At 38.1% G+C, this 72,089-nt stretch overlaps 3 protein-coding genes across 3 annotated transcripts; all 3 read left to right on the forward strand.

Annotated features, from left to right (window-relative positions):
• Positions 1-9,634: 9,634 nt before the first annotated feature.
• LOC146464058 (uncharacterized) lies at positions 9,635-32,352 on the forward strand. Its single transcript, XM_085083746.1, has 7 exons — positions 9,635-10,204; positions 11,036-11,100; positions 15,670-15,732; positions 16,511-17,369; positions 28,582-28,658; positions 30,593-30,652; positions 31,415-32,352. The coding sequence occupies exons 4-7, from the start codon at positions 16,515-16,517 to the stop codon at positions 32,328-32,330; spliced, it is 1,908 nt and encodes a 635-aa protein (XP_084939872.1). The 5' UTR covers positions 9,635-10,204; positions 11,036-11,100; positions 15,670-15,732; positions 16,511-16,514; the 3' UTR covers positions 32,331-32,352.
• Positions 32,353-40,093: 7,741 nt separating this feature from the next.
• Positions 40,094-48,477, forward strand: LOC146464059 (adenosine receptor A3-like). Its single transcript, XM_085083739.1, has 4 exons — positions 40,094-40,247; positions 41,061-41,124; positions 45,575-45,637; positions 46,401-48,477. The coding sequence occupies exon 4, from the start codon at positions 46,405-46,407 to the stop codon at positions 47,317-47,319; it is 915 nt and encodes a 304-aa protein (XP_084939865.1). The 5' UTR covers positions 40,094-40,247; positions 41,061-41,124; positions 45,575-45,637; positions 46,401-46,404; the 3' UTR covers positions 47,320-48,477.
• Positions 48,478-62,790: 14,313 nt separating this feature from the next.
• LOC146464060 (histamine H2 receptor-like) lies at positions 62,791-63,702 on the forward strand. Its single transcript, XM_085083747.1, has one exon. It carries the CDS (start codon positions 62,791-62,793, stop codon positions 63,700-63,702), a length of 912 nt encoding a protein of 303 aa, XP_084939873.1.
• Positions 63,703-72,089: the final 8,387 nt, after the last annotated feature.

Raw genomic sequence — 72,089 nt, forward strand, 5'->3', positions numbered from 1 at the left:
GGCTACATATGTTTGTAGACTGCATGTAACTAATACTATAAAAGGGCATTATGTCCACATTTGGAAGTTTATGACGGTAATATGAGGGTCTCGACAAAAAAGTCCCGGCTCACAAAAACATTTAGTTTCGGGCTCGCAGGTTGCTCATCGACCACCCACTTCATTCATTAAAACCTTAAAGTGCCCATAACCGATTTTTTTTTTATTTTCTTATCTCAATGTAAACATCACCCGAAGAACTTCCGCGAAAAAAGTTTTCGATTTGCATGAAAGGCGAATTTTTTATAAATTTTAAAAATCTTTGAAATCTTATTTTATTGCGGTTAGTCTGCCCCGCTGATAAGAATGTCGACGGGCTCACAATAGGGCCACGTGACATAGTCTGTGACGTACATTCAGGAACTCTCGTGTCTATGCAACTCACTTGACCTTCAGTAAAGTCCGTTCGCAGCAGAAAGAAAATCGTCAGATTCACCGGTAGGAAGGAAAAAAATTAGCTCTAAATAGGTATATTCCATGGAAGAAAACTTATCTGACACGTAAAGTGAGCAAACCACTGAAGAAAGCAGCCAGGACGAATTTGAAAGCGTCGAATCGAGGCCATAGATGGCGTCCACGAAACAAGTAATACGTGTGAAGATGATGATACATTCGAACCGTACGCGGACGAGCCGATAGCAGACGAACAATGGCTAAAAAATATATCACAAGGAACAAGAGGATAAGCGACGACTTGAAGAAGATTTAACGAAATGCTTGGAGAATAGAGTGCGTGTTGGTGAATGGTAAAGTTCTCACCTTTTTTTGCATTTTTGAATATGCACGCTCCTCATTATCATCTGTCAAAACTATGGCCAAGTACTCACATACCTTCGATCAAATTATTTTCCATGTTCGCGCACTTGTGGTAAGTGTAGCCGTGATCTGCTAGCAAATACCAGCGAGTGCTACTGCTTCAAGGAGCTCGAAGGCTGCTGTGAAGCGCTGACTAGCGACGTTGTTCTCACGGAACTACAGGAAGGCCACGTGTTAAACTGTGATAATAAATAGAAATAACAGGCCTGCACGACTCACTGCGTTACGTTGTGTACATTTTTATAAACGCTGCCTTATTTTTGCCCCCTAACGAGCATGTTTAAGAGATTGTACTTTCTTGTAGAATATAATTGGCGGCTTTTTGCGCTTGCTATTTGTTTTGTGCCCTTTTTTATTTTGAAACCCCGTTGGGGTTTTGTTAGGTTTTCAGAGATAAGACGGTTATACTTTTCAACATTTTTATTGTTTGCAGAATTCTGCAACACATGTGTGTACAATATTTGTTTGAGCTCGTTGAATTCTTGCTGCAGTTTATCTACCTTATCTACATCGTGGTTTACAATTTTTTCTATGTTCGCCGAGTGTGACTGTTCTTGCATCGATCTATTTACATCAGTGCTAGCATTTGTGCTAGTATTTTTTGAGAGCTTAGCCTCAACGAGACTTCGCGGATCTCACGATCTATGAGAATGTAAACCAAAAAAATTAAGCCATATTTGCGACTGGGTTAACTGGAGGTCAAACTATAAACCTCAGAAGGTTGCAACCCTTAGAATGTCACAAGCGGGTGTAAATATTTATCAAAAGCCTATAATTCGCTTTTCCCTGCTCCTCGTCGAAGGTGGCTCTTGGTCTTCGTCTTCCTTTCGCTTAGCATGTTTGGAAGAATAAACACAAACGCCGATGTCATCCTCCTTCAGTTCACGTCTTTAGTTTAAACCTGAATTCATCAGCTTTGTGAAGTCATCGTCACTGAAGTGCATCGAGCACAAGGACGAAGTCTTCCAGGCGTCCACATCTTCCTCCGCTCCGCACAAAATCGATCCATTTCTTTCGCCTCCTCAGTCTTTGCGGGCATTTGGTGCCAAAGAAAGGAATCCTGTGCATGCTTATTCCATTCGCTTCGTCTTTGATGTTTCCACATCTCGCTGCAACACATATTTCCGGCATTATCGAGAAACGTGCAGAAATACCGCGACTTGTTTTCAATGAGATTCAGAGAAAGGCTGAAGTCACGTGTTCCTGAACCTACGTCACAGCTCTTGCTAAGCCGAGAGGAGACCAATGCAAATGGTGGGCTAAAATGGCGGCAAATTTGAGCGTCTTATAAAATTCATTACAAATTCGTGTTTAATCCAAATCGAAAGTTTTTTCACTGAAGTTCTGAGGGTGATGTTTAGATTCAGGTAAGAAAATAAAAAAATAAAATTCCGTTATGGGCACTTTAAAAAACTATTTTGAAGCCGTTTTGAGGGAGCCATTCGTTCACAAAGGCCAAATCTTGTCCATGAGACTCCCTAACTCCATCCATTTGGGGGCCCAAACTACAAAAACCTCACGAAAGAATTCCTCTAGAATTAAAGAAAAATCCGGCTCAAATTTCTCACTCTCCATACCCGGGGGGTGGGGATGTGGAAGGTTCGAATTGATCGGCGTATTGAGGCCGTGATTGATGTCGTGCGATCAGTTCATTGTCAGCAAACTTACTCCTCGTCGCTTGTAGCTTCGCGTTGCTAAGAGGATTGACGTTTTTCAAACTTTTATATGAACAGCCGCTTTCAGATGGATATTAACTTTTCATAACAGCCTTTTTTGTGACCAGAAAAACGTCATTTGGATCACAAAACTACAAAAGAAAGTGGTATTTCAACGAAGGGAAATAATGCACAAACTGCCAGAAAAACGAACAGCAATTCTCCACGACAAGTTACGACACACTTTTAAACAACGAATAAAAGGAACAATTTTTTAGATAAATTCAGTACAGTTGTGATGGACAAATTTGAATTAGAACCCTCAAACATGACTATCGAGGCCTGAACTTATAACAAATTTAAAGTAAAGGCCTTGAACTCAAGCTAAATCTTAAATAGCGGCCTTGGAACAACTTCAACGGAAGCTTTATAGCATTGAATTTCCTTTGACGGTAGGATAATATCAGCGGGTGTTCATTATATGGGGAAAACGTGATAATATGAAAAAAAAAAAAATTAAGAGAAATAGCATTAAAATAGAAACTGTCCAATGAAGAAACAATGGGAAAATTTCAGTTCAGTTTTTCGATCAGTTCATTGTCAGCAACTTACTCCTCCTCGCTTGTACCTTTGCTTGCTGAAATGATTGACATTTTTCAATTTTTTCATGTGAACAGCCGCCTGCAGATGGATATGAACTCTCCATAACAGCCTTTTTTGTGACCAAAGAAACGTAATTTTGATCACAAAAATACAAAAGACGATGATATTTCAACGAAGGGAAGTAATGCACAAACTGCCAAAATAACAAACTGCAATTATCCAGCGCAAGCTACGACTCACTTTTTAACAACAAATAAAAGGAACAATTTTAGAGACAAATTCAGTACAGTTATGATGGACATGTATTAGTTAGAACCCTTAAACATGACTATCGAGGCCTAAACTTATGACAAATTAAAGAAAAGGCTTTGAACTCAAGCTTAATCTTAAATAGCGGCTCGTTGGAATACCTGCAACGGAAATTTTTATAGCTTCGACCATCGATCGTCTGTTTTCCTTTGACGACAGGATAATATCAGCGGGCGTTCATTATATGGGGACAACATGATAATATAAAAAAAAAAAGATAAAGGGAAATAACAATGTACTAAAAACTATTCAAAGAAGAAACAATAAGAGAATCTTTACTAACGTCATTGTTTACATTTTGCCACATTTCCATAAACCAAACAACCAGCTCCGAACAAACCGACACCCTAAACTAAAAGAACATGTCACATGGGAGTAAGTGGAAATACTGGTGTGACATATTGAATATTTTTAGTGAAATTTGCTTTCATAACAAAGGCTTAGTGGCAAGGGTTGCCATACATTATTTGGAAAGTTCTCATACTTATAACGTTCGTTCATCAAAATACTGGTTAAGCTACCACGCACAAATGCTTCAGAAAATAATAAGTTTGAGTTCCTTGAAGCACTCGCGATTCTCCCATGGCCACCTCACAGAATTTCGAAGCTTAATGCTGATGTCGTGCGATCAGTTTTTTGCCTGTCATTTTAATCACCAAAGAGCTAAGGAAGCTGATATTGCAACGAGACCCAAAGGTAGAAACCTTCAGCACAAATTGCCGCAAAAACGAACAACAATTACCCACTACTAACCTTACAATAACAAGTGAAAGAAATTATTTTTTAGATACAAAAAATATACGGTTGTGATGGACATGCACCAGTTAGAACCCACAAGCAAGACTACGGAGACCTGATTGTTGATATAATTGGTATCATCATGAGTCCGCGAGATACCAGTATATACGTAAACCCCGAGGCGCAACGCATGCGCGTAGGTCAACGTCATAAGACCCGCCATCTTGTCTTGTACTATAAATACATATGAGTTGCTGGTTGGCCTTTTGTGTCCTCTTTACTGCCTGAAAGCAGCGCTTACCAACATAGTGACAGCGATATTTCTTCTGCAAAGATACTAAAGTTGTTCTGGAATAAGTGTGAGCACAACACAACAATTGCTCCACATGGAAATGGCATAATTTCATTTACCGCCAAAACTCGATCTGACCGATGGTAATCTGGCAGATAGTTTTAGAAAATGGAAACTTCAATTGGAAGTTTACATGGGAGCTAGTGGCACTGCTAACAAGCCAAAACAGCGACAAACAGCGATTATTCTACATTGTGCTGGCCCGCAAGTCCTCAAGGTTTACGATCATTTCCAGTTTGATCAAGAAGATGACAAACACGATCCAGCAAAAGTCCTTGAAAAGCTCGAGGAGTACTGCAACCCGCGGGAAAACGAAGTTCTCCAAAGTTTTCACTTCTGGAATATCCCATTCCACGAGCCATTTGATGTGTTCTTAACTGAGCTATATTCCCGTGCTGCCTCGTGTAACTTCAAAGAGAAGGACCGAATGATCAGGGACAAAATTGTCTTCAGCGACTCCGGTAAGTTGCAAGAATTGTTACTCCGAGAGACAAACCTAGATTTTAAAAAAAAGCCATAGAGACCTGTCAAGCTTTTGAAATCACTTCACGAAACAAAAAGGAAATGAGTGCAAATAGTGAATCACAGAAAATTGATAAAGTTGGTGTACAAAGCAAGTTAAAGCAGAAATGTTATGTGAAATCTCAACAGAAATATATTCCCCGTATGCTGACGGAATGCAATTTCTGTGGCAAGTCACATGAAGCAGTGAAGATAAAATGTCCCGCCTGGGGGGGGGGGGGGGAACGTGCAAGCACTGCAAAGGCAGAAACCATTTTGATGTGAAATGCAAGAAAGTACATTCACTTAATGTAGATGGTGACTCTACCGACTCTGATGAACAGTGGTTAGCTACTGTCGTGACTGATCAAAACAAACGAGTAACTGCTTTGATGCAACTTAACGGCTGTGATGTTAGGTTTCAATTAGACTCAGGTGCTGATATAAACACAATATCACAGACGTTTGTGAAGAAGTCTCAAGTGACTGAACCCACCTCAAAGAAACTGATTATGTGGAACAAATCAAAGTTAACTCCACTGGGAGAAACTACTTTGGAAGTCTTAAATCCAAAGAATGCACGAGTGAGTTAGGCTGATTTTATTGTTGTTCCAAATGATTTCAGTTGCTTCTTGGGCCTGAAAACTGTACAAGAAATGGGACTGTTCACCATTAATGATGACAACTTCGTAGTTCAAGTAAGCTCTGATACAAATCTGTTAGGAGATTTGGGGGAAGCACAGCTGCATGATAACCCAGAAGTTCCACCAAGGGCACTACCCTGCCGGAAATTACCCCTTGCATTGCAAGAAAATGTCAAGCGACGGGTGGAAATTGGAGTTCTGATAGCTGTGGAGGAACCCTCAGTGTGGGTGAACCAAGTGGCTGTAGTTAAGAAATCAGATGGATCTCTAAGGATCTGTATGGACCCTCAACCGCTGAACGATGCTCTACAGCGGGAGCACTACAGGCTACCAACTTTAGATGATGTGCTGCCAAAACCTGAACAATGCAAAAGTGTTCAGCAAACTTGATGTTAAGCAAGCCTACTGGCATGTCCGATTGGACAAAGAATCCAGTCTACTAACAACCATGATCACCCCTTTTGGACGATATAGATGGGCCCGACTTCCTTTTGGACTGAAGGCTAGCAGCGAAATTTCTAAAGGAAGCTAAATGAGGCGCTCTGGCCTGAGCAGTGTAATTTGCGTTGCAGATGACCTACTGGTGATGGGGAGTGGTAATACAAAAGAAGAAGCTGACTCTGATCATGAGCAGAACCTCCTCGAATTACAGAAAAGGTGCACGGAAGAAAACATAACGCTGAACAATGAGAAGTCCATGCAGGTCAAGTTCATAGGTCACCTGATAACCAACGAAGGAGTACAGGCAGACAAATACAGAGTAGAAGCTATCCTCAGCATGCCTGCGCCAACAGATATACATGGATTGAAGAGATTCTGTGGAATGATCCAGTACTTATCAAAGTTCCTCCCAAACCTAGCCAGTGATTTACAGCCCATACGAGAGCTGACTAAAAAAGATGTTGACTGGAATTGGTCCGTTGAATGTGAACAAGCGTTCCAGAAAGTGAAGCAGAAGATCACAGAGACCCCCTTGCTCGTTTACTTTGACCCAGACAAGGAATTAGTCCTACAAGTAGACAGCAGCAAAGACGGATTGGGTGCCGCCCTCCTGCAAGTTGGGAAGCCAATTGAATATGCATCACTAGCACTAACAAGGGCAGCAAGGAATTGGGCGCAAATCGAGAAGGAGACTTAAGCAGTAGTGTTTGGTCTAGAACGCTTTGATCAGTACACATATGGTAGAAAGATTGTTGTTGAAAATTATCACAAGCCATTAGATTCAATTCTAAAGAAGCCCCTCAGCTTAGCTCCTAAGAGGATACAAGCACTGATACTGCGACTTCAGTGGTATGATGTTGACTTCCACTACATTGAGGGAAGCAAACTTTTTATTGCTGACACTCTGAGCGGTGCCTATCTAGATGTCCCTGATACCCATGTCAGAGTGACGACGGCCAACGCTCTGAGAGGACAGATGAGAGAATCAAGGAAGTGAAAGAAGCAACTGCAAAAGATAAAAGAATGCAAACACTCCTTGGTATCATAAAGGAAGGTTGGCCCAAACACAAGAAGGACGTGCCTAGTGAAATGAGACCATACGTTGACGTGAGAGACACTCTCAGCCATCAAGATGGAGTTATTTTGAAGGGCGAAAAAATAGTTATTCCAAAGTCGCTGAGATATATCACGAAGAAACGATTATACTCTACACACCTTGGTTACGACACCATGATGAGACGTGCCCGTGATACTGTATTTTGGCCCGCAATGTCAACAGAGTTACGTCAAGTGGCCAAAAACTGTGAAGCCTGTCAGCTACACAAACCACGGAATCAGAGAGAGACACTGAAACAACACGAAGAAGGAGAAACAGCGTGGAGCAAGATAGGTGTCGATTTGTATGAGATCAAGGGCGGAAGTTATTTAGTCACTGTCGACTACTACTCAAATTTTATAGAAGTTGATCACCTGTCCTCCACAACGACTCGACAAGTTATTACCAAACTCAAAGGACGTTTTGCAAGGTATGGAATACCAATGCAAATAGTGACTGACTCCGGTTCACAATTCCTCTCACGAGAATTCAAAGATTTCACAAGAAACTGGGGAATTGGCCATGCAACATCATCACCTGAACATCACAAGTCAAACGGGAAGGCGGAAGCTGCAGTAAAGATTGCGAAAATGATTATGCGTAAAGCACTGCTGGATGGTACCGACCAATATGAAGCCCAACTTGAATTGAGGAACACACCTCGCCAAAATGCAGGAGTTAGCCCCGCTGAAATGATGTTTGGCAGAAATACACGATCAATGCTACCATCCGTGGGAATCAAGAGAATCAGAAGTAAGAGACAAGTGACGTTGAGACGACTCAAGCGGCGCCTTGCCATCAGGCGTATCTATGACAAAGGTGCTCGAGACCTAAATCGACTCACTCCTGGTCAACCAGTGTACTACCAACACACGGAAAGAAAGAAGTGTGATTGGAGAAGAGGAACTGTGCGTACTGAACACAGCGATCGATCCTACATTATAGATGGGAAGGAAGATATCTATAGGAGAAACAGAGTCCATTTACGTCCTACGACACTAAGAGTGTCACCAGAGAGAACTCCACCACCTGCTGATGAGAATGCGCACAGCCCGCCAGCTCATACTGAGAAGCGGACTGAGTCCCAAGAAACCACTAACGCAGACATACAGACAAGGCCGCAGCGAATCAGGAAGGAACCTCACTGGTTCAAAGACTATGAGTTCAATTTTTAGTTTCTTGTACATTTTTATTTCTTTTTCGAAGCTTTGAAATTGATTAGAACTCATTACTCATTGCAAGGAACAGAGACTTTAAGAAAGAACTGAACTCGTTAAGTTAGATTATTATTTGCTATTTACTTTTATTATTCCTTGAGAAAGCAGGATGTTGATATAATTGGTATCATCATGAGCCCGCGAGATACCAGTATATACGTAAACCGCGAGGTGCAACGCATGCGCGGAGGTCAACGTCGTAAGACCCGCCATTTTGTCTTGTACTGTTATAAATACATGTGAGTTGCTAGTTGCCCTTTTGTGTCCTCTTTACTGCCTGAAAGCAGCGCTTATCAACACTGATCTTTCTAAATTAAGGAAAGGCTTGCATCAAGAGTTAAGCCTTAAATGCCAGCTTTGGAACAGCTGCAACGGAAGTTTAATTTTATAGCGTGTACTTCGACCACCGATTGTTCGTTTTCTTTTGATGACAGCATAATATTAGCGGGTAAAACATGATAGCGTGAAAAAATAACGAGAAAGGGAAATAGCAATACAATAAAAACTATGCAATAAAGAAACTACACGAGAATCCTCGTGACGTCTTTGTTTTCATTTTCATCCTTATAACGTTCGTTTATCAAACTGTTTAAGCTACCACGCACAAATCTTCCGAAAATGCTAAGCTCTTTAAATTTACGAAGGCCATTTATCTGTCAGTAGCTGGTTTTATCCTTTATGCTAATAATGCATGTTACTGAGGCAAAACATTTAAACAAGGATCCGCTATATCAGAGTGGTTATCGTACTAGAGGATATCATGTGACATAATAAATGAGCTGGGTTGTTTTTCAGTGCATGGCGATACAATGTCTCGTGTTTTTTTTTTTTTTACAAACCAAATAGAGGTTACGGTTGGTGATGCACCTCAAGAATCTTTAACATGTTAGGAAGAATCTGTTGTTGCTCTGACTTTTTAGATCTCTGAAAACTGATATTAACGTTTCGTAGGAGGGATTCAGTCTAATTTAAGACTTAAGTTTTTATGTCAATATGAATGATAGTTTTTTTATGAAAGCAATAAATATACCACTCAAGAAATGAAATTAATTTTTCTTTACCACAAAATTGAACAAATTATCGTGCAAGTTATAATGCCAAGTTGGTCAGGAATAATATTGAACCTGTGTAGGACGGTACACCCCTTGGTTATTACATGTGTCCAGCCGAGGATAATAATCCTTTACTATATTTCAGAGTGCAGAAGATGGCGTGTAGATACTGGACGTTAATATTTATTTCACTAAAGATGCGCTTTGTTCGGGTATCTTGATGTAGTTCACATTTTATTTCAACAGACGGTTCCAGACAGATATTGACTATTCAAAGTAGCAGTTTTGTTGTGACCAGAAGAATATCATTTAATCACCAAAAGCCTAAAAAGAGGCTGATAGTTCAACGAAGACCTAAAAGTGGAAATCTGCAGCACAAATCGCCGCAAAAACGAAAGGCAATTATCCTCGACTTCAATTAAAAAAAAAAAACGAAAAGGATAATTTTTGACAAAATTATAGGGTTGTGATGGAAATGAACCAGTTACAATCCAAAAACATGACTTTTGTCGTTATGTCGCTGATGTCAACCAGTTTTCGTGCAAGTGATTGGCAAGCATCTGTTTAAATAGAAAGCAAGTGAAAACAGGAAACTATTATTTCCGGCTAACATTATTCACACCACGTATCCTGCTAAATTACCCTTAACTCATTTATTCTTTTTCGAGTTACATTATGAAAACACTTTTCTTCGTCTGATATCCGAACAAGAATCACCATCGCTCAGCAACCTTCTCTCAGGTAAGCTATTTAAGCTAAGAGAACTCAGAAAACTCGATGAAGAACACCGAGTCAGCTGTCTGTTTTTTCAGTTGTTACGAGCACTGAAAGGTGCGGTTTAGATACGACGGTGGTAACAGAGTTAGACCATCTTGCACATGAGCTTGCTAGTTTTCCTCAATAACGAGAAAGAATACGGCAGGTATTTCTTATTGTTTTGTGTGTAGTTCAAAATTTGGCTCGATAACAGGCAAAACAGCTGTGGAAACTATTAACGTTTAAGGAAAAATTTGCACCTTAAGAAGATTGCTGGAGTAAACAAGTAGCCGTTTTGCGTCTTTCCAAGTTATTATATAAGGTTATATATATTCTGGAGTACACACGGGCAACAAAATTTGTCAAGTTTGTTAGTTTCTTTGAGAAATCTCCTTGTCCGAAACTACGGCGTTGTATTTTGATAGGACTTTTAAGGAAAGCTTGTCACTCAGGACACCAGCTAACTTGTTGAGGATAATTCATCACAGCAAGTTTGTTCATACTTCAGATCTTTTACACCGGAACATGTAAAAGCATCGAAAACCTTGTGAAGGAAAAATTTAATTCTAGGCGAAGGCTATGTATTTCTCGCGCTCGGACAATACCGCCAGGTACACAGGGTAATCGATTTTATCATCCAACTTATTTTCGTTCATGTAATATTCTTTGTAGATATGAAAACAATCAGTTATTTAGTAACAAAAAATGCATCAATTACAAGGCCTAAATCGAAACATCAGTGAACCTTTTTTTTTCTTGACAGCTCAAAAAATACAGTATATAAATACTGAATTTAACAAGCATTTTTCGTTGCAGAAGGAACATTTTTTCAGAATAATTTCCAGCACTGAGGAATCGGGTGAAGGAAAAAATTATGTTCTGTAAGTAGCCTGAAAGAAATATCTTGTTCCGCTGTGTCCGACTTGAATAATTTAGATGGTTGTAACTTTTCATTTTATTTCTTTCAATGGGCCTCAAATATCTAAGAAAGAATCAGTTCCTTAACAGTTGTGCCCTGGGGCACAACTTCGTTTTGTGTTTAGTCAACGTTTTTGTGACATTGGATACTCTTGCCGCAACTGACTAACAAAAAAATATGGTTGACGTGATTTTAGCAGTATTTATCTGATTTATAAACATAAGAAATTTGCAAGAAAACTGTTCTCTTCGGACCAATTATATTAGGCCCCAGGGTGAGTTTGTTGTCACTGGAACAAACCCTCACGTTTCCGTTTTTGAAGGTTTCATTATTCAGAAGGCAGCAAATTTTTTGAACAAAAATTTTCAAACAGATGAACTCGTTGCTAGCTATAGTTACTTAGATTATTGGTCAAATGGTTAATCGGCGATGTCAAGGACAAAATCGACCCAAATCAGTTTGGATGTCTGAAAGGAACTTCTCAAACTCATTAATAATTCATCAAGAGAAAACAAAGAAAATCACTACCGTGACCGTGGTTTGGATATGCGATCCTAATTACCATAAAATTTTGCCAACTTTAGCCTTGAATTTCTCCAAGAATTATTGATCATTTGAGAAGCCATATCAAACACTCGAAAGTGTGTTTCATCAGATATCCAAACACCTCGAAGTCGTTTAAAAAAACTCGGCTGCGCCTCGTTTTTTCAACCTACTTCTCAGTGTTTGGATATCTGATGAAACACACCTTCTCGTGTTTGATATATTACTTCAACAACGTTTTTTCTACTTGACATGATTCACAACTGGCTTACGTATCTCGACTCACCCGGACGACATCTCCACCTTTGCTTTCTCGACTTCTCTAAAGCTTTCGATCGCATTGGGCACAATGTACTAATAAAAAAGCTTCTGGTCTTAGGCGTTCGCACATCTTTAATACCGTGGATTATAAGTTTTCTGACTAACCGCCGACAACGCGTTAAGCTGGCTGGCTCGATCTCTGACTGGCTCCCAATAACTGCCGGCGTTCCCCAAGGAACAAAACTCGGCCCAATATTGTTCCTGGTAATGATCAACAATTTGAATATCCCAGATCCCGAATCTTGCACTTGGAAGTATGTCGATGACGTATCGTTGTCTGAAGGGCTTGTAAGAAATAGCAACTCAACTATCCAAGCTAGTCTCGATACCATCGCCTCTTGGAGCTCCAGTAACTGGATGAAACTTAACGCTAAAAAATGCAAAGAAATGCGGATTTGCTTCCTAAAGGATCCCATAGAACTCCCTCATTTGAAGATCGATGATCAACAATTAGAGCTTGTAACCTCGCATAAAGTACTTGGTCTGGTCATTCAGAATAATTTAAAATGGAACAATCACATTGAATCTATTGTCACCAAGGCTTCTATACGCCTTCATATACTCCGAGTACTCCGTCGAGGGGGCGTTGAGATTAATGATCTTATTTCTATCTATTCCGCCCTGATACGATCCTTACTAGAATATTGCTGTGTAGTATGGCACCACGCTCTTCCCTCCTACCTCTCACAAGAGTTAGAACGCATACAGAAACGTGCGTTCAAAATCATAGTTCCCGCGCTTTCCTACTCAGAGGCTCTTTATTTCCTAAATTTAAGAACAATAGACGAACGACGCAGTGAACTTTGTGTTAAAACTCTTGAAAAGATCTCAAGAGGAGGACCTCTTGTTAAACATCTTCCAGTAACGAGAGACAACATGCATCACTATCAAACGAGAAGCGCTAATAAATATACATTAATTAAATGCAGGACAGAAAGATTGCGCCATAGTTTTTTCCCAAGCACTATTTTAGCTTTCAACGATCTTTAGATTTTTAGACTTTATACCCAATTTTTAACTTGCATAAGTATGAATTTATTTGTAATTTTGATATGAAACTTATTGTAACCCAGTCCCTCATTGATTGATTAACAGTATGTAATTCTTATAGTTGTACAATTGTAACCACATTGTAATTCAGATTAACTGCGATGATGATGGAATTAAACTTCTTTATTATTATTATTATTATTATTATTATTATTATTATTATTATTATTATTATTATTATTATTATTATTATAATTATTATATTATTGTCATAAGTTGCTTAGTTGGTAGCTCAGGAAGTTTAAATATGTTTCGAAAGTTCAATTCTCTTAGCAGTGACAATGAATTGGTAGAGTTATAGCAACCATGAACGAATCATGTGTTGTCTTAATGTTATTATTGATTTGCCCACGGAGCTGGCGGGATGTTGTCCGAAGAACAAATTTTCCCAAAATCTGTTTTCGTTTGTCCCGCCTCGCGACTAGGTCTCTTCTAATGCTCTCTTTCCGCGCCATAAACAGTCGGCTTACAAGAATTCTCGGCGAAGGCTATGTAGTTCTCGCGGCTTACGCCGCAACAAAATTATAACAAGCGCTCGCACAATACTGCCAGCTACACGGTTGATAGCGGAGCTCCGCCTGTGCCGTAGGCACGCGCGGCAGAGCCCCATAGCTAAGAGATTTTGGTAAGCCCATCAGTGCGAGAAATTTTGGGTTGGTTATGACGTCACTTCCGTCCGACCGACCACCCGTACGTACGCTACTCCATGTAAGCTAACATGAAATGGGACACTCAAACCTTGTGCTGCAAATCAGGTTTTTTCGGCGGGAAAATGCATGGCCAACTGCGCTGCCGGCCGCGGTTGTTTTTCGGCGGGAAGTTGCATCGCCAACTGCGTTTGAGTAAAAAACAAAACAAAAAACTAATTTTGAAGACGACAAGATACAAAGATACAATTTTTATATGTGACCCACAGTAGGAGAAAGAGCAGGGCAACTCAGTAGCGGCGGGAGAAACAAATCGACTGGCAGATCATCAGAATCTGGAAGCAAAATCATTATACTCCTACCCGGCGCGATAAAACGTTGGATTTTTCCTCTTGAGGTGAAACGTTTCGCTCGCTTAACGTTGTAAAACGAACGGAAAAATCAGCAATGGAATAAAAGGACTGGTTATTCTCAGAATAGGCGAGTACATTCATGCAATTTTGATGACAAAACTTTGCTAGTTTGCTGGTTTGCACAATATTGCTAACTTCACAAAAGTCTTTTGAGCTCATTTTTTCGGTCCATGTTGATTATTTCCCTTGGAGTTTTATTTTCTGATCTCGTCCAATTCTTCCGTCAAACAGCGGGAGAAAGAGCAAGGCGGATCGCGGCGGGAGAAACAAATCGACTCTTTTGGCAGCTTCTAGAGGCGGCACTTTATAAACAGCGGCCGACTCCTGAAGAGAAATTATTTTACTCTAATCCGGCGCGATGAAATGAAACTAAGATGGGATGGATTTTTCCTCTTGAAGTGAAACTTAACGTTGTAAACGAACGAAAAAATCAGCAATCGAATAAAAGGACTGGTTATTCTCCGAAGAGGCGAGTATATTCATGTGATTTTGTTGACAAAACTTTGCTGTTTTTGCAAGATATTTTTTTCTTGTAGTGTTGACACTGCAACCTGTTTAACCTCAGAGCAGCCTTTTGAGCTTATTTTTCGGTCCATTCTCGTTATTTCCCTTGGAGTTTTATTTTCTAATCTCATCCCATTTTGCTTCATTTAAAAAAATTTGATTCTGAGCTAAAATAGTCAGTCAAACAAACGTCTCGCGACATTGTATCGTTGGCATTAACTACTGACAAGTTTTTCTCGCATATATTTCTATTTTTAGCATTTATTTCTGACAATCTTGACAGAGAACAAACAAAAGTACTTAAAACAGTAGGATATAACGGCAAAGATTAAGATGTGTGAGTAATTTTCAATGAAAGTCTTTTCAAAGAACGTTAAAAGCGAATTTTGACACAAATAATCTTTTGCTGTTTCTTGTGAGAGACACGAAAATTAACCTTTAGGAATTTCCTTCCTAGCTGCAGCATTTGATTTCCATGTATTTTTGGTACAAACAACCCGGCTTAAAGAATCGAACTTCGAAAGAACCTCAAAGACCTTGTTTTTTTGGACACAAAATGTAGAAACCAACAGAATGTAAAACTGCCGTGCTCAGCCAATCAGGAGCGAGTATTTTCGCCACTCGACCAATCAGGAGTAAGTAATTTCGCCCTCGGTGAAAGGAAAATTAGGAAAAACTGCCCTCTTTTACAACAAATCAGCATTCAGTAATTTTGCCCTCTGTTTTACATTGTTATTGTTGATGAGCAGTTAGCTGCTTATGCATTAAAAATGTACTATATAACTGCAGAATTGATGAGGAACTCGTAAGGCTATTACGTTCATATAATAAGTAGACTTCTATAAATGTTTATTCAAAAAAAGGAATTGTGGAGCTCCGCTTTTAGGCTTGGCTAAATATGTATATTATTTCCTTTGTAGACATGACAACAATCAGTTCTCTAGTAACAAAAAATGCATCAATGATTAGGCCAGAAATCGAAGTATAAAGCTTTTTCCTTGTCAACTTAAGAAATGTATAAATACTGAATTTAACATGCAGTTTTCGTTGCAGAGGGAATATTTTTTTAGAACTATTTCCAGCACTGACGAGTCGATTATTTTGCTTCCTGCTAAGGTATGTGCTGAAAAATTCTTATCCTGAAACGTTTTTTTTGTTGTTGTTGTTGTTGTTGTTTTGTGGTTTTTTTGTTGTTGTTGTTGTTTTTTCTCTTTTGGCATAGAAACAAAAGGTTATTTAGTTTTTATTTAAAAGTAGTTTGTCACAACTCTTAATACTAACTCGCACACTCGGATCGTGCAACAGCTCCTGGAAAAAATAGTCATTATCTACTAAAGGTGAAATTGATGTTGCCAATGGACAAAAGGGAAGCTTCTTACAGAAATCCGTAAACGGGAACGAAAACAAGATGACAAATTTTCTTGCCAAAGATGGAAGTGTACTGTAACATCGCGCGCAATCAGTGAGCGGTAGCTAAGGACTCTGTTTTTCAAAGGTGAAGCAAGCATAACTTTCGCCACTGAGAAACGCGTGCACAAAATGGAAAGGCAAAATGTTTTGAGCTTTTCTTTGCGCTTGCGTTCAAATTAAAGAGTTAAGATAGAATCTTGTGTGCTTGTGTTTCCGTGGAAACCTGGCCTGAAGCACAGTGCTGACAATACTAGTCAAGACTCCCATCTGTTTCTTTTGCTTTTATCTTTTATTTTCGAAATTTATGATGTAAAATTTCCATGAAATAAGCATGCAGTTTCTACAGCAGGAAAACAGGTGTACAAGGATAGTGGATGCTACCTGGCCTAGGAACATTGATTTTGGCAAATTTATAACACTTTTGCTAAACAGATCAGGAATAACAAAGAAACAATTCACCCTGTTACAATTCCTTTTTTTTTAGAGAGATGAAAAATTCTTCCAATCAGCAAAACGGAACACAATATGAAGCAAGTTTCCAGCGGTATTCTTCATCTGAGTGCATTGCCTGGCTTACAGTATTCATGACCGAGTCTGTTGCTATAGTAACACCTAATATCCTTACAATTATTGTTTTTATCAAAAACCGCAGTCTTCGTAAGCGCAGCATGTACCTGGTGATCAACCTAGCAGTTGCAGATATGTTTGTTGGAGGATGTTCAGAAATCACATATTTGGTGTGGTTAGGAGAATCATGCTCCTTCTGGAATACCCGAAGACTTCCTCCTCTTGTTACCATTTACATCAGGCACTTGTCTCCAGTAGCTTCTCTGACAAACCTCGCTGCGATCTCCCTAGAACGAACGCATGCGACGTTTCGTCCTTTCAGACATCGTATTATTAAAAAGTTGAGGTTTGGATTTATTATTACAATCATTTGGGTTATATCTGGGCTGTTACCAATTGCTATTTATTTACATCGCAACTCGGTGTACATGTACATGATTTGGATTTATTTCAATGGTTTTTGTTTATTTGTCATTTGTGTTTCTTATGTGTCCATTGCTGTCAAGATTTCTGGTGGGGCTCATCCTCAACACCAAGGTGCAGCCAGCAGAGAAAGAAAACTAACCAATACATTGTGCATTGTGACTGTGGTATCCTTACTGCTGTGGCTTCCATTTACGATATTTTCTCTACTGTTGGCCCATTTGCCTTCCTCTCTTCCTCCTTACCCGGTGTCTTTTCATCTTCCTCGCGCTTTCACCGTTTTGTTTTTTGCAAACTCCCTTGTCAATCCTATTTTATATGCAGTCAGAATGCCAGACTTTAAAAGAGCTCTCGTTTCACTTTTTCGAACTCAGTGAAGACAAGTTGAGATTATTCCCCTTGGTCGCTTGTGATTACTAAGGGTACGTGTTGCCATACAGGTTTAATATTATCGGCTAAACTGGAAGTCTTTTAAGAAACAGAAGAGAACTGAAGAGGGCACCAGAAAAGGAACTTGCCAAGTAAATTTCAAAAAATTAACAGGTCTATTGCATTTCGCAGTGTGGTTCGCCATCAGTAAGTCATATTCGTCTTTTAAACGGTCCATCAGAACTAGATGAGAACTTGACAATTATAAATTTGGAATTTTGAGCAATTATCCATTTTACGTTTTGCAATAATGTGTGTTAGTGCATTTCAGTTTTGTGTTTTTTATGCTAGAGGTCGGAACAGATACTTCTCTCATTTGATGTTGCAATTCAGTTACACACACACACAAAAAAATGAGTTGAAAAAAATATTTCAGAATGCCAGTGCGAAGGTCTTTGTGAGCTCTTTGATAGACGAGGGAAGAGTGGATACTGAAAGTTAGAGCGCGTTCCTGTGATAGGCGCATGCAAGGACAGATTCACGAAGCTCTCCTAAGTTAAGATGCCCCCTCAGTATTGTTTCTTAATGAAAGCCTATTGTACTAAGGAATATCGAAAGTCTATTGCTAAGGCGGATTCCAATATTGCATCGCGCATTCTGACCGGACATAATTTCCTGCGTCACTAGCGCGCGCCTTTACTCCTAAACGAGGATGGTGACCTATCTTTTTTTATCTCGTTATTTTATCTTACCTCTTATCCCCTTTATGTGTAAAACCTTTTAGAAAAGCGACAGGAAAATAAGTTATTGGCAGAAATAGGAGCTTGCCCACCACGCGCGGGCATAAAATAGTGATACTGAGAACTCGCACCAAAACAACGTTCTGGGTCGATACTGCTTCATATTTTGTTTCCCTGCCAAGAAATTTACCTTTAGTTGCCGATTATGCTTGATACATTCTATGTATAACGTTTTTCTAAATTGTGCTTTATCTGTGTAACTTATGTTTCCACCAGACATGGCAATAACTGATCAAATAAACTCATTTTTGAAAGGGAATATTGCAAGCGATTATAGGGTAAATTGAGTGGATCGTAACTCCTTCACGGACAAGGTGACCTATCTTTTTTGGTTTCATTTGTCAAAATAGTACCTAGTCGTAAACAATCACAGAAAGTTTAAGGAAATTTTCACGACAACTTTATTTCGCGGGAATCACCTTAAAGAACAATACTTGGGATACATCTTAATTTATGAGGGTTTCATTAATGTGATCCTGGAGTTATCACAAGTATTGTTCTTATTATTACATTATGGTTGTACGTCTATGGCGTCGTATCTAAGTTATGTAGCTGTCAAAAGATTGAAATTGCTAATTAGGTGCTTACTAGTTGCCCTGGTCGTTTAGTCAGTAGCTTGTCACTTAATTTTGTATTCAGGCAAAGTGAACTAAGGAGAGCTGTACAGTTTTTATTTGAGCGTCGTAAAACCAAACCAAAGTAATTTACATGGCTAATCACAGCAGACGCAAACAGCACAATGAACCAATCAAAACCTGAAGTAAATGCATGTAACCGACGCCGAGCTCGGGAAAACGAGGTTTGAGCAAACCGCGATTGGTTTGGCGCGAACTTAGGCAACAAATTACAGAGAGCAGTGAACCAAACCAAAGCATTAACGAAAGTTCTTTCGACACTCATTTGAAAACTGCTCTTTAAGTCATCTTGAATTTTTATCAGAGTAGCTTTTACCTCTGCTAGATGCTTAAAAATGCATTTAGGTAACTTATCAGTATAGCAATTAAGACTTCCTCAGTACACTCATTGTACATGTATTTACATATATTAAGTTAGGTGTTTTCCATTGATTGTAGAAATGAGCTTTGCATTTGTTTTGGATTTTGTTTTTCTTTGCCTTTTGATTGGTTAGTAAGTGTTGCGCCATTCAGTATTTCAACCAATGAGAAGAAAAAACAAAACCAATCGTGACTTGTCCACACTGTTCTTCCCGCGCTTGGCGCCGGTTACATGTGCTTGTTGGGAATTCTGATTGGTTCCTGTCTACGTCTGTTATGATTGGCTGGAGTAAGTGCGTTTGGTTGAACGACAATCAATTGAAAACTGATTCAAGATCATTTTGCTTTAGCTGAACTTGAGACTGATGTTATGTAGACATCGAAACGTCCCTTGCTCATTTTGTCTCAATTGGTTATTAGTATTATGACTAGAATTTAACACTTTTCCTTGACTTTAACTGTAATTAATAATTAATAATGTTGTCCTTTTTCAGATTCCATACATAATCAATACCATTATTTGCATTTGTGTTAGATTTAGAGTCGTTAGTTAAGATTGAACTAAAGTTTCGATACTTATTTGATCAGTTTTGATCGATGTATCTTTGATTCGTGTCAATTCAAAAAGGCTAGGCTATGTATAAAGGAGCTTTAAGAAATAAAATTTAAACTAATTGCTGGTTAACCTTGGGGTGCCTATTTTGGCGCAGTTCCACGCAGCTCTATGTTAACTTTTGGCGAGGCTTCACTATTTCACCGAACGATTTTTTTTTCGAGCTTGACCTGGCTAATAATTTGGCATATTTTTATTTTAATGCAAATGACGCCTTTCTCTGATTTGTTGGAAAAATCGGGATCGTTATACTTTATAAATGTCGAAGTCTAAGAAATTGAGAATACGGGATGGAGTTTTTCACGTGGGAGGGTTGAGAAGACAGTCACAGTAAATCCGAGCAAGTTCTTCTTTGCTGAATGAAGTTGTTGGCAAAGATCTCAGTCAGGCCAGCAAAAAAGTTGTTAAGGAAACTATTCACGATCTTATTGCCGAACAGCTCAAAACTTAATTTTCACTTCTCAAACAACTTCATGCATTCAATTCAAATCTAAACATTACAAACCTAACAACCCAGACTGACGGGCTGTTTCTGCTATCAGCTGCCCCATCAAGATCATTCTACTGAGATACTTGGAAAGTCTGCGATCCGCCCGCGATTCTCCCTTCCGCACCGATTACTCCAAGTACTCCAACACCTCTACTTGAGCAAGCCTCTTTTTACAAACGGTTTTTTCGTTTGCTATATTTTCTTATTTTTTCTTAATTTGCGTTTGAAAACCTTATGCGATTTCATATTCATTCAAGTTATTTCGTACATTTACGAAAACAATGACAAAATTTAGATGTATTACTGTTCATCTTGCAATTGGCTGTATGCTAAGGCTTAAAGGAGGCAGACAAAAGAGTTCAATAAGACGCTTATCCACCTCCACTTTTTTGTATCCGCTAAGCTGTCAAGCTGAATTTTTCATGAACTGAAAGGAGCCCATGTTCTTCAAATGTTTACCTTCGTTTGCATGGGAAGGTATCACCCCCACCCCCCCCCCCCCTCCCCCTCCTTATGCTCGCATCTGATAACGGAATAGCACCACAGGCAGCCCAAGTTCAAGCTGTGAACAATAAGATACTCTTGCGTAGCACCACGGCGAAAATATAAGAGTTTTTATGGGAATATTTGCAATGGGATTTAGGAACACTAATATGAGGTACAAATACGTTACGGCATGAAAGGTAAAAAATTATGTCAAAAATTCGTTGCTATAGTAACATAAAGTGAATCAACACTAACCGATCTCATCATTTTCTTCCCAGATAAAATTCTGAAAAGGTCCTGAAGTTTTAAGGCTTTTGCTTAAAAAATTAAAAACGTTATTCAGCTTCAAAGTCGTCCCTGTCAGGATCCCCCCTTCCCGGTCTAGGTAGGATTAATTTGCATTTACCCTGCAGTAGTCCTGTTGTAAATGGACGAGACAAGTTAAATAAAGTTAATTGTATTGGTAGATCATCCGAAGTAGTGATCGGAAAGTGATAGGCTCGACTTTTATTGGGAGAACCTTTCTCCGAGTAAGCCTGTGTCACTGACTGAATAATACATCACTGTCATAGTGATTTTTATATTCGTGACATGACTAAAGGGTCTTAGAGCTATATATGTTTTTGTTCGGCCATAAAGTTTCATCGGATTGCTTCGAATCAACAATTCATCGTGCCGAGAATATAAAGTTTCACACGTCCAATAAAGAGTGTAACTATGGCTACGTATATTTGTAGACCGCGTGTAATCAAGACTATAAAAGGCTTTATGTCCACATTTGGAAGTTTTGGCGGAAATATCAAGGTCTCGACAAAAAATGTCTCCAGCTCGCAAAAAAAATTAGTTTTGGGCTTGCAGGCTTGCGCATCAACCACCCGCTTCATTCATCAGAACTTTAAACTGACTATTTGGAAGCCGTTTTGAGTGATCCATTCGTTCACAACAGGACATATCTTGTCCATGGGAAACTCCCAAACTCCATTTTGGGGCCCAAGCTACGAAAAACTCACGCACGAATTCCTCTAGAAATAGAAGGAAATTCCGGCTGAAATTTCCCAGCCCCCTTCCCCGGGGCGTAGGGATGCGGAAGGTTTGAATTGATCGGCCTATTGAGGCTGTGATTGATGTCGTGTGATCAGTTCATGGTCTTCAAACTGATTCCTTGTCGCTTGTAGCTTCGCGTTGCTGAGATGATTGACGTTTTTCAAATTTTTATGTGAACTGCCGCCTCCAGGTGGATATGAACTTTTCATAACAGCCATATTTTATGACCAGAAAAACGTAATTTTTATCACAAAAATTAAAAAGAACGGAACTAATACACAAACTGCCAGAAAAACGAACAGCAATTATCCACGACCAGCTACGACTTCCTTTTAAACAACAAATAATTCGAACAATTTTTTTGATAAAAAATTCAGTACAGTTATGATGAACATGTATGAGTTAGAACCCTCAAACATGACTATCGAGGCCTGTACCTTTGACAAATTTAAAGAAAAGACTTTCAACTTTGGAACAGCTGCAACGGAAGTTTTATAGCTTCGACCATCGATAGTCTGTTTTCCTTTGACGACAGGATACTATTAGCGGGTATCCATTATATGGGGAAAAGGTGATAAGATGAAGAAATAATAATAAAGGGAAATAGCGATAAAATAAAAACCATCCAATGAAGAAACTATAGGAGAATCTTTGCTGACGTCATTGTTTACATTTTGCCTCATTTGCATATATCAAACAACCAGCTCCGAACAAATGGACACTCTAAACTAAAAGAACATATCACCCGTGGGAGTAAGTGGAAATATTGGTGTGATACATTGAATATTTTCAGAGAAATCTGCGGTCATGACACAGGCTTGGTGGCAAGAGTTACCATACATTATTTGCAAAGTTCTCATACTTATCACGTTCGTTTATCAAAATACTGTTTAAGCTACCACACACCAATTTTCAGAAAATAATAAGTTTACCAAGCTCTTTCAATTTATGAAGACTATATGCCAGTAGCTAGTTTTTTCCTTAGTTACGTTAATATGTGCTAATGAGGCAAAACATTTAAACAAAGATCTGCTATATCAGAGTGGTTATTGTACTAGAGGACATCACGTCCAAGGTATGATATTGTCTTGTCAGTGCATGGTGATACAATGCCGCTTTTTTTAACAAACTCGGAATGGAGGATACGGTTGGAGATGCACCTCAAGTATCTTTTACATGTTAGTAAGAATCTGTTGTTGATCTGACTTTTCAGATCACTGAAAACTGATATTAAAGTTTCGTAGGAGGGATTTAGTCTTACTAAAGACCCGCTTAGCTGTTATGTCAATATGAGTGATAGTTTTCTTGTGAAGGCAATAAAGATCAATAAGTATACCGCGCAAGAAATGAACTTAATTCTGCTTCACCGCTAAATTGTACAAATTATCGTGCAAGTTATAATGCCGAGTTGGAATAATATTGAACCTGTGTTGGACGGTACATCCCTTGGTTATTACATGTCTCCAGCCGAGGCTAATAAGGCTGTACTATATCAGAGTGCAGAAGATGGCGTGTAGATACTGGACGTTAATGTTTTTTTTCGCTCAAGGTACGCTGTACTCGGGTACTTTGGTGTACCCGTGATTCCTCCATGGCCTCCTCACATAATCTCTAGTCTCGAGTAACCGTATAAGCGTGTGGTTTGCACATATTCAACATTTTATTTGAACAGCCGGTTCCAGCAAGATATAGACTATTCAAAGCAGCAGTTTTGTTTCGAAGAAATAATGTCATTTTAATCACCAAAAAGCTAAGGAGGCTTATACAGTCGACTCCCGTTAGCTCGAACCCTCGCTTACTCGAACCTCGCGCCAGTTGAACCAATTTTCCTTTCCTTTCAGGTCGTCTTCTATCTATTTTACCTTGGATAACTCGAACTCCCGATAACTCAAACTCTTTTCAAGGTTGAAGAAGGTTGAAGGTTCGGGAGTTGACTGTATCTCAACGAAGACCCAAAGAGGAAACCTTCAGTACAAATTGCCGCAAAAAACGAACAGCAATTATCCACGACTTAACCTTTCAGTAACAAGTGAAAGGAACAATTTTTTAAATAAAAAATAGATACGGTTGTGATGGACATGCACCAGTTAGAACCCACAAACTTGACTACGGAGACCTGATCTTTCTAAATTAAGGAAAGGCTTGCAACTAGAGTTAAACCTTAAAAGCCAGCCTTGGAACAGCTGCAACGGAAGTTTAATTTTGTAGGAAACTTTGACCACCGATTGTCTATTTTATTTTTACGACAGCATAATATTAGGGGGTATTAATTATGTGGGGAAAACATGGTAACATGAAAAAATAAGGAGAAAGGGGAAAAGCAATACAATAAAAACTATGAAATAAAGAAACTACACGAGAATCCTCGTGACGTCTTTCAATTTACGAATATCATTTATCTGTCAGTAGCTGGTTTTATCCTTTATGCTAATAATGTATGCTAATGAGGCAAAACATTTAAACAAGGATCCCCTATATCAGAGTGGTTATCGTACTAGAGGATATCACGTGACATAAGATATGAGCCGGGTTGTTTAATCAGTGCATGGCGATACAATGTCTGACTTTTTTTTAACAAACAGAATGGAGGGTACAATTGGTGATGCACCTCAACAACCTTTAACATGTTAGTAAGAATCTCCTGTTATTTGAAAACTGATATTAACGTTTCGTAGGAGGGATTCAGTCTAATTTAAGACTTTAGGCTTTATGTCAATGTGAATGATAGTTTTTTTATGAAAGCAATAAATATACCACTCAACTTAATTTTTCTTTGCGGCAAAATTGTACAAATCATCGTGCAAGTTATAATGTAAAGTTGAAATAATATTGAACCTGTGTAGGACGGTACACCCCGTGGTTAGTACATGTCTCCAGCTAATTTAACCTTTTTGACAGCTGAATTAAACAAATTATCGTGCAAGTTATTGACAAGTGGTTCACGTAGAAAGTTAAATTTACCCAGGCAACTGGTATAAATATCACCTCACATTATTCAAAGCAAGTATCCTGCCAAATCACCCTTTACTTAGTTTGTTTTCATAGTTACATTTTAAAAGCGCTTGTTCTCCTCCGGATAGCCGAACAAGAATCCCCACTGCTCAATATCTTTCACTCAGGTAAGATATTTAAGCTAAGGGCACTGAAAAACTCGATGAAGAACACCAAGTTAGCTGTCTTTTTTGTGATGTTACGAACACTGCAAGGTTCGGTTCCCATTCGTTGGTGGTAGCAGAGTGACCTGATTACACACGAGCTAGTTTTTCTAAGTAACAAATTAGAATGCCACAAGTTTTGTTTATTCTCTGATGTAGTTCAAAGTATGGTTGCTCTGTAACAGACTAAACAGTTGTGGAAAAAAGAAATTCGAAAAGCAAAATCTCTGCATGTCGAGAAGATTTCTGGAGTAAACAAGCACCAATTTTTGCGTTTCCAAGTTATTGTATAACGAGTTTTATATTCTGTCCTTGAGAAGTCTCCTTGTTCAAAGCGAGGGCGTATTTTCGTAGAAATTTTTAGGAAACCTTGTCACTCAGGACACCAGCTAACTTGTTGAGGATAACTCATCACTACAAGTTTGTTCATACGTCAGATCTTTTACACCGGAACATGTAAAAACCATGGAAAAACTTGCGAAGGAAAAATTGAACTCTTGGCGAAGGCTTCGATTTCTAGCGCTCGGCCAATACCGCCAGGTACACCGGGGTAATCGATTTTATCATCCAACTTATTTCCGTTCATGTTATATTCTTAGTAGATATTAAAACAATCAAGCCCCAGTTGTTCAAAGGCCGGATAACTTTATCCGCTAGATAAGGCACTTTTTCACGCTTAAAAAATTCTTCACGTTAAATGTTGTCCAAGGTTTTCGTACACTCCCAAACTAAGCTGTTGTTAGAATGTGCATATTTCGCTTGTACACGAGAAAATACTGAAATCTTTGCACAGATTGAAACTGTCGTATAGTGACTTATCCATGGGATAAAGCTATCCGGCCTTTGAACAACTGGGGCCAGTTCTTTAGTAACAAAAAATGCATCAATTATAAGACCTAAATCGAAACATCGGTGAACCTTTTTTTCTTGACGGCTAAATGAAATACAATAGATAAATACTGAATTTAACATGCATTTTTCGTTGCATTGCATTATTTCCAGCACTGAGGAGTCGGGTGAAGGAAAAATTTATGTTCTGTAAGTAGCCTGAAAGAAATATTTTGTTCTGCTGTGTCCGACTTGAATGATTCAGATGCCTGTAACTTTTCGTTTTAATTCTTTCAATGGGCCTCAGATATCTAAGAAAGAATCAGTTTGGAAACAGTTAAATGTTTGAGTCTAATTTAAGACTTTAGTTTTTATGTCGATATGAATCATAATTTTTTTATGAAAGCAATAAATATACCACGCAAGAAATGAACTTAATTTTTCTTTACCGCAAAATTGTAAAAATTATCGTGCAAGTTACAATGCCAAGTTGGAATAATATTGAACCTGTCTAGGACGGTACATCCCTTGGTTATTACATGTCTCCAGCCGAAGCTAGTTAGGCTGTACTATATAAGAGTGTAGAAGATGACGTTTAGACACAGGACGTTAATGTTTATTTCGCTCAAGGTACGCTTTGCTCGGGTACCTTAATGTACCCGCGATTCCCCCATGGCCACCTCACAGAATTTCGAGTCTTAAGGCTGATGTCGTGTGATCAGTTCTTTGCCTACTAACCGAATAAGTGCGTCGTTTGCACATATTTCAAATTTTGATTTGAACAGACGGTTCCAGATAGATATGGACTATTCAAAGCAGCTGTTTTGTTGTGAAAAAAATAATGTCATTTTAGTCACCAAAAAGCTCAGAAGGCTGATATTTCAACGAAGACCCAAAGGTGGAAACCTTCACCACAAATTGCCGCAAAAACGAACACAAATTATCCACGACTAACCTTTCAATAACAAACGAAAGGAACAATTTTTTAGATACAAAATATATACGGTTGTGATGGACATGCACCAGTTAGAACCCACAAACATGATACGGAGACCTTATTTTCTAAATTAAGGAAAGGCTTGCAACTAGAGTTTAACCTAAAATGCCAAGCCTTGGGACAGCTGCAACGGAAGTCTTATAGGAAACTTCGAGCACCGATTGTCTGTTTTCTTTTTACGACAGCATAATATTAGCGGGGGAAGCATGATAACGTGAAAAAATAATGAAAAAGGGAAATGGCAAAACGATAAAAACTACGCAATAAAGAAACTACACGAGAATCCTCGTGACGTCTTTGTTTTCATTTTCAAACTATTGACGTTTGTTTAAAAAAAATACTACCTGTTTAATCTAAAACGCACAAATTTTCCGAAAATGCTAAGTTTGCCAAGCTCTTTCAATTTACGAAGACCATTTATCTGTCAGTAGCTGGTTTTATCCTTTATGCTAATAATGGATGCTAATGAAGCAAAACATTTAAACCAGGATCTGCTCTATCAGAGTGGTTATCGTACTAGAGGATATTACGTGACATAAGATATGAGTCGGGTTGTTTTGTCAGTGCATGGCGATACAATGTCTGATTTTTTACAAACAAAAGACAGGATACGGTTGGTAATGCACCTCAAGAATCTTTAACGTGTTAGTAAGAATCTGCTATTGATCTGACTTTTCATATCACTGAAAACTGATATTAACGTTTCGTAGGAGGGATTCAGTCTAATTTAAGACTTAAGTTTTTATGTCAATATGAATGATAGTTTTTTTTTATGAAAGCAAGAAATATACCACGCAAAAAATGAACTTAATTTTTCTTTACCGCAAAATTGTACAAATTATCGTGCAAGTTACAATGCCAAGTTGGAATAATATTTAACCTGTGTAGGACGGTACACCCCTTGGTTAATACATGTCTTCAGCCGAGGCTAATTACGCTGTACTTTTTGAGTGCAGAAGATGGCGTGTAGATACTGGACGTTAATATTTATTTCGCTCGAGGTACCCTTTGCTCGGGTACCTTGATGTAGCCGCGATTCCCCCATGGCCACCTCACAGAATCTCGAGTCTTAAGGCTGATATCGTGCGATCAGTTCTTTGCCTACTAACCGAATTTGTGCGTCGTTTGCGCATATTTCAAATTTTGATTCGAGAAGCCAGTTCCAGATAGATATGGACTATTCAAAAAGCAGCAGTTTTGTTGTGAAAAAAAAATAATGTCATTTTAGTCAGGTGATGCACCTCAACTTTACATCATTTCACGCCTCTTACGGGAAATGGGAACTCACCATTGACCTTGCTCCCAAAGTGTGGCTTCATAGCTCAGTTGGTAGAGCATCGCACCGGTAACGCGGCGGTCACCGACGGGTTCGAATCCCGTTGAAGCCTGAATTTTTTTCAGGCTTCTAATTTTCAATTTCATAAATTGGAAAATTCACTGCGATGATCACTTCTCAGTTTAATTTTTAACATGTTAGGAAGAATCTGCTGTTGATCTGACTTTTCAGATCACTGAAAACTGATATTAATAAACGTTTCGTAGGAGGGAAAAAGTCTAATTAAAGACCTTTGTTAAGTCAAGGTGGATGATAGTTTTTTAATGAAAGTTATAAATTAAATATACCTTAATCTTTTTTACAGGTAAATTGAACAAATTATCGTGCAAGTTATTCACAAGTGGTTCACGCAGAAAGTGAAATCTACCCAGGAACCTGGTACTAGAAATACCGGCTCACATTATTCAAAGCACGTATCCTGCTAAAGTGCCCTTTACTTGGTTTGTTTTCAGAGTTACATTTTGAAAGCGCTTGTTCTCCTCGGAATAGCCGAACAAGAACCACCACCGGCTCAGCATCTTTCACTCAGGTAAGCTATTTAAGCTAAGGGAACTATAAAACTCGATAAAGAACACCAATTCAGCTGTCTTTTTGTGATGTTACGAACACTGCAAGGCTCGGTTTGCATTCGTCGGTGGTAGCCGAGTGACCTGATTACACACGAGCTAGTTTTCCTAAGTAACAAATTAGAATACGACAAGTTTTGTTTATTCTCTAATGTGGTTCAAAATATGGTTGCTCTATAACAGCCTCAACAGTTGTGGAAAAAAGATTTTCGAAGAGGAAAATCTCTGCATCTCGAAAATATTTCTGGAGTAAACAAGCACCAGTTTTGCGTTTCCAAGTTATTATATAACCAGTTTTATATTGTGATGTACAGACGGGCAGCAAAATTTGTCAAGTTTGTTAGTTTCCTTGAGAAATCTCCTTGTTCAAAACGAGGGCGTGTATTTTCGTAGGACTTTTGAGGAAAGCTTGTCACTCAGGACACCAGCTAACTTGTTGAGGATAATTCATCACAGCAAGTTTGTTCATACGTCAGATCTTTTACACCGGAACATTGTAAAAGCCATCGAAAAACTTGTGAAGGAAAAATTGAATTCTAGACAAAGGCTATGTATTTCTCGCGCTCGGACAATACCGCTAGGTACACAGGGTAATCGATTTTATCATCCAACTTTATTTTCGTTCATGTTATATCCTTAGTAGATATGAAAACAATCAGTTCTTTTGTAACAAAAAATGCACTAATTACAAGACCTAAATCGAAACATTAGTGAACCTTTTTTTTTTGACAGCTTAAAAAATACAATTTATAAATACTGAATTTAACATGCACTTTTCGTTGCATAGGGAACATTTTTCAGAATTATTTCCAGCACTGAGGAATCGGGTGAAGGAAAAATTTCTGTTTTGTAAGTAGCCTTAAAAAAATATCTTGTTTCGCTGTTTCCGACTTGAATGATTCAGAAGGTTGTAACTTTTCATTTTAATTCTTTCAATGGGCCTCAAAATATCTAAGAAAGAATCAGTTCCGAAACAGTTGTGCCCTGGAGTTTTCAATATATAGAAAAAAGTAATTTTTTTAAAAAGGAATTTTTAATAACAACCTCGTTTTGTGTTTACTCAACTTTTTTCTGACATTGGATACTCTTGCCGAAACTGACTAACAAAAAAATATGGTTGACGTGATTTTAGCAGTATTTATCTGATTTATAAATATGAGAAATTTACAAGAAAACTGTTTTCTTCGGATCAATTATATTAGGCTCCATGGCGAGTTTGTTGTCACTGGAACAAACCCTCACGTTTCCGTTTTTGAAGGTTTCATTATTTAGAAGGCAGCAAATTTTTTTGGACAAAAAGTTTCAAATAGATGAACTCGTTGCTAGCTATAGTTACTTAGATTATTAATAAGTTGCTTAGTTGGTAGCTCAAGAAGTTTAAACATGTTTCGAACGTACAATTCTCTTAGCAGTGACAATTGGTGCAGTTATAGCAACCATGAACGAATCATGTATTGTGTTAATATTATATTGATTTGCCCACGGATCTGGCGGGATGTTTTCCGAAGGATAAATTTTCCCAAAATCTGGTTTCGTTTGTCTCGCTTCGCGACTCCGTCTCTTGTAATGCTCTCTTTCGGCGCCATAAACTGTCGGCTTTTGGGAATTCTAGGCGAAGGCTCTGTTGTTCTCGCGGCTTACGCCGCAACAAAATTATAACAATCGCTCGGACAATACCGCCAAGCACACGGGGTACTTTCATCATCACAGGGTAATTGACTTTATCATGCAACTTATTTTTGATATATCCTTTGTAGACTGGACATGACAACAATCAGTTCTCTAGGAACAAAAAATGCATCATTGACAAGATCAGAAATCGAAGTATCAAGCTTTTTCCTTGTCAACTTAAAAAATGTATAAATACTGAATTTAACATGCATTCTTCGTTGCAAAGAGGATATTTTTCAGAATTATTTCCATCACTTACGCGTCGGTTATTTTGCTTCCTGTTAAGGTATGTACTGAAAAATTGTTGTTCTGAAACATATTTTTGTTGTTGTTGTTGTTGTTGTTGTTTTCTTTTTTGGCATGGAAGCAAAAGGTTATTTAGTTTTTATTTAAAGTAGTTTGTCAAAACTCTTAATAGTATCTCGCACACTCCGATCGTGCAGCAGCTCCTGAAATAATAGTCAGTACCTACTAAAGGTGAAATTCATGTTACAAACGGACAAAAGGGCAGCTTCTTACAGAAATCCGTATACGGAAACGAACACAAAATGACACATTTTCCTGCCAAAGATGAAAGTGTGCCGTGATAAATTTAACATCGCGCGCAATCAGTGATCGGTAGCTAACGACTGTTTTTTGATGGTGAAGCAAGCGTAACTTTCGCCACTGAGAAACGCGTGCACAAATTGGACAGGCAAAATGTTTTGAACTTTTCGTTGCGCTTGCGTTCAACTTAAAGAGTTAAGATGGAATCTTGTGTGCTTGTGTTTCCGGGGAAACCGGGCCTGACTTCAAGACTTCCATCTGTTTCCTTTGCTTTCATTTTATTTATTTTTCGTTTTCGAAATTGGTGATGTAAAATTTCCATGCAATAAAAAAGGGCATGCAGGTTCTACAGCAGGAAAACAGGTGTAAAAGGATGGTGAATGCTATCTGGCTTAGGACCATTGATTTGGCTTCCATTGGTAAATTTTTAACACTTTTGCTAAAAGGATCAGGAATAAAAAAAAACAATTCACCCTGATACAATTCCTACTCTTTTTTTCAGAGAGATGGTTAATTCATCCAATCAGCCAAACGGAACACAAAATGAAACAAGTTTCCAGTGGTTATCTTCATCTGAGTGCATTGCCTGGCTTACAGTACTCATGATTGAGTCTGTTGCTATAGTGACACTTAATATCCTTACAGTTATTGTTTTTATAAAAAACCGCAGTCTTCGTAAGCGCAGCATGTACCTGGTGATCAACCTGGCAGTTGCAGATATGTTTGTTGGAGGATGTTCAGAAATCACAGAATCTGTATGGCTTGGAGAATCATGCTTGTTATGGAATACTCGAAGACTACCTGATCTTTTTGAAAGTTACATAAAGTACTTCTTTCTTTCAGCTTCACTGATAAACCTTGCTGCGATCTCGTTAGAACGAGCGCACGCGACGTTTCGTCCTTTCAGACATCGTATTATTAAAAAGTGGGTGTTTGGATTTATTATAACAATCATTTGGGTTACATCTGGGCTGAAAACAATTGCTATTTTTTTAATTCGAAACTCGGTAGACCTCAGGAATGGGATTTATTTGAATTGTTTTTGTTTATTTGTTATTTGTATTTCTTATGTGTCAATTGTTGCCAAGATTTCTTGTGGAGCTCATCCTCAGCACCATGGTGCCACCAGCCGAGAAAGAAAACTAACCAAGACATTGCTCATTGTAACTGTGGTATCTTTGCTGCTGTGGCTTCCATTTACGATATATCATCTACTGTTGTTCTATTTACCTTCCTTTCGTACTCCTTACCCGGTGTCTTTTCATCTTTTTTACGATTTCCTCATTTTGTATTTTGCAAACTCCCTTGTCAATCCTATTTTATATGCAGTCAGAATGCCAGACTTTAAAAGAGCTCTCGTTTCACTTTTTCCACGTCAGCAAAGACAAGTTGAGATTATTCCCCTTGGTCGCTTGTGATTAATAAGGGTATGTGTTGCCATACAAGTCTATTATTATCGGCTAAACTGGAAGTCTTTTAAGAAACAGAAGAGAGCTGAAGAGGGCACTAGAAAAGGAACGTGCCAAGTGAAGTTCAAAAAATAAACAGGCAAACAGAAAAAATAAACAGAACTAGATGAGAACTTGACAATTATAAACTTGGAATTTTAAGAAATTGTCCATTTTACGTTTTGCAATGATGTATGTTAGTACATTTCAGTTTTCTGTTGTTTATGTCAGCGGTCGGGACAGATACCTCTCTCATTTGATGTTGCAATTTAGTTACACACAAAAAAAAAATGAGTTGAAAAAATATTTCAGAATGTCAGTGCGAAGGTCTTTGTGAGCTCTTTGATAGACGAGGGAAGAGTGGATACTGAAACTAGAGCACGTTCCTGTGATAGGCGCATGCAAGGCCAGATTCACGAAGCCCTCCTAAGTTAAGATGTCTCTTCAGTATTGTTCCTTAATAAAAGCCTATTGTAGAAATATCGATAGTCTATTGTTTAGCTCATTCCATTGTATTGCATTGCACATTCTTACTGTGCATAATTTCTTGCGTCATTAGCGCTCGTCTTTACTCCTAAACGAGGATGGTGACTTATCTTTTTTTATCTCGGAATTTTATCTTAGCTTTTATCCTCTTTATGTGTAAAATCTTTATAAAAACGACAGAAAAATAAGTTATTGGCAGAAATAGGAGCTTGTCCACCACTCGCGGCATAAAATAGTGATACTGAGAAGTCGCACGCAAGAAACGTTCTGGGTCGATACTGCTTCATATTTTGTTTCCCTGCCAAGAAATTCACCTTTAGTTGCCGATTATACTTGATACATTCTATGTATAACGTTTTCTTAAATTGTGCTTTATCTGTGTAACTCATGTTACCACCAGACATAGCAATAACTGATCAAATAAACTCATTTTTGAAAAGGGAATATTGCAAGCGATTATAGAGTAAATTGAGTGGATCGTAACTCCTTCACGGCTAAGGTGACCTATCTTTTTTATTTCATTTCTCAAAATAGTACCTAGTAGTGAACAATCACAGAAAGTTTAAGAAAATTTTTTCCGACAACTTTTGTTTCGCCGGAATCACCTTAAAGAACAATGCTTAGGATACATCTTAATTTAGCAGGGTTTCATTAATGTAGCCCCTAGAGTTATAACAAGCATTTTTCTTATTATTACATTATGGTCGTAGGTTTATTGCGTCGTATCTAAGTTATGTAGCTGTCAAAAGATTCCAATAGGCTAATAAGGTGCTTACTAGTTGGCCTGGTCGTTTAGGTCAGTAACTTGTCATTTAATTTTGTATTAAAGCTACAGGTATAGTGAACTAAGTAGAGCGGTACAGTTTTATTTGAGCGTCGTAAAACCAAAACCAAAGTAAATACGCTGGCCAAACACAACAGGCGCAAACAGCACAATGAACCAATCAAAACCTGAAGTAAATACATATAACCGGTGCCGAGCGCGGGAAAACGTGGTTTGAGCAAACCGCGATTGGTTTGGCGTGAACTTTGGCAACATATTACAAAGAGCAGTAAAGTAAACCAAAGCATTGGCTAAGTTACCTTCGACACTCATTTGAAAACCGCTCTTTAAGACATTTTGAATTTTTATCAGAGTAGCTTTTACCTCAGCTAGATGCTTAATAATGCATTTAAGTAACTTACCAGTATAGCAATTAAGCGTTCTTTAGTACACTCATTGTACATGTATTTACATATATTAAGTTAGGTGTTTTCAATTGATTGTAGAAATGAATTTTGCATTTGTCTTGGTTTTTGCTTTTCTTTTCCTTGTGATTGGTTGGTAAGTGTTGCGCCATACAGTATTTCATCCAATGAGAAGCAAAAACTAAAATCAACCGTGACTTGTCCACACTGTTCTTCCCGCTTTGGCACTGGTTACATGTACTTGTTGGAAATTTCTGATTGGTCTCCATCTACATCTGTTGTGATTGGTTGAGGAAATTACTTAGCGTTTGGTTGAACGACAATCAATTGAAAACTGATCTAAGATCATTTTTCTTTAGCTGAACTGGAGACTCATGTTACGTAGACATCGAAACGTTGCTTGCTCATTTTGTCACAATTGGCTATTAATATTGTCAATAGTATTAAACATGTTCCCTGATTTTAACTGTCAGACGTGAAATTTCAATACATATTGGATGATATGATAATCGTTATCTGATTTCTAGTGAATACCTCTGTAGTCACAATATAGTTATTTGATGGTATTACGGGTAATTTGTACTGGTGTACTTTTTCAGATTCTATACATAATCAATGCCATTATTTGCTTAGTTGAGATTGAACTAAAGTTTCGATACTTATTTGATCAGTTTTGATGTCTATTTAAAAAGGCTAGTCTATGTACAAAGGAGATAGTTCCACGCAGTTCTATGTTAACTTTTGGCGAGGCTTCACTATTTCACAGAATGATTTTTTTCGAGCTTGGCCTGGCTAATAATTTGGCATATTTTTATTTGAATGCAAATAGCGCCTTTCTCTGTTTTGTTGAAAAAATCAGGTTCATTACTTTATAAATGTCGAAGTCTGAGAAATTGAGAATACGGGATGGAGTTTCTCACATTGGAGGGTTGAGAAGACAGTCACAGTAAATCCGATCAAGGTCTTCTTTGTTGAATGTTGGCAAAGATCTCCGTCAGGCCAAAAAAAAGTTGTTAAGGAAACTATTCACGATCTTATTAGCAAACAGCTCAAAACCTAATTTTCAATATACTGACTTCAACAACCTCATGCATCTACTTCAAATCTAAAAATTACAAACCTAACAACTCTGACCGACAAGCTGTTTCTGCTATCAGCTGCCCCATCGAGATCATTCTACTGAGACACTTGGAATGACTGCGATGCGCCCGCGATTCTCCTTTCCGTGCCGAGTACTCCAAGTACTCCAACACCTCTACTTGAGCAAGCCTATTTTTACGAACCGTTTTTTCTTTTGCTATATTTTCCCATTTTCTCTTATTTTACATGTTTTTAAAACCTTTATACAATTTAATTTCGATCAAGTTATTTCCTATATTTACAAAAACAATGACCAACTTTAGATATATTACTGTTCACCTTGTAATTGGCAGCAAGCTAAGGCTTAAAGGAGATAGACGAAAAAATTGAATAACACGCTTATTCATCTCCACTTTTTGTATCCGCTTAGCAGTCAAGCTGAATTTCTCGTGAATCGAAAGGAGCCCATTTCGAATGAGTAGGATTTAACGTTCTACAAATGCTTAATAGCTTTGTTTGCAGGGAAAAGTATCGCCCCTCCTTTCCCCCCCCCCCCCTACCCCCCTCTGCCCCCGGATATGGTCGTATCTGAATAACCGAGTACGACCACAAGTAGCCCAAGTTCAAGCTGTGAGCGTATGATAATCTTGCGTAGCGTCACGACAAAAATATAAGAGTTTGTATGGGAATATTTGCAATCGGGTTTAGAAACACTAACCTGGGGTAAAAACAAGTTACGGCAAGAAAGGTTAGAAAATCTGTCAAAAATGCGTTGCTATGGTAAGATAACGTGAATCAACACTAACCAGCTTCATCATTTTCTTCCCAGATAAAATTCTGAAAAAGCCCTGAAGTTTCAGGAGTTTTGTTCAAACAATAAAAACACTTTATTCAGCTTTAAAGTCGTCCTTGTCAGAATCCTCCCCCCTCCCCCCCCCCCCCCTTCCCGGTCTAGGTAGGAGTAATTTGCATTTACCCTGCAGTAGTCCTGTTGTAAATGGGCAAGATAAGTTATTAAATAAAGTTGATTGTATTCTTAGATCATCCAAACTAGTAATCGGAAGGTGATAGGCTCGACTCCTATTCGGAGAACGTTTCTTCGAGTAAGCCTGTGTCACTGACTGAATAATACATCACTCTCATAGTGATTTATATTCGTGATATGACTTAAGGGTCATAAAGCTATATATGTTTTTGTTCGGCCGTGGAGTTTAATGAGATCAGCTTCCAATCAACGATATTTCACACATCCAATAAAGAGTGTAACTATGGCTACATATGTTTGTTGACCGCATGTAATTAGGCATGTCCCCATTTGGAAGTTTTGGCGGAAATATGAGGGTCTCGACAAAAAATGTCCCGGCTCGCGCAAATAATTAGGCTCGGGTCGCAGGCTCCCGCACCAACCACCTGCTTCATTCACGAGAACTTCAAAAACTATTTTGAAACCGTTTTGAGTCGAGCCATTCGTTCACAAAGACCAAATCTTGTCCATGAGAAACTTCCAAACTCCACTTTGGGGCCCAAACTACCAAAAACCGACCAGAGAATTCCTCTAGAACTAAAGGAAAATCCGCCTCAAAATATCCACTCCCCATACCCGGGGGGTAGGGATGGGGGGGGGGGTTGGAATTGATCGGCCTATTGAGACTATGATTGATGTCGTGCGATCAGTTCATTGTCTAGAAACTGACTCCTCGTCGCTTGTAGCTTCGCGTAGCTGAGATGATTGCCATTTTTCAAATTTTTATATGAACAGCCGCCTCCAGATGGATATGAACTCTTCATAACAGCCTTTTTTGTGACCAGAAAAAAGTTATTTTTATCGCAAAAATACAAAAGAAGCTGATAGTTCAAAGAAGGGAACCAATACACAAACTGCCAGAAAAACGAACAGCAATTATCCTCGTTCAGCTACGACTCACTTTTATATAACTAAAAAAAGGAACAAATTTTTAGATACATTCAGTACAGTTGTGATGGACATGTATGAGTAAGAACCCTCAAACATGACTATCGAGACCTGAGCTTACAACAAATTTAAAGAAAAGGCTTTGAACTCGAGCTAAATCTTAAATAGCGACCATGGAACAGCTGCAACGGAAGTTTTATAGCTTCAAACATCGATGGTCTGTTTTCCTTTCAGATGACAGGATAATATTAGCGGGTATCCATTATATGGGGAAAACGTGATAATATGAAAAAAATAATAATAAAGGGAAAAAGCGATAAAATAAAAACTATCCAATAAAGAAACTATTAGGAGAATCTTTGCTGACGTCATTGTTTACATTTTGCCTCATTTTCATACATCAAAGAACAAATGGACACTCTGAACTAAAAGAAAATGTCACTCTTGGGAGTAACTGTAAATACTGGTGTGTCATATTGAATATTTTCAAAGAAATTGGCTTTCATAACACTGGCTTGGTGGCAAGAGTTGCCATACATTATTTGCAAAGTTCTCATACTTATCACGTTCGTTTATCAAAATACTGTTTAAGCTACCACGCACCAATTTTCAGAAAATAATAAGTTTTCCAAGCTCTTTCAATTTATGAACACTATTTATCTGCCAGTAGCTAATTTTGTCCTAAATTATATGTGCTAATGAGGCAAAACATTTAAACAAAGATCTGCTACATCAGAGTGGTTATTGTACTAGAGGATATCACGTCCAAGGTATGAGATTGTCTTGTCAGTGCATGGCGATACAGTGCCGCTTTTTTAACAAACAGAATGGAGGATGCGGCTGGTGATGCACCTCAAGTCAGTATTTTACATGTTAGTAAGAATCTGTTGTTGATCTGACTTTTCAGATCACTGAAAACTAATACTAAAGTTTCCTAGGAGGGATTTAGTCTAATGAAAGACCTAAGTTTTTCTGTCAACATGAGTGATAGTTTTTTTGTGAAGGCAATAAAGATCAATAAGTATACCGCGCAAGAAATGAACTTAAGTCTACTTCACCGCTAATTGTACAAATTATTGTGCAAGTTATAATGCCAAGTTGGAATAATATTGAACCTGTGTAGGATGGTACATCCCTTGGTTATTACATGTTTTCAGCCGAGGTTAATTAGGCTGTACTATATCAGAGTGCAGAAGATGGCGTGCAGATACAGGACGTTAATGTTTATTTCGCTCAAGGTACGCTGTGCTCGGGTACCTTGGTATCGGCCCGCGATTCCCCAATGGCCACCTCATAGAGTCTCGAGCCTTAAGGCTAATGTCGTGCGATCAGTTCTTTGCCTACTAACCGAATTAATGCGTCGTTTGCGCATGTTCAAATTTTGATTTGAGCAACCGGTTCCAGATAGATATGGACTATTCAAGGCAGCTGTTTTGTTGTGAGAAAAATAATGTCATTTTAATCACCAAAAAGCTAAGGAAGCTGATATTTCAACGAAGACCCAAAAGTGGAAACCTTCAGCACAAATTGCCGCAAAAACGAATAGCAATTATCCAAGACTAACCTTTCAATAACAAACGAAAGGGATAATTTTGGAGATACAAAATATATACGGTTGTGATGGACAGCACCAGTTAGAACCCACAAACACGACCACGGAGACCTTATCTTTCTAAATTAAGGAAAGGCTTGCAACTTGACTTTAACCTTAAATGCCAAGCCTTGGAACAGCTGAAACGGAAGTTTTATAGGAAAGTTCGACCACCGATTGTCTGTTTTCTTTGACGACAGCATAATATCAGCGGCGAAAACATGATAACATGAAAAAATAATGAGAAAGGGAAATAGCAATACAATTAAAACTATGCAATAAAGAAACTACACGAGAATCCTCGTGACGTCATACTTATAAAGTTTGTTTAACAAAATACTGGATGTTTAACCTCTTACGTACAAATTTTCCCAAAATGAGCGGGTTGTTTTATCAGTGTATGGTGATTTACAATGTATTTTTTTTCAAACAGAATAGAGGATACGGTTGATGATGCACCTCTAGAATCTTTAACATGTTAGTAAGAATCTGCTGTTAATCTGACTTTTCAGATCACTGAAAACTGATATATTAATGTTTCGTAACAGGGATTCAGTCTAATTTAAGACTTTAGTTTTTATGTCAATATGATAGTTTTTTATGAAAGCAAAAAATATACCACCAAACAAATGAACTTAATTTTTCTTTACCGCAAAATTGTACAAATTATCGTGCAAACATGACACGGAGACCTGCTCTTTCTAAATAAAGGAAAGGCTCAACAGCTGCAACGGAAGTTTAATAGGAAACTTCGACAACCGATTGTCTGTTTTCTTTTTACGACAGCATAATATCAGCTAGCAAAACATAATAACATGAAATAATAATGAGAAAGGGAAATAGCAATACAATAAAAACTATGCAATAAAGAAACTACACGAGAATCCTCGTGACGTCTTTGTTTTCATTTTCATACTTATGACGTTCGTTTATCAAAATACTACTTGTTTAACCTTCCACGTACAAGCTTTTCGAAAATGCCAAGTTTGCAAAGCTCTTTCAATTTACGAATATCATTTATCTGTCAGTAGCTGTTTTTATCCTTTGTGCTAATAATGTATGCTAATGAGGCAAAACATTTAAACAAGGATCCGCTATATCAGAGTAGTTATCGTACTAGAGGATATCACGTGACATAAGATATGAGCCAGGTTGTTTTATCAGTGCATGGTGATCCAACGTATTTTTTTCTACAAACAGAATAGACGATACGGTTGGTTATGCAGCTCAAGAATCTTTAACATGTTAGGAAGAATCTGTTGTTGATCTGACTTTTCAGATCACTGAAAAGCGATATTAATAAACGTTTCGTAGGAGGGATTCAGTCTAATTAAAGACCTTAGTTTTAATGTCAAGGTGGACGATAGTTTCTTAATGAAAGTAATAAATATACCTCAATCTTTTTACCGCTAAATTGAACAAATTATCGTGCAAGTTATTGACAAGTGGTTCACGCAGAAAGTTAAATCTACTCAGACAAGTGGTATTAATACCGGCTCACATTATTCAAAGCACGTATCCTGTCAAATTGCCCTTTACTTAGTTGGTTCTCAGAGTTACATTTTGAAAACGCTTGTTCTCCGCCGGGTAGCCGAACAAGAACCACCACTGCTGAGCATCTTTCACTCAGGTAAGCTATTTAAGCTAAGGGAACTGAAAAACTCGATGAAGAACACCAAGTCAGCTGTCTTTTTTGTGATCTTACGAACACTGCAAGGTTCGGTTTACATTCGTCGGTGGTAGCAGAGTGACCTGATTACACAAGAGCTAGTTTTCCTCAGTAAAAATTAGAATACGACAAGTTTTGTTTATTCCCTAATGTAGTTCAAAGTATGGTTGCTCTGTAACAGACTAAACAGTTGTGGAAAAAAGAATTCGAAAAGGAAAATCTCTGCATCTCGAGAAGTAAACAAGCACCAGTTTTGCGTTTCCAAGTTATAATATAACGAGTTTTTAATTCTGGTGTGCATACGGGTAACAAAATTTGTTAAGTTTGTTAGTTTCCTTGAGAAATCTCCTTGTTCAAAAGGAGGGCTTTATATTTTCATAGGACTTTTTAGGAAAGCTTGTCACTCAGGGCACCAGCTGACTTGTTGAGGATAATTCATTACAGCAAGTTTATTCATACTTCAGATCTTTTACACCGGAACATGTCAAAAGCCATCGGAAAACTTGTAAAGGAAAAATTGAATTCTAGGCGAAGGCTACGAAGTTCTCGCGCTCGGACAATACCGCCAGGTACACGGGGTAATCGATTTTATCATCCAACTTATTTTCGTTCATGCTATATCCTTAGTAGATATAAAAACAATCAGTTCTTTTGTAACAAAAAATGCATCAATTACAAGACCTTAATCGAAACATCAGTGAACCTTTTTTTTCTTGACAGCTAAATTAAATACAATATATAAATACTGAATTTAACATGCATTTTTCGTTGCAGAGGGAACATTTTTCAGAAATATTTTCAGCACTGAGGAATCAGGTGAAAGAAAAAATTCTGATCTGTAAGTAGCCTGAAAGAAATATCTTGTTCCGCTGTGTCCGACTTGAATGATTCAGATGCTTGTAACTTTTCATTTTAATTCTTTCAATGGACCTCAAATATCTAAGAAAGAATCAGTTCCAAAACAGTTGTACCCTGGAGTTTAAATATATAGGAAAAAGTAATTTTTTAAAAAGGGGATTTTAATAACAACCTCGTTTTGTGTTTAGTCAACTTTTTGTGACATTGGATACTCTTGCCGCAACTGACTAACAAAAAATATGATTGACGTGATTTTAGCAGTATTTATCTGATTTATAAACATGAGAAATTTGCAAGAAAACTGTTTTCTTCGGATCGGTTATATTAGGCCCCAGGGCGAGTTTGTTGTCACTGGAACAAACCATTACGTTTTTGAAGGTTTCATTATTCAGAAGGTAGCAAATATTTTAACAAAAAGAATTCAAACAGATGAACTCGTTGCCAGCTACAGTTACTTAGATTATTGTCATAAGTTGCTTAGTCAGTAGCTCAGCAAGTTTAAACATGTTTTGAACGTACAATTCTCTTAGCAGTGACAATTGGTACAGTTATAGCAACAATGAGCGAATCATGTGTTGTGTTAGTATTGAATTGCCCACGGAGCTGGCGGGATTTTGTCCGAAGAATATATTTTCCCAAATCTGTTTTCGTTTGTCCTGCCCCGCGACTCCGTCTCTTGTAATGCGGTGAGGGTAAAACAGTCCGGCACAGTTATCAAATTTGATAACCGCGTGACGTCACAAAATGGCGCCAGCTCAGAGCGCGGTGAGTTTTGCGAGAGCGTTCAATTGTTTCGTTAATTTTTCGGTTGTGTTCGCGTTCCATACCCAGAATTCCGGGGGCGAACGTCGATAGAACAATAAACTTCAAGGCCCTGCAAAAATTGGCGATCATCGGGAAAGAATTATGCGAGATCTTCCCTTGCGATTTGAAGAGGTGGTACGAAATGACAGTCCCTTTCAGGTATGTTTATTGTCTTTGCCATCAATTTTAAGGTAGTTGTAAATTTTTGTGGTACACGAAGAAAAAATGTCGTGATCTTCATTAATATATCTTTCGATTCAACACTTATTTGTCGGAGGGCATCAAGAATTGTAAGAGGGCACTATGATATTTTGATTTGCGGTCTGATTCCGCTACTGACCGCCATTGTTAATTACTTGTGCTTCTAGGATGACTAGAAATGAAGGCAGCATTATGGATTTCCACCGGAAGAAAATAGCTACTTAACCTTTGGAAACAGGGATCCTTTTTAACTTACAATGCGAGTTGCTCTCGGTGGAAGAAATACCGGAGGTCAATCTTAATGTCCAAGAGCGCCAAGAAAGCGTGTACGGTGAGAGATGTTGCTGGCAAGCAAATTGGGCGAGTACAATACTTTCTTAAGAAAAAGAAGCTCATGGACTGCGGGAAAGTCTAGTGATGAAGGGTAGGATTTCAAAATTAAGACAGTTATCCAGGAACGATTTTGATAAACAACTCAGTCGAAAATTATCGAACGTCTTGTTCCGGAAATGCCTCCTTGGCAATTACATGTCTTTGTCTTGTCCAGTATCGTTACTAATATGACTGGATATGAACGGAAATAATTCGTATATTTCTAGGTGGTACATTTAAGCTTATATTTACATGACTGTAATATTTTTATTTCTGTTCTCGTCGTTAGATTAAATAACCAGCCAGCCAACATTAACCACGGAGAGTGATTTCAGAGCTTGGTGATGAAGGTGACATGCCGGATGTTGAGGTATGCCTTCACAGTACGATTTTACGATTTTCCCAAAATGTAATTATCGTTTACAAATTTATGCTTGGTGTTTTAAGCCTGTGTAATGCCAGACTCATAACAGTTCGAGCTTTGAGCCACAGCAAACAACGGCAATACGCCCTTTCAAGAACAATTTAAACGGAACTTGGCCGTTACACTTCTATTTTATTTTTTATTTTACTTCTATTGCAGTACGTCGCTTCAATTATCTAGGACAGATCGAGGCGACTCTACACACGTCGCTACTCAATCGAATCATCGCCTCCTGCACTTTCGAAATCCCTGGTACAGGAAAGAAACAAAATTTATTTGAAGTCCCATTTTAAACGTTAGTTATAACGCAAAGTTTCTTCATTCATACAGATTGACAAAGGACAAGAAGGAGAGGAGCACGGCAACAAGAAGTTCAAATCATGTTAATGTTTATGCAATAAACAAGCATCTTTGATGGAAGTTATTTTCTTGGGATTGGTGTTTCTTTTTGATCGGCTATCGCTCAGGAATTCTGTTCTTCAGCCAAAGCCGCTCGAGGTTTCCTCGGTCGACTACAACGCCATGAGGCTTTCGATAGGTATCAAAATGAGCTTTGTCAGTTAATTATATTATTGACAAAGATTGTTCCGTATTTTCCTGATGTCAGGCCAAAATTCCTATTCTAAACCTTTCCTTGTGTCCCGGCCTTGTGTACAATTCACTGTGCGACCGAAATCGAATGTTGAATAAGAGCCCCATCAAAATGTTTTCATATTGAAAGAAGATGGTTGCTATGATAACATGTCACGTGAACTGTAACTTGCGGTTTGATTGGCTAATAGTTTGTTTTGGTCCCGGTTATCAAATTTGATAACTGTGCCGGACTGTAAAAGGAGAAAAGAGTTTGCGGGATGGTATTTGGCATGGCGTGCGGAATGGCATAATTATGCGAAATATGATTTACGCGGGGAATAAATTAACTGAAGAGCGCATCCTGTTTTCGCGCCAATTCTATAAGAGCAGCCGTTTTTTTTTTATGTTGCGGACTATTAAACAACCAACAACAGATCGAGGATTATAAAATATACGAACATGTCTGATCGCTGGTTAGGAAGTGAGAGTGAAGAAATCGATGAAGTTTCGCGTTCAAGGAACTAAGAATAAATTGAATTTCTAGTTGACAAAAAGAAAGTGGCAGCGAGTAGCCTAGACAAAAGCAACACCAGACTGGAGAAATAACATCAGTCCAAGGCCAAAACTATTATGTGAGAATTTTAAATTTACACTCGGTCATTTTATCAGACTCTTTGACGGTTACAATTTGTACAATTCAAAAAAATATGGGAAAAATATGTTCTACTTTTTCTCAACTTACATTTTCGTTGAGCGACGAGTACGTAAGTTACTGTTGAGCTGCTGAACTAGCTACCTAGCTATTTAATACGGCGATTCAGGTAGCTATAGTTTAGTTACGCGTTATCGAATTAAACATATCCGTCTTTAATTAAGGTCTGTCTGAATGCCAGACGTCCCAACCTAAAATGAGATTTAAAAGTGAAGAAGCCCTAGAGCAAAAAAGCAGATGACAAGTATGGTGTCTAATTATCGACACTGGAAGTGTGAGAGGTTGTGAAACTATTCTTATCACAAATGCATTTTGGTGAAATTGTTGTTCATCTTCCCGCTCAAGATAAATGAATCATCGAGCATACAGGGTATGAGAATTGATCTTTTACCGAGGGTTAAAAAAAAAAAGAAAAAATGTTTATTGGTCTTTATTATTTGCCCTCGGTAAAGGATCAATCTTTGTCCTGAGAAGACTTCACGCTGCCACGTTATTTTTGTCAACCGAAGTCGCATGGAGTAAAGTGAACATGAAATTTTATTTACTACGGATTTACTCATACAGTCGACTCCCGATAACTCGAACCCTCGCTAACTCGAACCAATTTTCCTTTCCTTTCAGGTCATTTTCTATATAATTTTACCCTCGATAACTCGAACTCCCGATAACTCGAACCTTTTTCAATTTCCCTTGAAGATTCGAGTTGTCGGGAGTCGACTGTAGTTCCTTGAATGCGAAAACTATAAACAGTTTCCATCGCTTTCTTTACCCTCACTTCTTCCGAATCAACAATCAGACGATCAAATCCTCGAATTGTTGTTTTAAATATTTAGCAAGAGTCCACAGCATCAAAAAAACTGCTGCTCTCTACTGCTCTTATAAAATTGGCGCGAAAACATGACGCGCTCTTCAGTTAATTTATTTCCCACGTAAATCGTATTTGGCATAATTATGCCATTCCGCACGCCATGCAACATGCCATTCCGCAAACTCATTCCTCCTTTTACCCTCACCGCTTGTAATGCTCTCTTTCGGCGCCGTAAACAATCGGCTTTTGGGAATTCTAGGCGAAGGCTATTTAGTTCTCGCGGCTTACGCTGCAACAAAATTATAACAAGCGCTCCGACAATACCGCCAAGTACACGGGGTAATTTCATCATCATAGGGTGATCGACTTTATGATCCAACTTATTTTTTATATTTCCTTTGTACACATGACAACAATCAGTTCTCTAAAAACAAAAATGCACCAATTACAAGACCAGAAATCGACGTATGAAGCTTTTTCCTTGTCAACTTAAAAGATGTATAAATATTGAATTTAACATGCATTTTTCGTTGCAGAGGGAATATTTTTTCAGACTTTTTTCCATCACTGACGAGTCGGTTATTTTGCTTCCTGTTAAGGTATGTAATGAAAAATTCTTGCTCTGAAACATATTTCTGTTGTTGTTGTTGTTGTTGTTTTCTTGTTTGGCATAGAAGCAAAAGGTTATTTAGTTTTTATTTTAAGTAATTTGTCACAACTCTTAATAGTATCTCGCACACTCCGATCGTGCAGCAGCTCCTGAAATAATAGTCAGTACCTACTAAAGGTGAAATTCATGTTACAAACGGACAAAAGGGCAGCTTCTTACAGAAATCCGTATACGGAAACGAACACTAAATGACAAATTTTCTTGCCAAAGATGAAAGTGTACCGTGATTAATTTAATATCGCGCGCAGTCAGTGATCGGAAGCTGAGGACTGTTTTTTTTTTATGTGAAGCAAGCGTAACTTTCGCCACTGAGAAACGCGTGCCGGCAAAATGTCTAAAGCTTTTCGTTGCGCTTGCGTTCAACTTAAAGAGTTAAGATGGAATCTTGTGTGCTTGTGTTTCCGGGGTAACCGGGCCTGAGGCACATCACTAGTCAAGACTTCCATCTGTTTCCTTTGCTTTCATTTTATTTATTTTTTGTTTTCGAAATTGGTGATGTAAAATTTCCATGCAATAAAAAAGGGCATGCAGGTTCTACAGCAGGAAAACAGGTGTAAAAGGATGGTGAATGCTATCTGGCTTAGGAGCATTGATTTGGTTTTCATTGGTAAATTTATAACACTTTTTCTAAAAAGATCAGGAACAACAAAAAAAACAATTCACCCTGACACAATTCCTACTTTTTTTTTCAGAGAGATGGTTAATTCTTCTAATCAGCAAAACGGAACACAAAATGAAACAAGTTTCCGGTGGTTATCTCAGTCTGAGTGCATTGCCTGGCTTACAGTGCTCATGACTGAATCTGTTGCTATAGTAACAATTAATATCCTTACAGTTATTGTTTTTATCAAAAATCGCAGTCTTCGTAAGCGAAGCATGTATCTGGTGATCAACCTGGCAGTTGCAGATATGTTTGTTGGAGGATGTTCAGAAATCACAAGTTTTGTGAAGCTTGGAGAATTTTGCTCCTTCTGGAATACCCAAAGACTTCCTCCTCTTGTTACCATTTACATATTGCACTTGTTTCTTACAGCTTCCCTAACAAACCTCGCCGCGATCTCGTTAGAACGAGCGCACGCGACGTTTCGTCCTTTCAGACATCGTATTATTAAAAAGTTGAGGTTTGGATTTATTATTACAATCATTTGGGTTACATCTGGGCTGTTACCAATTGCTATTTATTTACATCGCAACTTGGTGCACAGGTTAATGATTTGGATTTATTTCAATGGTTTTTGTTTATTTGTCATTTGTGTGTCTTATGTGTCCATTGCTGTCAAGATTTCTTGTGGGGCTCATCCTCAGCACCATGGTGCAGCCAGCAGAGAAAGAAAACTAACCAATACATTGTTCATTGTGACTGTGGTATCCTTACTGCTGTGGCTTCCATATACGATATTTTATCTACTGTTGGCCTATTTGCCTTCCTCTCTTCCTCCTTACCCGGTGTTTTTTCATCTTGCTTGCGCTTTCGTCATTTTGTTTTTTGCAAACTCCCTTGTCAATCCTATTTTATATGCAGTCAGAATGCCAGACTTTAAAAGAGCTTTCGTTTCACTTTTTCGACGTCAGCAGGGACAAGTTGAGATTATTCCCCTTGGTCGCTTGTGATTACTAAGGGTATGTGTTGCCATACAAGTTTATTATTATTATTATTTGCTAAACTTTCAAAAAAATTAACAGGCCTATTGCATTTGGCAGTGTAGTTCGTCATCAGTAAGGTAAGTCATATTCGTCTGTTAAACGGACCATCAGAACTAGATGAGAACTTGACAAATATAAATTTGGAATTTTGAGCAATTATCCATTTTACGTTTTGCAATAATGTCTTTTAATGCATTTCAGTTTTGTGTTTTTTATGCTAGAGGTCGGAACAGACACTTCTCACATTTGATGTTGCAATTCAGTTACACACACACAAAAAAATGAGTTGAAAAAAATATTTCAGAATGCCAGTGCGAAGGTCTTTGTGAGCTGTTTAATAGACGAGGGAAGAGTGGATACTGAAATCTAGAGCACGTTCCTGTGATAGGCGCATGCAAGGCCAGATTCACGAAGCCCTCCTAAGTTAAGATGTCTCTTCAGTATTGTTTCTTAATGAAAGCCTATTGTAGGAATATCGATAGTCTATTGCTAAGGCGGATTCCAATATTGCATTGCGCATTCTTACTGGACATAATTTCCTGCGTCATTAGCGCGCGCCTTTACTCCTAAACGAAGATGGTGACCTATCTTTTTTTATCTCGTTACTTTATCTTACCTCTTATCTCCTTTATGTGTAAAACTTTTTAGAAAAGCGACAGGAAAATAAGTTATTGGCAGAAATAGGAGCTTGCCCACTACTCGCGGGCATAAAATAGTGATACTGAGAACTCGCACCAAAGAAACGTTCTAGGTCGATACTGCTTGATATTTTGTTTCCCTGACAAGAAATTTACCTTTAGTTGCCGATTATGCTTGATACATTCTATGAATAACGTTTTTTTTAAAATTGTGCTTTATATGTGTAACTTATGTTACCACCAGACATGGAAATAGCTGATCAAATAAACTCATTTTTGAAAGGGAACATTGTAAGCGATTATAGGGTAAATTGAATGGATCGTAGCTCCTTCACGGACAAGGTGACCTATCTCTTTTATTTCACTTCTCAGAATAGTACATAGTAGTGAACAATCAGAGAAAGATGAAGAAAATTTTCACGACAACTTTTATTTCGCCGGTACTTAGAATACATCTTAATTTAGCAGGGTTTCATTAATGTAGCCCCTGGAGTTATAACAAGTATTGTTCTTATCTTGGTCGTACGCCTATGGCGTCGTATCTAAGTTATGTAGCTGTCAAAAGATTCCAATATATTATTATTATCAATAGCTAATTAGGTTCTTAATAGTTGACCTGGTCGTTTAGATCAGTAACTTGTCTTTTAATTTGTATTACAGCTACAGGCAAAGTGAACTAAGTAGGGTGGTACGGTTTTTATTTGAGCGTCGTAAAACCAAACCAATTACGCTGGCCAATCATAACGGGTGCAAACAGCACAATGAATCAATCAAAACCTGAAGTAAATACCTGTAACCGACGCCGATCGCGGGAAAACGTGTGCAAACAAACCGCGATTGGTTTGGCGCGAACTTTGGCAACAAATTACAAAGAGCAGTCAAGTAAACCAAAGCATTAACGAAATTACTTTCGACATTCATTTGAAAAGCGCTCTTTAAGTCATCTTGAATTTTTATCAGAGTAGCTTTTACCTCAGCTAGATGCTTAATAATTCATTTAGGTAACTTATCAGTATAGCAATAAAGAGTTCTTTAGTGCACTCATTGTACATGTATTTACATATATTAAGTTAGGTGTTTTCAATTGATTGTAGAAATGAATTTTGCATTTGCTTTGGTTTTTGTAGCCTGCGTAGCTGGCGGTTTTGGTGGGCGGGAAAGCCGGGCCAAAACGAGTGGTGCAGCTGCGGGTGAAATGGGGAGAGAACCGCGACAGTCGCGGCGAAGCCGCGTCAACGAGCGGCTTCGCCGCGAGGAACCGCCTGCCCGGATTCCAGTCATTTTCGTTTGCCGCCCCCAAAATTTACATATTTGACAAGCTGTCGATATCCAATTAACCCAACCAATCAAATGGCAGATGGTAAAATGAAACCTTCTCGGCTGGCTATCAAAACATATCCTGGAAATTCGATGTGTTTTTTTCGATGGCGGCAAAGGCCGACACTCCGAAAAAGCCTGTCAAGGGAGAAAAGCTTTCCAGTTCTACAACAAGTGTCAATGATAACTGTAGATTGTGCTCTTGCCAGCGGTAACAGTATAGCCTCTCATTTTATAATTGTAGGGATAGGATTTTAACCGTGTAGTTATCATTATCTTGCAACCTTTGTATTGCCGGGCCCGGCTATTTGCTTTTGGTGGCAAGATGTTGTGTTTCTTAATTGTCACGGTTGTTTTTCTCTTGATCCTTTCTATAGCAAAGTAGCTTCTTTGAAAGCTATGCAATGCGTTATATTGAGGGCTAAAGGCCGCTGTAGTCACGGCTGTGTTTTTGTTATCGCTCCACTCCGCTCTGTAACTATGAGGTTTGTGTTGCGGGCGGAGGAGCTTAGTATTTTCCTCCTGTGCTTTGATTACGCTATAGAATTATTAGGCAATTCTTCTGTGTTGCTATGGCCAGGGGCTGCTACGAGTCCTTTGGATGTTCGTTGATTCTGTGGCATTTTAGGATATGGTCAGGCAAGACCGCGGTTTCGATCCAAATCTTGTGGATTGATCTCTTCAGTTGCCAATTCTTTATAAATGATAGAGATCTCGGTATCCTCTCAGAATACGCGCTCTTTTTTCGAAATTTATACCGACGTTTCGGATCAAATATTCTGCTCGATGAAGTTCACTGTCTTCTTTCAATGCTGCGAGAATGAGGGTTTGTCGTCGAATATTAAGGTTCGATAAAGCTTAAATAACGCTTCTTCTGTCATTTTGCTTTTCGCGATAAAATCCTCAGAGCCGTACAAACAGAACTTTCCCATGGGAGGTTAATAAAACATTTGATTGACGTTTGTAGAATCTCATCCAATGAAAATGGTCCGTACGCCAGCGTACGGACTACTCAAAAATGCCCCGAATCCGGGCAGGCGGTTTCTCGTTGCCCTCGGCCCATTTCCCCGCGGCTTCGCCACTCGTTTTGGCCCTCGTGCCCGGCTTTTCGGTGAGCCCACCCATAAAAACCGCCAGCTACGCAGGCTATGGTTTTTGCTTTTCTTTCCCTTGGGATTGGTTAGTAAGTGTCGCGCCAAATTATTTCAGCCAATGAGAAGCAAACCCAAAACCAATCGTGACTTGTCCACACTGTTCTTCCCGCGCTTGGCGCCGGTGTTTGTTGGGAATTCTGATTGTTCCCTGTCTAAGTACGTTATGATCGGCTGGAGCAAGTACTTAACATTTCGTTGAACGAAAATCCATTAAAAAATGATCTAAGATCATTTTGCTTAAGCTGAACTTGAGACTGATGTTATGTAGACATCGCAACGTTGCCTGCTCATTTTGTCACAATTGGTTATTAATATTGTGAATAGTATTGAACATTTTTCAGTGATTTTAACTGTAAGACGTGAAATTTCAATACATATTGGATAATATTCAAGAGAGGATGATATTATAATCGTTATCTGATTTCTAGTAAATAACACTGTAGTCACAACATAGCTATTTGATGGTATTATGGTAATTTATACTGGTGTACTTTTTCAGATTCGATACATAATCAATGCCATTATTTGTATATGTGTTTGATTTAGAGTCGTTAGTTAAGATTGACCTAAAGTTTTGATACTTATTTGATCAGTTTTAATCGATGTATCTTTGATTCGTGTATATTTAAAAAGGCTATAGTCTATGTACAAAGGAGCTTTAAAAATAAAACTTAAACTAATTGCTGGTCAAACTTATGGTGCTTATTTTGGCACAGTTCCATGCAGCTCTATGTTAACTTTTAGCGAGGCTTCACTATTTCACCCAACTTTTTTTTTAGCTTTACCTGGCTAATAATTTAGCATATTTTTATTTTAATGCAAATGGCGTCTTTCTCTGATGTGTTGGAAAAACCAGGATCAATACTTCATAAATGTCGAAATCTAAGAAATTGAAAATACGGGATGGAGTTTTTTACGTGGGAGGGTTGAGAAGACAGTCACAGTAAATCCGAGAAAGTTCTACTTTGCTGAATGAAGTTGTTGGCAAAGATCTCAGTCAGGCCAACAAAAAAGTTGTTAAGGAAACTATACTCGATCTTTTTACCAAACAAATCAAAACCTCATTTTCACTTCTCCAACAACTTCATGCATTCAATTCAAATCTAAAAATTACAAACCTAACAACCCTGAGTGACGAGCTGTTTCTGCTATCAGCTGCCCCATCAAAATCATTCTACTGAGCTAGATACTTGGACAGACTGCGATGCGCCCGCGATTCTCCCTTCCGCACCGATTACTCCAAGTACTCCAACACCTCTAGTTGAGCAAGCCTCTTTTTACGAACGGTTTTTTCGTTTGCTTTATTTTCCTATTTTCTCTTAATTTGCCTTTGAAAACCTTATGCGATTTCATATTCATTCAAGTTATTTCGTACATTTACAAAAACAATGACAAAATTTAGATATATTACTGTTCATCTTGCAATTGGCTGTATGCTAAGGCTTAAAGGAGGCAGACAAAAGAGTTCAATAAGACGCTTATCCACCTCCACTTTTTTGTATCCGCTAAGCTGTCAAGCTGAATTTTTCATGAACTGAAAGGAGCCCATATTCTTCAAATGTTTAGCTTCTAGCTTCGTTTGCGGGGAAAGGTATCAGCCCCCCCTCCCCCCCCCCCCCCCCTCCTTATGCTCGCATCTGATAACCGAATAGCACCACAGGCAGCCCAAGTTCAAGCTGTGAACAATATGATACTCTTGCGTAGCACCACGGCGAAAATATAAGAGTTTTTATGGGAATATTTGCAATGAGATTTAGGAACACTAATATGAGGTACAAATAAGTTACGGCAAGAAAGGTAAAAAATTCTGTCAAAAATTCGTTGCTATAGTAACATAACGTGAATCAACACTAACCGATCTCATCATTTTCTTCCCAGATAAAATTCTGAAAAGGTCCTGAAGTTTCAAGGCTTTTGCTTAAAAAATTAAAAACGTTATACAGCTTTAAAGTCGTCCCTGTCAGAACTCCCCCTTCCAGGTCTAGGTAGGATTAATTTGCATTTACCCTGCAGTAGTCCTGTTGTAAATGGACAAGACAAGTTAAATAAAGTTAATTGTATTGGTAGATCATCCGAAGTAGTAATCGGGAGGTCATAAGCTCGACTCCTATTGGGAGAACCTTTCTCCGAGTAAGCCCGTGTCACTGACTGAATAATACATCACACTCACATTGTGATTTATATTCGTGACATGACTAAAGGGTTATAAAGCTATATATGTTTTTTTTCGGCCGTGAAGTTTCATCGGATGGCTTCGAATCAACAATTCATCGTGTCGAAAATATACAGTTTCACACGTCCAATAAAGAGTGTAACTATGGTTACGTATATTTGTAAACCGCGTGTAACCAAGACTATAAAAGGCTTTATGTCCACATTTGGAAGTTTTGGCGGAAATATCAAGGTCTCGACAAAAAATGTCTCCGGCTCGCACAAATAATTAGTTTTGGGCTTGCAGGCTTGCACATCAACCACCCGGTTTATTCACGAGAACTTTAAACTGACTATTTGGAAGCCGTTTTGAGTGATCCATTCGTTCACAACAGGACATATCTTGTCCATGGGAAACTCCCAAACTCCATTTTGGGGCCCAAACTACGAAAAACTCACGCACGAATTCCTCTAGAAATAGAAGGAAATTCCGGCTGAAATTTCCCAGCCCCCTTCCGCGGGGGGTAGGGATGTGGAAGGTTCGAAATGATCGGCCTATTGAGGCCGTGATTGATGTCGTGCGATCAGTTCATGTTCTTCAAACTGATTCCTTGTCGCTTGTAGCTTCGCGTTGCTGAGATGATTGACGTTTTTCAAATTTTTATGTGAACTGCCGCCTCCAGGTGGATATGAACTTTTCACAACAGCCATATTTTATGACCAGAAAAACGTAATTTTTATCACAAAAATATTAAAGAACGGAACTAATACACAAACTGCCAGAAAAACGAACAGCAATTATCCACGACCAGCTACGACTTCCTTTTAAACAACAAATAATTCGAAAAAATTTTGAGATAAATTCGGTACAGTTATGATGAACATGTATGAGTTAGAACCCTCAAACATGACTATCGAGGCCTGAACTTTTGACAAATTTAAAGAAAAGACTTTCAACTCAAGCTAAATCTTAAATAGCGGCCTTGGAACAGCTGCAACGAAAGTTTTATAGCTTCGACCATCGATAGTCTGTTTTCCTTTGACGACAGGATACTATTAGCGGGTATCCATTATATGGGGAAAACGTGATAATATGAAGAAATAATAATAAAGGGAAATAGCGATAAAATAAAAACCATCCCATGAAGAAACCATAGGAGAATCTTTGCTGATGTCATTGTTTACATTTTGCCTCATTTGCATATATCAAACAACCAGCTCCGAACAAATGGACACTCTAAACTAAAAGAACATGTCACCCGTGGAAGTAAGTGGAAATATTGGTGTGATACATTGAATATTTTCAGAGAAATCTGCGGTCATAACACAGGCTTGGTGGCAAGAGTTGCCATACATTATTTGCAAAGTTCTCATACTTATCACGTTCGTTTATCAAAATACTGTTTAAGCTACCACGCACCAATTTTCAGAAAATAATAAGTTTACCAAGTTCTTTCAATTTATGAAGACTATATGCCAGTAGCTAGTTTTTTCCTTAGTTACGTTAATATGTGCTAATGAGGCAAAACATTTAAACAAAGATCTGCTATATCAGAGTGGTTATTGTACTAAAGGATATCACGTCCAAGGTATGATATTGTCTTGTCAGTGTAGCCGCTTTTTTTTTAACAAACTCGGAATGGAGGACACGGTTGGAGATGCACCTCAAGTATCTTTTACATGTAAAAATCTGTTGTTGATCTGACTTTTCAGATCACTGAAAACTGATATTAAAGTTTCGTAGGAGGGATTTAGTCTTACTAAAGACCCGCTTAGCTGTTTTGTCAATATGAGTGATAGTTTTCTTGTGAAGGCAATAAAGATCAATAAGTATACCTCGCAAGAAATGAACTTAATTCTGCTTCACCGCTAAATTGTAAATTATCGTGCAAGTTATAATGCCGAGTTGGAATAATATTGAACCTGTGTAGGACGGTACATCCCTTGGTTATTACATGTCTCCAGCCGAGGCTAATTAGGCTGTACTATATCAGAGTGCAGAAGATGTCGTGCAGATACTGGACGTTAATGTTTTTTTTTCGCTCAAGGTACGCTGTACTCGGGTACTTTGGTGTACGCACGATTCCTCCATGGCCTCCTCACATAATCTCGAGTCTTGAAGCTGATGGCGTGCGATCCGGTTCTTTGCCACCAAACCGAATTAGCGTGTCGTTTGCACATATTGAACATTTTATTTGAACAGCCGGTTCCAGCGAGATATAGACTATTCAAAGCAGCAGTTTTGTTACGAAAAAAATAATGTCATTTTAATCACCAAAAAGCTAAGGACGCTTATACAGTCGACTCCCGTTAACTCCAACCCTCGCTTACTCGAACCTCGCGCTAGCTCGAACCAATTTTCCTTTCCTTTCAGGTCGTCTTCTATCTATTTTACCTTCGATAACTCGAACTCCCGATAACTCAAACTTTTTTCAATCTCAACGAAGACCCAAAGAGGAAACCTTCAGTACAAATTGCCGCAAAAAACGAGCAGCAATTATCCACGACTTAACCTTTCAATAACAAGTGAAAGGAACAATTTTTAGTTAAAAAATAGATACGGTTGTGATGGACATGCACCAGTTGACTACGGAGACCTGGTATTTCTAAATTAAGGAAAGGCTTGCAACTAGAGTTAAACCTTAAATGCCAGCCTTGGAACAGCTGCAACGGAAGTTTTATTTTGTAGGAAACTTTGACCACCGATTGTCTATTTTCTTTTTACGACAGCATAATATTAGGGGGTATTAATTATGTGGGGAACACATGGTAACATGAAAAAATAAGGAGAAAGGGAAATAGCAATACAATAAAAACTATGCAATAAAGAAACTACACGAGAATCCCCGTGACGTCTTTGTTTTCGTTTTCATACTTATAACGTTCGTTTACCAAAATACTAGCTGTTTAACCTACCACGCACAAATTTTCCGAAAATGCCAAGTTTGCCAAGCTCTTTCAATTTACGAATATCATTTATCTGTCAGTAGCTGGTTTTATCCTTTATGCTAATAATGTATGCTAATGAGGCAAAACATTTAAACAAGGATCCGCTATATCAGAGTGGTTATCGTACTAGAGGATATCATGTGACATAAGATATGAGCCGGGTTGTTTAATCAGTGTATGGCGATACAATGTCTGACTTTTTTTTAACAAACAGAATGGAGGGTACAGTTGGTGATGCACCTCAACAACCTTTAACATGTTAGTAAGAATCTCTTGTTATTTGAAAACTGATATTAACGTTTCGTAGGAGGGATTCAGTCTAATTTAAGACTTTAGGTTTTATGTCAATGTGAATGAAAGCAATAAATATACCACTCAACTTAATTTTTCTTTGCGGCAAAATTGTACAAATTATCGTGTAAGTTATAATGTAAAGTTGAAATAATATTAGACCTGTGTAGGACGGTACACCCCGTGGTTAGTACATGTCTCCAGCTAATTTTACCTTTTTGACAGCTGAATTAAACGAATTATCGTGCAAGTTATTGACAAGTGGTTCACGTAGAAAGTTAAATTTACCCAGGCAACTGGTATAAATATCACCTCACATTATTCAAAGCACGTATCCTGCTAAATCGCCCCTTACTTAGTTTGTTTTCAGAGTTACATTTTAAAAGCGCTTGTTCTCCTCCGGATAGCCGAACAAGAATCACCACTGCTCAATATCTTTCACTCAGGTAAGATATTTAAGCTAAGGGCACTGAAAAACTCGATGAAGAACACCAAGTTAGCTGTCTTTTTTGTGATGTTACGAACACTGCAAGGTTCGGTTCCCATTTGTTGGTGGTAGCAGAGTGACCTGATTACACACGAGCTAGTTTTTCTAAGTAACAAATTAGAATACGACAAGTTTTGTTTATTCTCTGATGTAGTTCAAAGTATGGTTGCTCTGTAACAGACTAAACAGTTGTGGAAAAAAGAAATTCGAAAAGCAAAATCTCTGCATGTCGAGAAGATTTCTGGAGTAAACAAGCACCAATTTTTGCGTTTCCAAGTTATTGTATAACGAGTTTTATATTCTGTCCTTGAGAAGTCTCCTTGTTCAAAGCGAGGGCGTATCTTCGTAGAAATTTTTAAGAAAGCTTGTCACTCAGGACACTAGCTAACTTGTTGAGGATAATTCATCACTACAAGTTTGTTCATCCGTCAGATCTTTTACACCGGAACATATAAAAACCATGGAAAAACTTGCGAAGGAAAAATTGAATTCTTGGCGAAGGCTTCGATTTCTAGCGCTCGGACAATGCCGCCAGGTACACAGGGAAATCGATTTTATCATCCAACTTATTTCCGCTCATGTTATATTCTTAGTAGATATGAAAACAATCAAGCCCCAGTTGTTCAAAGGCCGGATAACTTTATCCGTTCGTTAAGGCACTTTTTCAGCGCTTAAAAAATACTTCACGTTTAATGTTGTCCAAGGTTTTCGTACACTCCCAAACTAAGCTGTTGTTAGAATGTGCATATTCGCTTGTACACGAGAAAATACTGAAATCTTTGCACAGATTGAAACTGTCGTATAGTGACTTATCCATGGGATAAAGCTATCCGGCCGGGGCCAGTTCTTTAGTAGTAAAAAATGCATCAATTACAAGACCTAAATCGAAACATCGGTGAACCTTTTTTCTTGACGGCTAAATGAAATACAATAGATAAATACTGAATTTAACATGCATTTTTCGTTGCATTGCATTATTTCCAGCACTGAGGAGTCGGGTGAAGGAAAAATTTATGTTCTGTAAGTAGCCTGAAAGAAATATCTTGTTCTGCTGTGTCCGACTTGAATGATTCAGATGCCTGTAACTTTTCGTTTTAATTCTTTCAATGGGCCTCAAATATCTAAGAAAGAATCAGTTTGGAAACAGTTAAATGTTTGAGTCTAATTTAAGACTTAAGTTTTTATGTCGATATGAATCATAATTTTTTTATGAAAGCAATAAATATACCACGCAAGAAATGAACTTAATTTTTTTTACCGCAAAATTGTAAAAATTATCGTGCAAGTTACAATGCCAAGTTGGAATAATATTGAACCTGTGTAGGACGGTACATCCCTTGGTTATTACATGTCTCCAGCCGAAGCTAGTTAGGCTGTACTATATAAGAGTGTAGAAGATGACGTACAGACACGGGACGTTAATGTTTATTTCGCTCAAGGTAAGCTTTGCTCGGGTACCTTGATGTACCCGCGATTCCCCCATGGCCACCTCACAGAATTTCGAGTCTTAAGGCTGATGTCGTGTGATCAGTTCTTTGCCTACTAACCGAATAAGTGCGTCGTTTGCGCATATTTCAAATTTTGATTTGAACAGCCGGTTCCAGATAGATATGGACTATTCAAAGCAGCTGTTTTGTTGTGAAAAAAATAATGTCATTTAGTCACCAAAAAGGTCAGAAAGCTGATTTTTCAACGAAGACCCAAAGGTGGAAACCTTCACCACAAATTGCCGCAAAAACGAACACAAATTATCCACGACTAACCTTTCAATAACAAACGAAAGGAATAATTTTTTAGATACAAAATATATACGGTTGTGATGGACATGCACCAGTTAGAACCCACAAACATGACACGGAGACCTTATTTTCTAAATTAAGGAAAGGCTTGCAACTAGAGTTTAACCTAAAATGCCAAGCCTTGGGACAGCTGCAACGGAAGTCTTATAGGAAACTTCGAGCACCGATTGTCTGTTTTTCTTTTTACGACAGCATAATATTAGCGGGGGAAGCATGATAACATGAAAAAATAATGAAAAAGGGAAATGGCAAAACGATAAAAACTATGCAATAAAGAAACTACACGAGAATCCTCGTGATGTCTTTGTTTTCATTTTCAAACTATTGACGTTTGTTTAAAAAAAAAACTACCCGTTTAATCTAAAACGCACAAATTTTCCGAAAATGCTAAGTTTGCCAAGCCCTTTCAATTTACGAAGACCATTTATCTCTCAGTAGCTGGTTTTATCCTTTATGCTAATAATGGATGCTAATAAAGCAAAACATTTAAACCAGGATCCCCTCTATCAGAGTGGTTATCGTACTAGAGGATATTACGTGACATAAGATATGAGTCGGGTTGTTTTGTCAGTGCATGGCGATACAATGTCTGATTTTTTACAAACAAAAGACAGGATACGGTTGGTGATGCACCTCAAGAATCCTTAACGTGTTAGTAAGAATCTGCTATTGATCTGACTTTTCAGATCACTGAAAACTGATATTAACGTTTCGTAGGAGGGATTCAGTCTAATTTTAGACTTAAGTTTTTATGTCAATATGAATGATAGTTTTTTTTTTATGAAAGCAATAAATATACCACGCAAAAAATGAACTTAATTTTTCTTTACCGCTAAATTGTACAAATTATCGTGCAAGTTACAATGCCAAGTTGGAATAATATTTCACCTGTGTAGGACGGTACACCCCTTGGTTATTACATGTCTTCAGCCGAGGCTAATTACGCTGTACTTTATCAGAGTGCAGAAGATGGCGTGTAGATACTGGACGTTAATATTTATTTCGCTCGAGGTACCCTTTGCTCGGGTACGTTGATGTACCCGCGATTCCCCCATGGCCACCTCACAGAATCTCGAGTCTTAAGGCTGATATCGTGCGATCAGTTCTTTGCCTACTAACCGAATTAGTGCGCCGTTTGCGCATATTTCAAATTTTGATTCGAACAGCCAGTTCCAGATAGATATGGACTATTCAAAGCAGCAGTTTTGTTGTGAAAAAAAAATAATGTCATTTTAGTCAGGTGATGCACCTCAACTTTACATCATTTTACTCCCCTTACGGGAAATGGGAACTCACAATTGACCTTGCTCCCAATGTGTGGCTTCATAGCTCAGTTTTTTAGAGCATCGCACCGGTAACGCGGCGGTCACTGACGGGTTCGAATCCCGTTGAAGCCTGAATTTTTTTCATGCTTCTAATTTTCAATTGCATCAATTGGAAAATTCACTGCGATGATCACTTCTCAGTTTAATCTTTAACATGTTAGGAAGAAGCTGCTGTTGATCTGACTTTTCAGATTACTGAAAACTGATATTAATAAACGTTTCGTAGGAGGGAAAAAGTCTAATTGAAGACCTTTGTTAAGTCAAGGTGGATGAGAGTTTTTTAATGAAAGTTATAAATTAAATATACCTCAACCTTTTTTACAGGTAAATTGAACAAATTATCGTCCAAGTTATTGACAAGTGGTTCACGCAGAAAGTGAAATCTACCCAGGAACCTGGTACTAGAAATACCGGCTCACATTATTCAAAGCACGTATCCTGCTAAAGTGCCCTTTACTTAGTTTGTTTTCAGAGTTACATTTTGAAAACGCTTGTTCTCCTCGGGATAGCCGAACAACCACCACCACTGCTCAGCATCTTTCACTCAGGTAAGCTATTTAAGCTAAGGGAACTGAAAAACTCGATAAAGAACACCAATTCAGCTGTCTTTTTGTGATGTTACGAACACTGCAAGGCTCGGTGTGCATTCGTCGGTGGTAGCCGAGTGACCTGATTACACACGAGCTAGTTTTCCTGAGTAACAAATTAGAATACGACAAGTTTTGTTTATTCTCTAATGTGGTTCAAAATATGGTTGCTCTATAACAGCCTCAACAGTTGTGGAAAAAAGATTTTCGAAAAGGAAAATCTCTGCATCTCGAGAATATTTCTGGAGTAAACAAGCACCAGTTTTGCGTTTCCAAGTTATTATATAACGAGTTTTATATTGTGGTGTACAGACTGGCAACAAAATTTGTCAAGTTTGTTAGTTTCCTTGAGAAATCTCCTTGTTAAAAACGAGGGCGTGTATTTTCGTAGGACTTTTGAGGAAAGCTTGTCACTCAGGACACCAGCTAACTCGTTGAGGATAATTCATCACAGCAAGTTTGTTCATACGTCAGATCTTTTACACCGGAACATTGTAAAAGCCATCGAAAAACTTGTGAAGGAAAAATTGAATTCTAGGCAAAGGCTATGTATTTCTCGCGCTCGGACAATACCGCTAGGTACACAGGGTAATCGATTTTATCATCCAACTTTATTTTCGTTCATGTTATATCCTTAGTAGATATGAAAACAATCAGTTCTTTTGTAACAAAAAATGCACCAATTACAAGACCTAAATCGAAACATTAGTGAACCTTTTTTTCTTCACAGCTTAAAAAATACAATTTATAAATACTGAATTTAACATGCATTTTTCGTTGCACAGGGAACATTTTTCAGAATTATTTCCAGCACTGAGGAATCGGGTGAAGGAAAAATTTCTGTTCTGTAAGTAGCCTTAAAAAAATATCTTGTTTCGCTGTTTCCGACTTGAATGATTCAGATGGTTGTAACTTTTCATTTTAATTCTTTTAATGGGCCTCAAAATATCTAAGAAAGAATCAGTTCCGAAACAGTTGTGCCCTGGAGTTTTCAATATATAGAAAAAAAAAGTATTTTTTTTTAAAAAAAGGAATTTTTAATAACAACCTCGTTTTGTGTTTACTCAACTTTTTTGTGACATTGGATACTCTTGCCGAAACTGACTAACAAAAAAATATGGTTGACGTGATTTTAGCAGTTTTTATCTGATTTATAAATATGAGAAATTTACAACAAAACTGATCAATTATATTAGGCCCCATGGCGAGTTTGTTGTCACTGGAACAAACCCTCACGTTTCCGTTTTTCAAGGTTTCATTATTTAGAAGGTAGCAAATTTTTTTGGACAAAAAGTTTCAAATAGATGAACTCGTTGCTAGCTATAGTTACTTAGATTATTGTAATAAGTTGTTTAGTTGGTAGCTCAAAAAGTTTAAACATGTTTTGAACGTACAATTCTCTTAGCAGTGACAATTGGTACAGTTATAGCAACCATGAACGAATCATGTATTGTGTTAATATTATATTGATTTGCCCACGGAGCTGGCGGGATGTTTTTCGAAGGATAAATTTTCCCAAAATCTGTTTTCGTTTGTCTCGCCTCGCGACTCCGTCTCTTGTAATGCTCTCTTTCGGCGCCATAAACTGTCGGCTTTTGGGAATTCTAAGCGAAGGCTCTGTTGTTCTCGCGGCTACGCCGCAACAAAATTATAACAATCGCTCGGACAATACCGCCAAGCACACGGGGTACTTTCATCATCACAGGGTAATTGACTTTATCATGCAACTTATTTTTGATATATCCTTTGTAGACTGGACATGACAACAATCAGTTCTCTAGGAACAAAAAATGCATCATTGACAAGATCAGAAATCGAAGTATCAAGCTTTTTCCTTGTCAACTTAAAAAAATGTATAAATACTGAATTTAACATGCATTCTTCGTTGCAGAGGGAATATTTTTCAGAATTATTTCCATCACTTACGAGTCGGTTATTTTGCTTCCTGTTAAGGTATGTACGAAAATTCTTGTTCTGAAACATATTTTTGTTGTTGTTGTTGTTGTTGTTGTTGTTTTCTTTTTTGGCATGGAAGCAAAAGGTTATTTAGTTTTTATTTAAAGTAGTTTGTCACAACTCTTAATAGTATCTCGCACACTCGGATCATGCAGCAGCTCCTGAAAAAATAGTCAGTACCTACTAAAGGTGAAATTCATGTTACAAACGGACAAAAGGGCAGCTTCTTACAGAAATCCATATACGGAAACGAACACAAAATGACACATTTTCCTGCCAAAGATGAAAGTGTGCCGTGATTAATTTAACATCGCGCGCAATCAGTGATCGGTAGCTAACGACTGTTTTTTGATGGTGAAGCAAGCGTAACTTTCGCCACTAAGAAACGCGTGCAAGAATTGGACAGGCAAAATGATTTAAACTTTTCTTTGCGCTTGCGTTCAACTTAAATAGTTAAGATGGAATCTTGTGTGCTTGTGTTTCCGGGGAAACCGGGCCTGAGGCACAGTGCTGACAAGATCACTAGTCAAGACTTCCATCTGTTTCCTTTGCTTTCATTTTATTTATTTTTTGTTTTCGAAATTGATGATGTAAAATTTCCATGCAATAAAAAAGGGCATGCAGGTTCTACAGCAGGAAAACAGGTGTAAAAGGATGGTGAATGCTATCTGGCTTAGGACCATTGATTTGGTTTCCATTGGTAAATTTATAACACTTTTGCTAAAAAGATCAGGAAAGAAAAAAAAAATTAACCCTGAAACAATTCCTACTTTTTTTCAGAGAGATGGTTAATTCTTCAAATCAGCAAAACAAAACACAAAATGAAACAAGTTTCCAGTGGTTATCTTCATCTGAGTGCATTGCCTGGCTTACAGTACTCATGATTGAGTCTGTTGCTATAGTAACACTTAATATCCTTACAGTTATTGTTTTCATAAAAAACCGCAGTCTTCGTAAGCGAAGCATGTACCTGGTGATCAACCTGGCAGTTGTAGATATGTTTGTTGGAGGATGTTCAGAAATCAGAGAATCTGTGTGGCTTGGAGAATCATGCTTCTTATGGAATACTCGAAGACTACCTGATCTTCTTGAAAGTTACATAAAGTACTTCTTTCTTTCAGCTTCACTGATAAACCTCGCTGCGATCTCGTTAGAACGAGCGCACGCGACGTTTCGTCCTTTCAGACATCGTATTATTAAAAAGTGGGTGTTTGGATTTATTATAACAATCATTTGGGTTACATCTGGGCTGAAAACAATTGCTATTTATTTAATTCGAAACTCGGTAGACCTCAGGAATGGGATTTATCTCAATTGTTTTTGTTTATTTGTCATTTGTATCTCTTATGTGTCAATTGTTGCCAAGATTTCCTGTGGAGCTCATCCTCAGCACCATGGTGCCACCAGCCGAGAAAGAAAACTAACCAAGACATTGCTCATTGTAACTGTGGTATCTTTGCTGCTGTGGCTTCCATTTACGATATATCATCTACTGTTGTTCTATTTACCTTCCTTTCGTACTCCTTACCCGGTGTCTTTTCATCTTTTTTACGATTTCCTCATTTTGTATTTTGCAAACTCCCTTGTCAATCCTATTTTATATGCAGTCAGAATGCCAGACTTTAAAAGAGCTCTCGTTTCACTTTTTCCACGTCAGCAAAGACAAGTTGAGATTATTCCCCTTGGTCGCTTGTGATTAATAAGAGTATGTGTTGCCATACAAGTCTATTATTATCGGCTAAACTGGAAGTCTTTTAAGAAACAGAGGAGAGTTGAAGAGGGCACCAGAAAAGGAACTTGCCAAGTAAATTTCAAAAAATAAACAGGTAAACAGAAAAAATAAACAGAACTAGATGAGAACTTGACAATTATAAACTTGGAATTTTAAGAAATTGTCCATTTTACGTTTTGCAATGATGTATGTTAGTACATTTCAGTTTTCTGTTGTTTATGTCAGCGGTCGGGACAGATACCTCTCTCATTTGATGTTGCAATTTAGTTACACACACACAAAAAAAATGAGTTGAAAAAATATTTCAGAATGTCAGTGCGAAGGTCTTTGTGAGCTCTTTGATAGACGAGGGAAGAGTGGATACTGAAATCTAGAGCACGTTCCTGTGATAGGCGCATGTAAGGCCAGATTCACGAAGCCCTCCTAAGTTAAGATGTCTCTTCAGTATTGTTCCTAAATAAACGCTTTTTGTAGGAATATCGATAGTCTATTGTTTAGGTCATTCCATTGTATTGCGCATTCTTACTGTGCATAATTTCTTGCGTCATTAGCGCTCGTCTTTACTCCTAAACGAGGATGGTGACCTATCTTTTTTTATCTCGTAATTTTATCTTAGCTTTTATCCTCTTTATGTGTAAAATCTTTATAAAAACGACAGAAAAATAAGTTATTGGCAGAAATAGGAGCTTGTCCACCACTCGCGGCATAAAATAGTGATACTGAGAAGTCGCACGCAAGAAACGTTCTGGGTCGATACTGCGTCATATTTTGTTTCCCTGCCAAGAAATTCACCTTTAGTTGCCGATTATACTTGATACATTCTACGTATAACGTTTTCTTAAATTGTGCTTTATCTGTGTAACTTATGTTACCACCAGACATAGCAATAACTGATCAAATAAACTCATTTTTGAAAAGGGAATATTGCAAGCGATTATGGGGTAAATTGAGTGGATCGTAACTCCTTCACGGCTAAGGTGACCTATCTTTTTTATTTCATTTGTCAAAATAGTACCTAGTAGTGAACAATCACAGAAAGTTTAAGAAAATTTTTACGACAACTTTTTTTTCGCCGGAATCACCTTAAAGAACAATGCTTAGGATACATCTTAATTTAAGCAGGGTTTCATTAATGTAGCCCCTAGAGTTATAACAAGTATTGTTCTTATTATTACATTATGGTCGTACGTTTATTGCGTCGTATCTAAGTTATGTAGCTGTCAAAAGATTCCAATAGGCTAATAAGGTGCTTACTATTTGGCCTGGTCGTTTAGGTCAGTAACTTGTCATTTAATTTTGTATTAAAGCTACAGGTATAGTGAACTGAGTAGAGCGGTACAGTTTTATTTGAGCGTCGTAAAACCAAAACCAAAGTAATTACGCTGGCCAAACACAACAGGCGCAAACAGCACAATGAACCAATCAAAACCTGAAGTAAATACATATAACCGGTGCCGAGCGCGGGAAAAACGTGGTTTGAGCAAACCGCGATTGGTTTGGCGTGAACTTGGCAACATATTACAAAGAGCAGTAAAGTAAACCAAAGCATTAGCTAAGTTACCCTTCGACACTCATTTGAAAACCGCTCTTTAAGACATTTTGAATTTTTATCAGAGTAGTTTTTACCTCAGCTAGATGCTTAATAATGCATTTAAGTAACTTACCAGTATAGCAATTAGGAGTTCTTTAGTACACTCATTGTACAAGTATTTACATATATTAAGTTAGGTGTTTTCAATTGATTGTAGAAATGAATTTTGCATTTGTCTTGGTTTTTGCTTTTCTTTTCCTTGTGATTGGTTAGTAAGTGTTGCGCCATACAGTATTTCAGCCAATGAGAAGCAAAGACTAAAATCAACCGTGACTTGTCCACACTGTTCTTCCCGCTTTGGCACTGGTTACATGTACTTGTTGGAAATTTCTGATTGGTCTCCATCTACATCTGTTGTGATTGGTTGAAGAAATTACTTAGCGTTTGGTTGAACGACAATCAATTGAAAACTGATCTAAGATCATTTTTCTTTAGCTGAACTGGAGACTCATGTTACGTAGACATCGAAACGTTGCTTGCTCATTTTGTCACAATTGGCTATTAATATTGTCAATAGTATTAAACATTTTTCCCTGATTTTAACTGTCAGACGTGAAATTTCAATACATATTGGATGATGTTCAAGAGAGGATGATATGATAATCGTTATCTGATTTCTAGTGAATACCTCTGTAGTCACAATATAGTTATTTGATGGTATTACGGGTAATTTATACTGGTGTACTTTTTCAGATTCGATACATAATCAATGCCATTATTTGCTTAGTTAAGATTGAACTAAAGTTTCGATACTTATTTGATCAGTTTTGATGTCTATTTAAAAAGGCTAGTCTATGTACAAAGGAGATTCAAGAAATAAAAATGAATGCAAATGGCGCCTTTCTCTGATTTGTTGAAAAAATCAGGTTCATTACTTTATAAATGTCGAAGTATGAGAAATTGAGAATACGGGATGGAGTTTCTCACATTGGAGGGTTGAGAAGACAGTCACAGTAAATCCGATCAAGTTCTTCTTTGTTGAATGTTGGCAAAGATCTCCGTCAGGCCAACAAAAAGTTGTTAAGGAAACTATTCACGATCTTATTAGCAAACAGCTCAAAACCTAATTTTCAATATACTGACTTCAACAACCTCATGCATCTACTTTAAATCTAAAAATTACAAACCTAACAACTCTGACCGACAAGCTGTTTCTGCTATCAGCTGACCCATCGAGATCATTCTACTGAGACACTTGGAATGACTGAGATGCGCCCGCGATTCTCCCTTCCGCACGCACCGAGTACTCCAAGTACTCTCCAACACCTCTTCTTGAGCAGGCCTCTTTTTACCATTCGTGTTTATTTTTGCTATATTTTACCATTGTCTCTTATTTTACATTTTAAAATCTAATACAATTTCACTGATTCAATCAAGTTATTTCGTATATTTACGAAAACAATAACCAACTATAGATTATTAGGCCCGGTTCAGACGCCGTACCAGTAATCGGAAGGTCATAGGCTCGACTCCTATAGGAGAACGTTTCTCCGAGTAAGCCTGTGTCACTGACTGAATAATACATCACTCTCATAGTGATTTATATTCGTGACATGACTAAAGGCCGTCATAAAGCTACAGTCGAACCTCCCTTTGCGACCACCTCTCGTAAGCGACCACCTCTCATTAGCGACCACTTTTCCAAAATACCAAACGTTTTCAAGTCAAATCACAAAAGATGGAACCTCTCGTAGGCGACATCCTCTCGTAAGCGACCACCTCCCGTAAGCGACCACTTTTAGAGATGATTGTTTAAAATTTTCAATTGTTTTTAACCTTCCGTAGGCGACCACTTGACACACAATCTGCTGTTTCTCTCACGGGAGGAAATTGACTGTAACATATTGACCCACATCATTACAGCGGATGCCGTATTAACACAGCCGGAGCTAACGGAAGTGTCTCCCGACATTGAAACAAATGATAACATATACATGCGCTATAGTGTACACTGAAATAAACTTTAATCAGGTTGAATGCCTTATAGAAAAGAAACTCTCTTATCTTGTAAATAGCATGAATGTACATGCACGACCGGTGATGACTGTCTCAACCTTGTATTATCCAACAGAAAAATTGTGGCGATAAAGAACGTCAACTGAATTATGTAACAAACAAACAAACAAACGCCAAAGCTGTTGATGTGTTTCGCTTGAAATGTAACATTGCAAGCACGCCGTTTACTGTTTGCTCCTAACTCAGGCAATCTAAAGAAAAGTTTTACTTTTGGTTTCGATAAGCACTGGCAAAAGGGTTAGGTGTCCGCAATTACCATATGTAAATTACCCGAAATTTAGACACCCCCCCCCCCCCCCCCCCTTCCTCCTGTGGTCTGATGGTCTGACCTCTGGTAAGCGACCACATATCCTTGACATTATGGGTGATCGCTTACGGGAGGTTTGACTGTATATATGTTTTTGTTCGGCCTTGAAGTTTCATCAGATCAGCTGCAAGTTAACGATTCATTATGCCGAGAATATGCAGTTTTTCATACGTCCAATGAATAGTGTAACTATGGCTACGTATGTTTGTAGACCGCATGTAATCAAGACTATAAAAGGGCATCATGTCCACATTTGGGAGTTTTGGTGGCAATATCAGGGTCTCGACAAAAGATGTCTCCGGCTCGAAAAAATAACTAGTTTCGGGCTTTCAGACTTACGCATCAACCACCCGCTTCATTCATGAGAACTTCAGTGAGCCATTCGTTCACAAAGACCAAATCTTGTCCATGAAAAACTCCCAAACTCCACTTTGGGGATCAAACTCCCAAAAACCCACGCACGAATTCCTCTAGAACTAAAGGAAAGTCAGACTAAAATTCACACTCCCCATACCCGGGGGGTAGGGATGTGAAGGGTTCGAATTGATCGGCCTATTGAGGCTATGATTAATGTCGTGCAATCAGTTCATTGTCTAGAAACTGACTCCGCGTCGCTTGTAGCTTCGCGTTGCTGAAATGATTGCCGTTTTTCAAATTTTTATATGAACAGCCGCCTCCAGATGGATATGAACTCTTCATGGCAGCCTTTTTTGTGACCAGAAAAACGTTATTTCTATCGCAAAAATACAAAAGAAGCTGATTATCATATTTCAAAGAAGGGAACCAATACACAAACTGCCAGAAAAACGAACAGCAATTATCCTCGTTCAGCTACGACTCACTTTTAAACAACAAATAAAAGGAGCAATTTTTGAGATAAATTCAGTACAGTTGTGATGGACATGTATGAGTTACAACCCTCAAACATGATGTGTGCTAATGAGGCAAAACATTTAAACAAAGATTTGCTATATCAGAGTGGTTATTTTACTAAAGGTTATCACATCCAAGGTATGAGATTGTCTTGGCAGTGCATGGCGATACAATGCCGCTTTTTTAACAAACAGAATGGAGAATACGGCTGGTGATGCACCTCAAGTATCTTTTACATGTTAGTAAGAATCTGTTGTTGATCTGACTTTTTAGATCACTTAAAACTGATATTAAAGTTTCGTAGGAGGGATTTAGTCTGATTAAAGACCCGCTTAGCTGTTATGTCATTATGAGTGACAGTTCTTTTATGAAGGCAATAAAGATCAATAAGTATACCGCGCAAGAAATGAACTTAATTCTACTTCACCGCTAAATTGTACAAATTATCGTGCAAGTTATAATGCCTAGTTGGAATAATATTGAACTTGTGTAGGACGGTACACCCCTTGGTTATCACATGTCTCCAACCGAGGCTAATTAGGCTGTACTATATCAGAGTGCAGAAGATGGCGTGTAGATGCTGGACGTTTTAAAATGTTTATTTCGCTCAAAGTACGCTGTGCTCGGGTACCTTGATGTACCCGCGATTCCCTAATGGCCACCTCACAGAATTTCGAGTCTTAAGGCTAATGTCGTGCGATCAGACTTTGCCTACTAACCGAATCAGTGCGTCGTTTGCGCATATTTCAAATATGGACTATTCAAAGCAGCAGTTTTGTTGCGAAAAAATAATGTCATTTTAATCACCAAAGAGCTAAGGAAGCTAATATCTCAACGAAGACCCAAAGTGGAAACCTTCAGTACAAATCGCCGCAAAAACGAACAACAATTATCCAAGACTTAACCTTTCAATAACAAGTGAAAGAAATAATTTTTTAGATAAAAAATACTGATACAGTTGTTATGGACATGCACCAGTTAGAAACCATAAACATGACCACGGAGACCTAATCTTTCTAAATTAAGGAAAGGTTTGCAACTACAGTTAAACCTTAAATGCCAGCTTTGGAACAGCTGCAACGGAAGTTTTATTTTGTAGGAAACTTTGATCACCGATTGTCTATTTTCTTTTTACGACAGCATAGTATTAGGGGGTATTAATTATGTGGGGAGAACATGATAACATGAAAATATAATGAGAAAGGGAAATAGCAATACAATAAAAACTATGCAATAAAGAGACAACAGGAGAATCCTCGTGACGTCTTTGTTTTCGTTTTCATACTTATAATGTTCGTTTACCAAAATACTAGCTGTTTAACCTACCACGCACAAATTTTCCGAAAATGCCAAGTTTGCCAAGCTCTTTCAATTTACGAATATCATTGATCTGTCAGTAGCTGGTTTTATCCTTTATGCTAGTAATGTATGCTAATGAGGCAAAACATTTTAACAAGGATCCGCTATATCAGAGTGGTTATCGTACGAGAGGATATCACGTGACATAAGATAAGAGCCGGGTTGTTATATCAGTGCATGGCGTAACAATGCCTGATATTTTTGCAAACAGAATACAGGATACGGTTGGTGATGCACCTCAAGAATCGTTAACATTTTAGGGAGAATCTGTTGTTGATCTGACTTTTCAGATCACTGGAAACATATATTAATAAAATTTCGGTAGGAGGGAAAAAGCATCATTAAAGAACTTAGTTTTTCAGTCAAAATGGATGATAGATTTTTAATGAAAGTTATAAATTAAATATACGTCAACCTTTTTAATAGGTAAATTGAACAAATTATCGTGCAAGTTATTGACAAGTGGTTCACGCAGAAAGTGAAATCTACATAGGAACCTGGTTCTATAAATATCGGCTCACATTATTCAAAGCACGTATCCTGCTAACACGCCCTTTACTTGGTTTGTTTTCAGAGTAACATTTTTGAAAGCGCTTGTTCTCCTCGGAATAGCCGATCAAGAACCACCACGGCTCAGCATCTTTCACTCAGGTAAGCTGTTTAAGCTAAGGGAACTGAAAAACTCGATAAAGAACACCAACTCAGCTGTCTTTTTTGTGATGTTACGAACACTGCCAGGCTCGGTTTGCATTCGTCGGTGGTAGCCGAGTGACTTGATTACACACGAGCTAGTTTTCCTAAGTAACAAATAAGAATACAACAATTTTTGTTGATTCTCTAATGTAGTTCAAGATATGGTTTCTCTATAACAAACTAAATTATGGTGGAAAAAAAAATAGGAAAATCTCTGCATCTCGAGAAGATTTCTGGAATAAACAAGCACCAATTTTTGCGTTTCTAAGTTATTATATAACGAGTTTTATATTCTGGTGTACACACGGGCAACAAAATTTCTCAAGTTTGTTAGTTTCCTTGAGAAATCTCCTGGTTTAAATCGAGGGAGTGTATTTTTGTAGGACTTTTTAGAAAAGCTTGTCGCTCAGGACACCAGCTAACTTGTTGAGGAATAAAATATCACAGCAAGTTTGCTCATACTTCAGATCTTTTTCACCGGAACATTATAAAAGCCATCGAAAAACTTGTGAAGGAAAAATTGAATTCTAGGCGAAGGCTATTCATTTCTCGCGCTCGGACAATACCGCCAGGTACACAGGATAATCGATTTTATCATCCAACTTATTTTCGTTCATGTTATATCCTTAGTAGATATGAAAACAATCAGTCCTTTTGTAACAAAAAATGCATCAATTACAAGACCTAAATCGAAACATCAGTGAACCCGTTTTTTTCTTGACAGCTTAAAAAATACAATATATAAATACTAAAATAAACATGCATTTTTCGTTGCAGAGGGAACATTTTCTCAGAATTATTTCCAGCACTGAGGAATCGGGTGAACGAAAAATTTCTGTTCTGTAAGTAGCCTGAAAGAAATATCTTGTTCCGCTGTGTCCGACTTGAATGGTTCAGATGGTTATAATTCTTTCAATGGGCCTAAAATATCTAAGAAAGAATCAGTTCCTAAACAGTTGTGCCCTGGAGCATATCAAACTTATCTCTCACGAACGTGAACATTTGCTTAAATTTGCGTCCAGTCTGGCGCGGCCAAAATTTTTCGGTATTGCGCAAGCGCAAGAGGTTAGATGAAAACAAATAACATGGCAGCGATAGCGACAGGAAGAGTTAGAGGGAGATCATAGCACCAAAACGATATGCGAAATAAGTCTTTTCATTAGAGCTTTACCGAAAAAAGACAAGAGTGAAAACAACCGACCGTAAACTAATACTATATCCTGTGGACAAGGTCGGGAAGCGAAATTGCGTTGGCTACAGTGAACGCTACGAGTGGCGGGCATGTGAATCTGATCGAAGACAACAATCTTTTCCAGCGGATGGAACTTCGTGTTCTTTTCTTCCCTCGTAAATCCTAATTTTCCTTTTCAATAACGTATTTGTCAAGTTCATAGTAAAATATCTTCACCTCATATTAAAGTTTGGTCACGCCATTTGTTTATGATCCTTTTGACACCGAAACCTACACTTTTCTTCTTGACTCTTTTGAGCTCGGCACACAGAGACCTAATC

The sequence above is a fragment of the Pavona decussata genome, unplaced genomic scaffold (assembly GCF_977016875.1).
Source record: "Pavona decussata unplaced genomic scaffold, jaPavDecu1.1 SCAFFOLD_169, whole genome shotgun sequence".
NCBI classification, from domain to species: domain Eukaryota; kingdom Metazoa; phylum Cnidaria; class Anthozoa; order Scleractinia; family Agariciidae; genus Pavona; species Pavona decussata.

What these genes read in the sequence shown, in the direction of transcription:
- LOC146464058 (XM_085083746.1), top strand. Translation starts at nt 16,515, where the DNA reads ATGAAAAATTCTTCCAATCAGCAAAACGGAACACAATATGAAGCAAGT. An exon ending in CAGACTTTAAAAGAGCTCTC is followed by an intron (nt 17,370 to 28,581) that starts GTTTCACTTTTT and finishes GTTTGTTTTCAG; the next exon opens with AGTTACATTTTGAAAGCGCT. An exon ending in GCTCAGCATCTTTCACTCAG is followed by an intron (nt 28,659 to 30,592) that starts GTAAGCTATTTA and finishes TTCGTTGCAAAG; the next exon opens with AGGATATTTTTCAGAATTAT.
- LOC146464059 (XM_085083739.1), top strand. Translation starts at nt 46,405, where the DNA reads ATGGTTAATTCTTCTAATCAGCAAAACGGAACACAAAATGAAACAAGT.
- LOC146464060 (XM_085083747.1), top strand. Translation starts at nt 62,791, where the DNA reads ATGGTTAATTCTTCAAATCAGCAAAACAAAACACAAAATGAAACAAGT.